The sequence below is a fragment of the Phycodurus eques genome, chromosome 2 (assembly GCF_024500275.1).
Source record: "Phycodurus eques isolate BA_2022a chromosome 2, UOR_Pequ_1.1, whole genome shotgun sequence".
Taxonomy (NCBI): domain Eukaryota; kingdom Metazoa; phylum Chordata; class Actinopteri; order Syngnathiformes; family Syngnathidae; genus Phycodurus; species Phycodurus eques.
In genome coordinates this window covers 9,005,159-9,069,605 of record NC_084526.1, presented here as the reverse complement: position 1 = coordinate 9,069,605, position 64,447 = coordinate 9,005,159, and the positions used below count along the sequence as shown (strand labels likewise).

Genomic DNA, 64,447 nt, shown 5'->3' with positions numbered 1-64,447 from the left:
TTTGGACCCCAATGAATCAGAGAACGATAGAGAGAAAACCAGAAAATCACACGTCCATCTGTTGGGCCTGCACCAAAGGTCCCTGTGATATTTCCTGTGAAATTACTAACGACTATGGTGATATGGTGCTTCACTGCGCCTCACTCAACATTGCATTCGCTCGGCAAACGGGAACTGCAGTTTGTGAGAGGAGTAAGATATTCTCTTGCTTCTAATTTCTGTCTGAGTACTCTTGCTACTAGTTAACCACAATTACAGCACAGCACATTGGCTTTTATTTATGAGCATGGTCAATTTGTTTCAGGATATCAGTATTTTAGGAGCGATTTTTTTAATAGTGTGAAACAGCAGGTTTTCAGATCGCTGTACTATAATACTGCGGCAATTGGCTGGTGACCAGACCAGGGTGTACCTCCCCTCTCGCCCAAAGGCAGCTGGGATAGACTCCAGCTCACCCGCAACCCTAATGTGGACAGGCGCGATAGAAAAAGGATGGATGGATGGACACTATAACACTGACTGAAAGAAAATCAATAATACCAATGCGATTGCTTGACAGATGTGTGTGTGACGATAAGATAAAAGCAGCATGCTAATGAGCCTTGTACTCAAAGGTATCCAACACCTGCTTCACATAAAACAATAAATGACAATGCTGTAATGTTGCCATGGCTGCATGGTTTGGGGATGTTTTACTCCACATTACCCTTAGGGATTATAACAAGACCAATTTTGTCCAATAGATTATAACAAGTGAGATTAAAACAGCCGCTTTTGATATGAAAACAACTGGTTGGGCATTCAACATTCAACGTTTTGACCAAAGTCAGCAAGTCTTGATTATTTGAAGTCTCCTAAAATGATCCTGATAGTCTATCCTGAGGCGTAAGATGTTTGAATGACTGAGTGATTTTTGCTTTCAAAATGGTTGATGCAGATAATTGTAAATTAAAACGGTTAAATATTTCAATTAATAAAGGTTTCATATTTCCATCCATCCATTTTCTGAGCCGCTTCTCCTCACTAAGGTCGCGGGCGTGCTGGAGCCTATCCCAGCTGTCATCGGGCAGGAAGCGGGGTACACCCTGAACTGGTTGCCAGCCAATCGCAGGGCACACAGAAACAAAAAATCATTTGCACTCACATTCACACCTACGGGCAATTTAGAGTTGTCAATAAACCTACCATGCATGTTTTTGGGATATGGGAGGAAACTGGAGTGCCCGGAGAAAACCCACCCAGGCACGGTGAGAACATGCAAACTCCACACAGGCGGGGCCGGTGATTGAACCCCGGTCCTCAGAACTGTGAGGCAGACGCTCTAACCATACCGCCGGTTTCATATTTGTGAGTTCTGTCGTGTGGGATCAACACAGTAGAAATCCAAACCCTGGTGTTGCATGATTGTAATGTACAATGGATGGAAAAATCACCAGACAATCAGTAAACAGTGAAAATGACAGAAGCAAAATAACATCACAAAATGGCATCAACAGCTCAAAGTTACAATAATAAATATACATTTTAGAAATAACCTTTCTAACTTTTTATAAAAACGTAGGCCTACTACATTATTGTATTTTAATGTTGGTCATTATGATGGTACTTATGATGGAGAAACATTTTCTTTTAAGTGTACTTGGTGTAAAAAGTTCGAGAATCACTTAGCTAATCTCCTTATACCATAATTATTTCCGAGCATGGTCAAAGCTTAAAACTAACACCTTTATAACGATAATTGTGTTTGAAATGTTATCACGGTTTACTAGCAAATGTTTCCATTTTCCGATTCCAAGATGGCGCCGACCAGTGTGGTCGCCTCGGTAACGCGCTCTCTGGTATTGTTTTTGTTTTTGTTTTTCGTTCGTCTTTGGAGACATTGCATGACTCACTCACACAAGAGGAGACTTGCTAACCATCAAGGAGGCTACTCCGGACTTTCTTTCACCACAAATCACCACAATTTCACAAATCTGCTCAGTTTTTCCCCGAGTTACTTACCGGGACGGCGTCCGCGGTTTTCATCACATGGAGAAGGAAACGCCGCCACAGAGGGAAGCGAGCCGGCATTCAGGTGAAACTCAGCAAGAGAGGACACAGATTGGCATTCCCGTCGATCCACCTCGCGAATGTACGCTCCCTACCCAACAAAATGGACGAGCTTCATCTTCTGTTAAAGACCAGTAAAGACTTCGGACGTTCCGCGGCCATGTGCTTCCATATTCATCGAGCAGACCGCGACATGGAATCATCGGGGAAAACAAAGGGCGGCGGGATATGCTTCTATATCAACGAAAAAAGGTGTACGGACGTCACGGAGCTCAGCACACACTGCAGCCCGCATTTGCAGTCGCTGTTTTTGAACTGTAAGCCATTCTACTCGCCGCATGAATTCGCATCATTCATTCTCGCTGGCGCCTATATTCCGCCTCAAGCTAACACGAACGCCGCACTGCTAACGCTCGCCGAACAAGTCAATGAAATTGAAAAAAAAACACCCGGACTCACCCCTCATTATTCTCGGGGACTTTATCAAAGCTAAACTCAACCACGAACTCCCTACATACAAGCAGCACATCGACTGTTCTACCAGGGAAAATAATACTTTAGACCACTGCTCCACTACGCTAAAAAACGCATACCGTGCTATTCCTCGTGCAGCCTTGGTCTCGTCTGATCACTGCTTAATTCACTTAATACCAACGTACAGGCAAAAACTTAAATACGCGAAGCCTACAGTGAAAACAGTGAAAAAGTAGACCAATGAAGCAAAGATGGAACTTCAAAGCTGCTTAGATAGCACAGACTGGAGTGTCTTTGAAAATTCAGCTGGCAGCCTGGATGAATATACGGACACTGTTAGATCCTATATCAGTTTATGTGAAGATGTGTGTGTACCAACAAAATCATTTCGCACATTCAACAACAACAAACCGTGGTTCACTGCTAAACTTAAGCAGCTTCGCCAAGCTAAGGAGGACGCATATCAGAGCGGCGACAGGGCCCTGTATAATCGAGCTAGAAACCAGCTGACTAAAGAAATTAACATTGCAAAGAGGAACTATGCAGCAAAGTTGGAAAAACAGTTTAGCGCGAACGACTCAAAATCAGTCTGGCATGCATTCCAATCGCTGACTAATTACAAGCGACGATCCCCCCAAGCTGAAAACAATAGCACACTAGCCAATGACTTGAATACCTTCTACTGCAGATATGAAAAGGACACTTTCACACCCCACACCCACTCGGCCGCACCCCTGACCACAATCACACCTCTGACTTCTGCGTTAACCATCCATGAACAGTATGTGAGACGCATCTTCAAACAACAAAAGATTAACAAAGTGGCAGGCCCGGACCATGTGTCCCCATCCTGCCTCAACGTTTGCGCGGACCAGCTCGCTCCAGTCTTCACACAGATCTTATATATATTCCAAGATGGCGCCTACCAGTGTGGTCGCTTCGGTAACGCGCTCTCTAGTATTGTCTTTGTTTTTGTGTTTTTCATCCGTCTTTGGAGACCTTACACGACTCACTTACACAAGGGGAGACCTGCTAACCATCAAGGAGGCTACTCCGGACTTTCTGTCAGCAACTTTTGAAAATCCGCTCAGTTTTTTTCCCGAGTTACTCACCGGAGCGGCGTCCGCGGTTTTCGGCGCATGGAGGCGGAAGCGGCGCCACAGAGGAAAACGAGCCGGCATGACTCACTTACACAAGGGGAGAGAGGACACAGATTGGCGTTCCCGTCGATCCACCTCGCGAATGTACGCTCCCTACCCAACAAAATGGTTGAGCTTCATCTTCTGTTAAAGACCAGTAAAGACTTCGGACGTTCCACGGCCATGTGCTTCACGGAGACCTGGCTTTGCGACGCTGTACCCGATGGCGCCGTCATGCTTCCCGGCTTCAACATTCATCGAGCGGATCGCGACATGGAATCATCGGGGAAAACGAAGGGCGGCGGGATATGCCTCCATATCAACGAAAAATGGTGTACGGACGTCACGGTGCTCAGCACACACTGCGGCCCGCATTTGGAGTCGCTGTTTTTGAACTGTAAACCATTCTACTCCCCACGTGAGTTTGCATCGTTTATACTGGCTGGAGTCTATATTACACCGCAAGCTAACACGAACGCCGCATTGCTAACACTCGCCGAACAAGTCAACGAAATTGAAAAAAAACACCCGGACTCACCCCTCATTATTCTCGGGGACTTTAACAGAGCTAAACTCAACCACGAACTCCCTAAATACAAGCAGCATATCGAATGTCCTACGAGGGAAAATAATACTTTAGACCACTGCTACACTACGGTAAAAAACGCATACCGTGCTATACCTCGTGCAGCCCTGGGCTCGTCTGATCACTGCTTAATTCACTTAATACCGACGTAGAAGCAAGAACTTAAATGTGCGAAGCCTACAGTGAAAACAGTCAAAAAGTGGACCAATGAAGCCAAGATGGAACTTCAAAGCTGTTTAGACTGCTCAGACTGGAGTGTCTTTGAAAATTCAGCTGGCACCCTGGATGAATATACGGACAATGTCACATCCTATATCAGTTTCTGTGAAGAGGTTTGTGTACCAACAAAATCATTTCGGACATTCAACAACAACAAGCCGTGGTTTACTGCTAAACTTAAGCAGCTTCGCCAAGCTAAGGAAGATGCATATCAGAGCGGGGACAGGGCCCTGTATAATCGAGCTAGAAACCAGCTTACTAAAGAAATTAACATTGCAAAGAGGATCTATGCAGCAAAGTTGGAAAAACAGTTTAGCGCGAACGACTCAAAATCATGCAATCATGCTGGCATGCATTCCAATCGCTGACTAATTACAAGCGACGACCCCCCCAAGCTGAGAACAATAGCACACTAGCCAACGACTTGAATACCTTCTATTGCAGATTTGAAAAGGACAGTTTCACTCCACACACCCACCCGGCCGCACCCGCGACCACAACCACACTTCTGACTTCTGCGTTAACCATCCATGAACAGGATGTGAGACGCATCTTCAAACAACAGAAGATTAACAAAGCGGCAGGACCGGACCATGTGTCCCCATCCTGCCTCAAAGTCTGCGCGGACCAGCTCGCTCCAGTCTTCACTCAGATCTTCAACAGATCTTTGGAAATGTGCGAAGTTCCATCCTGTTTCAAACGCTCCACCATCATTCCAGTCCCCAAGAAACCTGCAATCTCTGGTCTGAATGACTACAGGCCTGTCGCTTTGACATCTGTGGTCATGAAGTCCTTTGAACGTCTCGTGCTGGACCACCTCAAGAGTGTCACAGGTCCCCTGCTGGACCCCCTGCAGTTTGCCTACCAAGCGAACAGGTCTGCGGATGATGCAGTCAACATGGGACTGCACTTCATCCTAGAACACCTCGACAGTGTAGGGACCTACGTGAGGATCCTGTTCGTGGACTTCAGCTCAGCGTTCAACACCATCATCCCTGAACTCCTTTCAACCAAGCTTCTCCAGCTCAGCGTCTCACCTGCCATCTGCCAGTGGATTTACAGCTTTCTGACGGGCAGGACACAGCAGGTCAGGCTGGGGGAGGCCACCTCATCCACACGCAGCATCAGCACTGGGGCGCCCCAAGGTTGTGTCCTCTCTCCGCTACTCTTCTCTCTCTACACGAACGACTGCACCTCAGCGAACCCGACTGTCAAGCTCCTGAAGTTTGCAGATGACACCACTGTCATCGGCCTCATCAAGGACGGTGATGAGTCTGCATATCGACAGGAAGCGGAGCGGCTGGAGCTGTGGTGCGGTCGACACAACCTGGAGCTGAACACGCTCAAGACGGTAGAGATGATCGTGGACTTCAGGAGGCATCCTTCGCCACAGCTGCCCCTCACGTTGTCCAGCTGCCTTGTGTCAACCGTCGAGACCTTCAAGTTCCTGGGAATTACAGTCTCTCAGGACCTGAAGTGGGCGACCAACATCAATTCCGTCCTCAGAAAGGCCCAGCAGAGGATGTACTTCCTGCGGCTTCTGAGAAAGCAAGGCCTGCCACCAGAGCTGCTGAGACAGTTCTACACAGCAGTCATCGAATCAGTCCTGTGTTCTTCCATCACAGTCTGGTTTGGTGCTGCTACAAAAAAGGATAAACTCCGACTGCAACGGACAATCAAAACTGCTGAAAAGATTGTCGGTACCCCCCCTACCCACCATTGAGGACTTGCACACTGCCAGAACTAAGACAAGAGCATGCAAAATCCTCTCAGACCCTGCGCATCCCGGTCACCAGCTCTTCCAGCTCCTTCCCTCAGGTAGGCGTTACCGATCAATGCAAACTAGAACTAGCAGACATTCCAACAGCTTCTTCCCTCTTGCGATCAACTTCTTAAACACCTAACCTACAATTCCATTACAACATGCTGGCAATTTTTTGACTTGAGTTCGTTGTGACATTTCTGTGGGGCCAATCATACATTACTCGTGCACTTACTGTCGTTGTCTCGCCATGCTGCACTATTTGCATATACTGACCACTCATGCCAGAGTAGCATCTGCTCCATTTGCACACTGACTGAGGAGTATCTGCAACATTTGCACAATCAACATTGTCCCAGATTATCGCACTACTCTCTTGAAGTCTCACCGCCCTTTGCACAATGGTCATTGCACCGGACTATTGCAATATTAGTCTTTCAAACTGCTCTACGTGCTCGAGGACTCTGCATCTTTTTGCACAATTGTCAAAAAAACAATGTTCCGGAATTACCGGATAACTAGCAACCCTTTACTGCTCAGTGACTGTTTTTTTGTCAATGTCTTTATGTCTCCAAAGTGTTCTCTGCCAATTGACTGTCTGTTGTCGTACTAGAGCGGCTCCAACTACCGGAGACAAATTCCCTGTGTGTTTTTGGACATACTTGGCAAATAAACATGATTCTGATTCTGATTCTGATTAATAGCTAGTAATTATATACATTAAGTTGTAAAAATGAATCCTTCACTGGAGGGAAGACCTGTTTGCAAATGCTAATGGCTCCCTGAGCTGTCTGCCGCACCCGACCATGTGATGGTTCCTACTTGTGCTCCCTCGTCGCCGCCCCCACCTGGGATTTTCACTTCAATCCGTAGGGTATTGTTATTCTCAGGTTATATACGGTAACTACTACTTCCTCAAAGCCTGTTAATTTCTCCTGAATAGACTGTAGTGGGGCGGCACGGTGGCCGACTGGTTAGAGCGTCAGCCTCACAGTTCTGAGGTGCGGGGTTCAATCGCCGTCCCCGCCTGTGTGGAGTTTGCATGTTCTCCCCGTGCCTGCGTGGGTTTTCTCCGGGCACTCCGGTTTCCTCCCACATCCCAAAAACATGCATTAATTGGAGACTCTAAATTGCCCGTTGGCATGACTGTGAGTGCGAATGGTTGTTTGTTTCTATGTGCCCTGTGATTGGCTGGCAACCAGTTCAGGGTGTACCCCGCCTCCTGCCCGATGACAGCTGGGATAGGCTCCAGCATGCCCGCGACCCTAGTGAGGAGAAGCGGCTCAGAAAATGGATGGATGGATGGATGGATGGACTGTAGTGGTAGGCCTATTCTCTTTAACTGCATGGCTCTAAGCTATTTCAGCCATATAAACAAAAAGTGTCGGATAAGGCTTTGAGGTAGGCCATCTGCACATATGTTCATGTCGCATGCCGAAAAAAGAAGCATTAAAAATGAAGCTGCTGACCCATGAATATAGCTCTGATTCACTGAACAAATGAAGCGCTCGATTTCAGATGTCTATAACTATAACGAAAGTAGATAGAAATCAGTGCTGCATGCAAAAATCCAGTGTAATGCATCCATCCATCCATTTATCATCGGGCAGGAGGCGGGGTACACCCTGAACTGGTTGCCAGCCAATTGCAGGGCACATAGAAACAAACAACCATTTGCACTCACATTCACACCTAGGGGCAATTTAGAGACTTAGATTAACCATGCATGTTTTTGGGATGTGGGAGACGCTCTAACCAGTCATCCACCGTGCCACACCGGTGTAATGCAATCAAATGTTTTGATAATGCATATATTGACTGTACAGATTTATGAAAAAGGTGGCATATAATGACTTTAGCCTCTGGAGTTCCATATTGTCAAAATATTGAGTGTGAATGAAGCATGAGCAGAGCTTGATGGAGTCACAGACTTGTTAGAGCACAAATGTTTCATTTGAGTCGTTACAATTAATTTTTTCAGCATGGACCCGTCCCCTACGAGTGCTGCAAGCACTCAGATACAGTATATTCCATTGCATTTTGAGAAATTGTTCTTTTTATTTATTAGTAGGTAACATACACTTCTCTTGAGGGCTATGGTTGCTGATGTGATGCTGCACACATCCACATGACACGTGTCAGAATGATCACAAGTTTCCTGTTAGCAGAGACACAGTTAGTGGTTATTTGCTCCGCCCCCTGCGACAAACACTGTTATCATTGCCGTACAATTGTGCAAACACAGAGTTCCTTAATTAGCTTCTGTGTCGCTCGCAGTAAGTCGCCTTAACCGTTCCAGCAGATAAAGAGTCCAGGATTTCCACCTCAGAAACGCACACTTCCTGTTCAATCAACTAAAGCATCCTGGCTTTTGAGATTGTATACGTAATCATCCTGCACACAGTGAGAATGTCAGAAACATTCATCCCTTTGCAGTGTGACAGAAAAATTGGTGTTCTTCTTCAAGTAGCCCATTTTGGCATGTAAAGAGCAGAATGTTATGAAATAGAGCTTTTATCAGCTCTTATGAGTTCAGGTCGTTTCCAACTGTTCTGCCCTGGTGCCAACCCAGATTAGCCATTTACTGAGCAGAAACGTGATCAATCCTTCCACCTAAGAATGGAACTGGACAGCCATTACCAAAGACATAAGCGCTACAAGTACCCGCTGTATTGTTACCGTGGCAACTCGCCATCCAGGGCTGTGTGTGTTCGTTTCGACTGTGTGAGATGCAGTGTTGCAATGGTGGCGTTGGGAAAGGCCAGACACCTTAAAGTCATGGGTGTGGAGGTGGGGGCGATTAGTCACACACAGAGCCACGGAAGCTTGAGAAAGAACATGTACGGTTCAATCTCATATTACACATTAAGTCAAACTACCCAGTTAAGCTTGTTTATCACCCCAATAATAAAAAAATGTTTACATCAAATCTTGACTTCAACATGATGATGCACAACTAAAATATTTATAAATCTGTTAGTTTTGGCTGTAGCGGTGTGCTCCCCGTATTGCACCACTGTCTGCAGGGAATCTGACAAACATGTATAATACGGGATGCACACACGCAAATGTAAACATGACTCCTTGCATTCGTGTGAATGCAGACAAACACCACAGAGGAGTTTCGACCAGCCCTCCGTTCCCCAGAGTCTACTTACGGACTTCTCTCTTTCTAATATGCAGCAAGCCAACTGAGGGTCAACAAAGAGACAATGGAAAATGCTAGATACACACTGGTCCACATGTCTCATTTGGGTTAGCCTATCACTCACTAGTCAATTAATAGGGGAATTATAAAAGAAAAACATAAATGTCAAAATAATGAATTTGTGCAATTCCCTTTCAAAATGTACATACAAAGAGCTGTGGTAGGCTAACTGAGTTCACATTACCAGTGTGTTTACGGTTTGACTTTATTTTAAACGATGAAGAGTAATTTGGCTAACTTCCTTGTGCCTCAATGAAAAAAAAATAAATAAAAAGCTGGTCTCAGCCAGAAATCGACTATTAGATGAATCATTGCTAACTTCTGTGCAGAGTGGTGCCTTGAGATACGAGTGATCCAATTTTTTGGGAGAAATGAGCTGTAGTTCGGGCTATTTATTTATTTTATTTATTTATTGACTTACAAGCTTATACAGTATTTGTGAACTCAACTCAGCTTACTTCACAACAAACAGCAGTTTGGCAGATAGTGAAAAATTATTTAAAAAGTCCCAGTTGAAGTTTACTGTCAAACTACACAGAAAGCAAAGAGACTTATGTGTTGTGATTTAAAAAAACAAACAAAAAAACGTAGCTTTTCCTAATGAAAGTGTCCTTAGCTTAATGCTAAAAAACAATTCAAAACGCCATTAACGGACTAAGGCATACCATCAGTGTTGTGGTGGCTAAACCCTTTAAGCAACAAATATTTGAATACAAATATGTAGACAGACAATATAACAATAATCCCAGTCATATATTCTTCATCCTCTGCAAAAAACGACTAATGTTACTGTATCTTACTGAGGAGTTGTGACAGTCTCCTCTGTCTACATTTATATCCGTATGTCTGTATTATACTGCCCTCCAGGTGGTCAAGGTGCACACACCTGAAGGAGCGGCATAATCGCAATTTCGCAATTAACTGATTATTTAATTTAATAATATTATGTATATTATATTATATATATATATATATATGTTTTTATAATTTACTGTATTATAGAGGTTTATTTTCTGCATTTTTTTTTGCTTATTACTTTATTTATTTTCCTTTTCTTTATATGCTAGTTTCCTGGAACGGATTCCTGGAACGGATTAATGGTATTTCCACTCATTTCAAGTCAGAAAGATAATTTATGATACGAATGTTTTGAATTATAAGCGTGGTCACGGAATGAAATCAGCTTGTATCTTAAGGCACCACTGCATTTGTCGCTCAGTCATCAAACATAACAATAACCAGATACAAGTTGTAATTTAAGAATTGTCGTCCTTGTTACTTGTACAGTCAAGGTATTTATTCACAACAATGGTTTTCATGTGATTGAGAAACTAGCTAATAAGAGAGTAAAATGCTTGTGTCCACTCAAATTTCTGTGCATGATAGAGGTAATGAAATATATACTCTTGTTTGTTTGGCTATTTGGCAGCTAGGCTTGGTAGCAAGTCCAAATGAATAATATAGCCACTATAATTCTGTGCCTTAAAATCTGTCTTTCCTCCTGTTAATCTTTTTTTGCCCCTGCCTAAATCTTCCTTAAGAATATCCTGCCATGGGCCACGGCAGCTTTAGCAGGTGTTAACCTTTCTCTGGAATGAGGCACAACAGTGTCTCGCAGAGCAACACATTTCATTCCCTGAGTAGCTTGTAGTCTGCCAATCATACAAGCAGAGATGACGGGTGGGCAGATCAAGCTCCCTCAATCCCAAAGTAATTTCACTTTTTGCTTCTGTAACAGAAAAAATACCAGTAACACACACCTGGATAGGTTTTTATTGCAATTATTGTCTTTTTTATTCATGTGCTGAATGAGCACATCAACTACTATTCGCTGGAAATAATAATCAGTCGTGCTTCACATCGCAGAGATTCATGAAGCTGTTGTGGCCATTTCTACTCAATGATTGCCTCTGCACCTAACTTGTGGACAGTCCATGGTGCAGTCTGTTTTTCACCCTAATTAAACGAAGCCAGGCTCCAGGCTCCAGGCTCCAGGCTCTAGCACCTCTGCAACCCTGCACAGGATAAGCAAATGTATTGATGGAAAAATCTTCTCTAAAGACTCGGCAATGAAAAATGTTTGAGGTCGCGAGATGCCAGAGAAAATTTGAAGGTGGTTGCAGGAATGCTATTTCTGTAAGCAGTTAATGCTAGTTAGATTATAAGACAATGCCTCTTTTTGAAGTCCATCAGGAGAAGAGAGAGAAAATACTTTTCATCAAGAAAACATTTAACACGCAATTTATTAACTTCTTTTAATGGAGAAAGGCTGTCCAGTTCTGATAAAACTGCTTGTCTGGCAACATCCAAGATAATCTTTTGGGTGACCGCCATTTGCAAGTTGCAAATCCTTACGTTTTGACTACCAAGTCCATATCTCATTTTTATAAATTTAGTCCTGCCAGTCTAGCTCCCTTGAAAATTTGTATGGATTTGCATTGAGATATATATTATAGATTAATGATTACCATGTCATATAGCAGAAACATACTTGATTCAAAGTCTTGACTTGAGGCTTTTCTGTATAGCGTTTGCAAGTTCTCCCAATGCATTTGTGATTTTTCTATGGCTACTCCGGTTTCCCCAGTAATCAAAATATGAATGTTAGCTTAATTTTTAACCAAACACCTTGATTGAGGTACTGATCAAGGAGGCTGGTTGCACACTGGTGCACAATGGCTGCGTGTTGCTCCTCTGGCATTTAACAGTGAATAAACAGCTACTGTTATGTAACAAATGCAAGTATTTTCTTTTTATACATAGTAGAAGCAAGTATTGTCCTGCATCATGGCCGAGTGGTTAGCACAGCTGCCTCACAGTCCTGAGGTTGGGGTTTTGAATCCAGCTTTTCTCCCACATTCCGAAAAAACAAACAAACCATGATGCTAGGGTTATTGAAGACTCTAAATCAGTAGGTCTTATCCTGGGTATGATCGAACCTGAGGGGTTCAGTGAGTCAGTCTCAGGTGTTTGGCGGAGGTCAGCGTGTATGTGTGTGTGTGTGTGTGTGTGTGTGTGTGTGCGTGCATGTGTGTGAGTTTGTGTATGTGCATGCGACCACCCGTCAAGGCCTTTTCACACTGCACTTAACAGGGCAAAGCACACCGTCTACGAACCCATTCATTGTGTATGTGCTGCCAGAGGCATCAGGTGTGCATTTGCCATCGTGGCACCACACTTCAAATTCAAAATCTTCATCCAATAGGAGAGGATTTGGAGCAGTGATTTCAGAGTGCTAATACCAATAGATCAAACAACGGGAAAAGTATCCCTGCTACTTCCTCTAGGCCGCTAAGCAACCACTTTCAAATATGTGGGTATGCTTGCACTGGAATGCCATTGTCTCTGCAACCTTCCCCGCAGTGAACACAAAGAAAACCAAGTGCAGTGTGAAAAGGCCTGAACACTCTCAACCTTCATCGTAGTGTACCCTCTGACTCTAAGAAAGCCCTTGAAATACTCATACTGTCATTTGTGTGATGACACTGCTGGAACCTTAATTTCACTAAGAGAACCCTCCCAAGGAATTAATAAAGTACTATCCATGCGTCTGTCTGTCCATTCATCCATCTAGCTACTGTTTGTTACATATTTTACCAAACATTCCTTTTCGAGGATGGTAGAAAAAGAAAAGGAACAGATTCTGAAAATGATATGACAGTGGCACTTGCCAAGGTGAAAGGCAACAGCAAAAGTTACATTCATTTGCAGTCAATTTTAATTGAGTTTTTTGTGTGTGAAATTCCTGTTGTGTTGGTTTTGTTCTTTGAACACCATGATTTTGTGTTTAACGGATGTATGGTTCATTTTGTGCACTTATATAATATATGCCTGTTTTCAATTTGAAAAATAAATCACTCTAATTTTCCAATTATGGAGGGTTCAGTGAATGTGTGTATGAAGCTTGTGGGGTTCAATAGCCCCAGCAAGGTTAAGAACCACAACTCTAAAATCTCCTTTAGTAATGTTTGTGTGAATGCTTGTTTGTCTCTGTGGGCCTTGGCGACCAGTCCAGGGTGTACCCCACCTCTCACCCGGTCATTCGGCTCCAGCTCAGGACAAGTGGTTTAGAACGTGGATGAAAGCATTGTCCATCTTTCGTTTTCATTTATGATTCACCCACCTATCCAGCTATACAACCGTGGATTGGTTGCCAGTCAATCAGACTCTCACATTGACACCTACTGACAATTTAGAGTCCTTAATTAACAAAGCATGCATATTTTTGGAATGTGGGAGGAAGCCAGAGAACCTGGAAAACATGCAAACTCCACACAGAACCTTCAGCTGTGAGGCATACGATTCCATGGTAGTGTTTATATGCACTATACTACATGAAGTCCAAAGAGATGACTATTGTGGTGCCACTCCAATTGTTGCCATCGTGTGTTATTTCCCAACATTGTTTTTTTCCCTCAACCGGCCCACTGGGCCCACTTTGGCACACCTGTTTCCAATCTCCAGCTGATTATTCCAGTGGCATGCAACTGTTTCTCGCCGCATTATTGGTCCGCCTTCAACACGATGCAGAAGGATCCTTCCCATGTGGGGCTTTTGACTGTGATATGTCTCGTGAGATATTTTAATTGCATCATGTTTTGACTTACTGTACTGTTAGTTACTGTATGTGGGACTCATACATTGGAGCACAAACGTATTTAGTCAGCCACCAATTGTGCAAGTTCTCCAACTTAAAAAGATGAGAAAGGCCATAGATTTTCATCCAGAATATCACATTGTCCATCCATCCATCCATCCATTTTCTACCGCTCATCCGAGGTCGGGTCGCGGGGGCAGTAGCTTTAACAGGGACGCCCAGACTTCCCCCTCCCCAGCCACTTCATCCAGCTCTTCCAGGGGGATCTCCCAGGTCAGCCGAAGGATGTAGTCTCTCCAGCGTGTCCTGGGTTGTCCCCGGGGTCTCCTCCTCTCCTCGCCAGGGAGGCGTCTGGGAGGCATCCGAATCAGATGCCCAGCCACCTCATCTGGCTCCTCTCAATGTGGAGGAGCAGCGGCTCTACTCTGAGATCCGCCCAGATGACCGAGCTTCTCACCCTATCTCTAAGACACCCTGCGGAGGAAACTCATTTCGGCCGCTTGTATCCGGGATCTTGTTCTTTCGGTCACGACCCACAGCTCATGACCATAGGTGAGGGGAGGAACGTAAATCGACCGGTAAATCGAGAGCTTCGCCTTCCGGTTTAGCTCCTACTTTTCTACAACGGATCGATACAAAGTCCGCATCACTGCAGACACTGCCCCGATCCTCCTGTCGATCTCCCGTTCCATTCTTCCCTCACTCGTGAACAAGACCCCAAGATACTTGAACGCCACCCTTTTCCGACTGAGGACCATGGTCTCAGATTTGGAGGTGCTGATTCTCATCCCAGCCGCTTCACACTCAGCTGCGAACTGCTCCAGTGAGAGTTGGAGGTCACGGCTTGATGAAGCCAACAGAACCACATCATCTGCAAAAAGCAGGGATGCAATACTGAGGCCACCAACCTGGACCCCTTCTACGCCTCGGCTGCGCCTAGAAATTCTGTCCATAAAAGATATGAAGAAAATCGGTGACAAAGGGCAGCCTTGGCGGAGTCCAACCCTCACCGGAAACAAGTCCGACTTACTGCCGGATATGCGGACCAAACTCTGACTCCGTTCGTACAGGGACCGAACCGCCTATATCAGGGGGTTTGGTACGCCATACTCCCGAAGCATCCCCCACAGGACACCCCAAGTCCACAAAACATATGTAGACTGGTTGGGCGAACTCCCATGTACCCTCGAGGACCCTGCCAAGAGTGTAGAGCTGGTCCACTGTTCCAGGGCCAGGACGAATCTGAGATTCAACTTCTCGACAGACCCTCCTCTCCAGCACCCCTGAATAGACCTTACCAGGGAGGCTGAGGAGTGTGATCGCCCTGTAGTTGGAACACACCCTCCGGTCCCCCTTCTTAAAAAGAGGGACCACCACCCCCGTCTGCCAATCCAGAGGCACTGTCCCCACAATCACATTGTCTGATTTTTAAATAATGTATTAGCAAATTATGCTGGAAATTATGTATTTGGTCACCTAAGATTTCTGGCTCTCACAGACCTGTAACTTATTTAAGAGGCTCCTCTGTCCTCCACTCGTTATCTGTATTAATGGCACCTTTTTGAACGTGTTATCAGTATAAAAAACACCTGTCCACAACTTCAAACAGTCACACTCCAAACTCCACTATGGCCAAGACCAAAGAGCTGTCAAAGGACACCAGAAACAAAATTGTAGACCTGCACCAGGCTGGGAAGACTGAATCTGCAATAGGTAAGCAGCTTGGTGTGAAGAAATCAACTCTGGGAGCAATTATTACAAAAATGGAAGATATACAAGACCACTTATAATTTCCATCGATCTGGGTCTCCAGGCAAGATCTCACCCTGTGGGGTCAAAATGATCACAAGAATGGTGAGCAAAATTCCCAGAACCACACGGGGGGACCTAGTGAATGACCTGCAGAGAGCTGGGACCAAAGTAACAAAGGCTACCATCAGTAACAAACAAAGCCGCCAGGGACTCAAATCCTGCAGTGCCAGACGTGTCCCCCTGCTTAAGCCAGTACATGACCAGGCCCGTCTGAAGTTTGCTAGAGAGCATTTGGTTGATCCAGAAGAGGATTGGGAGATTGTCATATGGTCAGATGAAACCAAAATAGAACTTTTTCGTAAAAACTCAACTTGTCGTGTTTGGAGGCGAAAGAATGCTGAGTTGGAGGATGGAGGTGGAAACATCATGCTTTGGGGCTGTTTTTCTGCAAAGGGACCATGATGACTGAACCGTATAAAGGAAAGAATGAATGGGGCCATGTATCATGAAATTTTGAGTGAAAACCTCCTTCCATCAGCAATGGCATTGAAGATGAAATGTGGCTGTGTCTTTCAGCATGACAATGATCCCAAACACATCGCCCGGGCAATGAAGCAGCGGCTTCGTAAGAAGCATTTCAAGGTCCTGGAGTGGCCTAGCCAGTCTCCAGATCTCAACCCCAAAAAATATCTTTAGAGGGAGTTGAAAGTCTGTGTTGCCCAGCGACAGCCCCACAACATCACTGCTCTAGTGGAGATCTGCATGGATGAATGGGGCAACACTATGTCTGAAAACCTTTTGATGACTTGCAGAAAACGTTTGACCTCTGTCATTGCCAGCAAAGGGCATATAACAAAGTATTGAGATGAATAATACAAATACTCATTTTCCACCATAATTTACTTATAAATTATTTAAAAATCAGACAATGTGATTTTCTGGATTTTTTTTCCATTTTGTCTCTCGTAGGTGAGGTATACCTATAATGAAAATTTCAGGCCTCTCTCAGCTTTTTAGGTGGGAGAACTTGCACAATCATTGGCTGACTAAATATTTCTTTGCCCCACTGTACATTTAAATTCACAAACATTGTAATGTTTAATTGACACTGCCAGAGATATACAGATATACAGTATTTTAAAATGTTTATTATTGTGGCTGTAGTCTACAGTGGTGTAAAAGTGTACTTCATCATATTAAGAGGTGTCAGCCAAAATAGCTCTGTCTTTGCATGGAGATAATTTTTGAAATCGTTATTTTACTGGATCCCATTAGATTGTTCTGGTGTACCTAATAAAGTGGCCAGTGAGTGTATATTGATATCTAATTCCTTCAAGTGCTCTTCACAAAAGCTGCTTATGCAGTGCCTTGCAGGACAATGCTCCCCGTGGGCTTCTAAATGGTAAAAGTCTGCACTGACAAGACCATTTCTACCTTCAAGCCACTCAAAGCATATTACAGAGTTGCCACATTTTCCATCATCATCAACATTCATTAATTGATGGTGGTATCTAAAATTCTCATTCAGATATGTTCAAACTTTGGCTGTGTTTAGTTGGACTGTCATAGCTCAACAGAGAAGAGTATTCCATTCATTCATTTATTTCATTTATCCATCCATCCATTGTCTGAGCTGCTTCTCCTCACTAGGGTCGCGGGCGTGCTGGAGCCTATCCCAGCTATCATCGGGCAGGAGGCGGGGTACACCCTGAACTGGTTGCCAGGCAATCGCAGGGCACATACAAACAAACAACCATTCACACTCACGTTCACACCTACGGGCAATTTAGAGTTGTCAATTAACCTAGCATGAATGTTTTTGGGATGTGGGAGGAAACCGGAGTGCCCGGAGAAAACACACGCAGGCACGGGGAGAACATGCAAACCAGTCGTCCACCGTGCCGCCTTATTTCATTTATTTATAAAAAATTGCAAACACCCATTCCTATGGTTGGGATGTGTAAAATGTAAATAAAAACAGAATATAATGATGTCGAATCATTTTTGGGCAGCTGTGGCCCAATGGTTAAGAACATCGCCTGCCACCGTTGGGTACCTAGGTTCAAGACCCCGACTGGACCATCCGCCAACATCTCCCGGACTCACGGCTGTGGTGTCCTTGAGCAAGACACTGATACCCCAAAATGCTCCCTGGGTGCTTCAGCTGCCCCCTGCTCCAGTGTGTTCCGCTAACATGTGTATGTGTTCACTGCAATGGGTAAAATGCAAAGAAAGGACTTTGTGTGCATGCATGCATGTTCATGACAATAAAATGTGATTCTTCTTCTTCTTCTTTCACTCTATATTTAAATGAATGCACTAAAAAGACAGGATAATCTTGAAACTGATGAACATTATTATTTTTTTGCAAATATTCATTCATATTGAAAAAAAAAGCTAGGACAGGAGCATGTTTACCACTGTATTATCGCCTTTCCTTTTAACAACACTCAAAGCGTTTGGGAACTGAGGACACACATTTTTGAAGCTTTGTAGGTGGAATTCTTTCCCAGTCTTGCTTGATGTACAACTTCAGTTGCTCAACAGTCTGGGGTCTCCGTTGTTGTACTTTGCACTCGATAATGCGCCACGCATTTTCAATGGGAGAAAGGTCCGGACTGCCTAGTACTTGGACTCTTTTACTATGAAGCCATGGTGTAGTGCAGAATGTGGCTTGGCATTGTATTGCTGCAATAAGCAGGCATGTCCCAGAAAAAATATGTTGCTTTGATGGCAGCATATGTTGCTCCAAAATTGCTGAAAGGTATGTACCTTTCAGCATTAATGGTGCATTCACAGATGTGCATGTTACCCATGCCTTGGGCACTAAAACACCCCCATGCCATCACAGATGCTGCCTTTTCAACTTTGGACACAATGTACATGAGTTCCAAAAACAATTTGAAATGTGGACTCGTCAGGCCACACCACAGATCTACACTTTGTTAGTCCATTTCAGATAAGCTTTGGCCCAGAGAAGCTGACCGGCGGTGTTTCTGGGTGTTGTTGATATATGGCTTTCGCTTTGCATTGTAGAATTTTAACTTGCATTTGTAGCTGTAGCAATGAACTGTCTTGACTGACAATAGTTTTCTGAATTGTTCCTGAGCCCACGTGGCAATATCCTTTACACAATGATGCCGGTTTTTAACGCAGTGTCACCTGAGGGATCGAAGAGCACAGGTATTCAATGTTGGTTTTTGGGCCAAACGTGACTATGCCACCTCCTTGCTGATGTCGCAGCCTTGTTGGGACATTGTCGTCATCCACCAACCATCCAATACTCCAACCATCTGGACCATCCAAGGTTACATGGCACTTATCATTGAACAATACTGTTTGAAAATTAGTCTTCATGTATTTCTGGTCCCACTGCAGCCACTTCTGCTTGTGAGCATTGGTTAGGGGTGGCCGAACAGAAAGTTTACGCTTAACTGCAAGCCTCTGGAGGATGCTACATATTGATGTTTGTGGGACTCCAAAGGCACCAATAGCTTCAAATACCCGCTTGCTCCTTTGTAATGGCATTTTAACAGCTGCTCTCTATGTGATGAATCTTTTTCGCAGAAACCTTCTTCATTGTGCCTTTATCTGCACAAACCCGTGTGTGCACTGAATCAACAATAGAAAAATCCATCCAATTCTGCAATGTCAGAAACTGCAATAATGACGTTAAATGTACAATATAAGAGTAGTGTATATCATTCCTTCCGCTAAATTCCACTTTTTGGGAACATAGTTGTGATAATCCATCACAAAAAATCCTTTCCTGAGAAACCATTCTTGGCTATTCAAAATCAATCAAGTGTATTTTTTCCTCTGACTTACAGTTTTCCTCCTTCTCCCCTCCCCCAACATCTATACTCTGCCTTATCTTGTTCTTGATACACTCAGTATGATCACTCCTGCAATCTGCCGCTCTCCCTTTTACCCTCTCTCACAGATGCACACGCATGCACGCACTCACACACACACACTCATGTTGGTTTTTGTCTTTGTTTTTTAAGACCCGTCACTCACACTCAAAGTCTTCCTTTAAAATAAAGGCACAGAAAAAAACCATTTCATTTCTTTAGCTGGGATTAGAGAACAACAAATCCTCCCCATCCTCCTTCTTTGCTCTTTGAACAATGACTTGTTTTAGAAATGTAATGAATGGTGGAAAAACTATTGTACAACCCCAATTCCAATGATGTTGGAACGTTGTGTTAAACATAAATAAAAACAGAATACAATGATTTGCAAATAATGTTCAACCTGTATTGAATCGAATACACTACAAAGAGAAGATATTTAATGTTAAAACTGATAAATGTTATTGGTTTTAGCAAATAATCATTAACTTAATATTTTATGGCTGGAACACATTCCAAAAAAGCTGGGACAGGGTCATGTTTAGCACTGTGTTACATCACCTTTTCTTTTAACAACATTCAATAAATGTTTGGGAACTGAGGACACTAATTGTTGAAGCTTTGTAGTTGGAATTCTTTCCCATTCTTGCTTGATGTACAGCTTCACTTGTTCAACAGTCCGGGGTCTCCGTTGTCGTATTTTACGCTTCATAATGCACCACACATTTTCAATGGGAGACAGGTCCAGACTGCATGCAGGCCAGTCTAGTAATCGCACTCTTTTACTACGAAGCCACGCTGTTGTAACACATGCAGAATGTGGTTTCGCATTGTCTTGCTTAAATAAGCAGGTGCGTCCATGAAAAAGACGTTGTTTGGATGGCAGCATATGTTTCTCCAAAACCTGTATGTACCTTTCAGCATTAATGGTGCCTTTACAGATGTGTGAGTTACCCATGCCACTGGCACTAACACAGCCCCTCTTTGGCCCAGAGGACACAACGTCCACAATTTCCAAAAACAATTTTAAATGTGGACTCGTCGGACCACAGAACATTTTTCCACTTTGCATCAGTCCATCTTGGATGAGCTCGGGCCCAGAGAAGATGGGGGCGTTTCTGGGTGTTGTCGATAAATGGCTTTTGCTTTGCAAAGTAGAGTTTCAAGTTGCACTTACGGATGTAGCGCCGAACTGTATTTACTGACATTGGTTTTCTGAAGTGTTCCTGAGCCCGTGTGGTGATATCCTTTACACATTGATGTCGGTTTTTGATGCTGAGGGATCGAAGGTCACGGGCATTCAATGTTGATTCAATGAAATCCCTACAGTCCTTGCAATTGTACGTTGAGGAACATTGTCCTTAAACTGTTCGACTATTTTCTCACGCACTTGTTTCCAAAGAGGTGAACCTCGCCCCATCTTTGCTTGTGAATGACTGAGCAATTCAGGGACGCTCCTTTTATACCCAATCATGGCACCCACCTGTTCCCAATTAGCCTGTTCACCTGTGGGATGTTCCAAACAGGTGTTTGATGAGCATTCCTCAACTTTCTCAGTCTTGTTTGCCACCTGTCCCAGCTTTTTTGGAACGTGTTGCAGCCATAAAATTCTAACTTAATGATCATTTGCTAAAAACAATAAAGTTTATCAGTTTGAACATTAAATATCTTGTCTTTGTAGTGTATTCAATTAAATATAGGTTGAACATGATTTGCAAATCATCGGGTTATGTTTTTATTAATGTTTAACACAATGTCCCAACGGCGGTATAGTGGACGACTGGTTAGAGCGTCTGCCTCACAGTTCTGAGGAGTGGGGTTCAATCCCCGTCCCCGCCTGTGTGGAGTTTGCATGTTCTCCCCGTGCCTGCGTGGGTTTTCTCCAGGTACGCCGGTCTTCCTCCCACAGCCCAAAAACATGCATGCTAGGTTAATTGACAACTCTAAATTGCCCGTAGGTGTGAATGTGAGTGAGAATGGTTGTTTGTTTGTATGTGCCCTGCGATTGGCTGGCAACCGGTTCAGGGTGTACCCCGCCTCCTGCCCAATGATAGCTGGGATAGGCTCCAGCACGCCCGTGACCCTAGTGAGGAGAAGCGGCTCAGAAAATGGATGGATGGATGGATGGACAATGTCCCAACTTAATTGGAATTGGGGTTGTATGTGTGTAGTTGGATCCTGTCAAGCTTAACGTGTCGATTGATATAAAAAACTTTCAGAAATTCAAACTATATTTGTTAAACTCTACACAGTCAACTTGCTAACTGAATCATGTTTTTTGAAGTGAAAGTTCACCATGAGCTAATTAAATGTTAACATTTATAAAAAATGTCTACCCTATTTTGTCCACACTGTTAGCAAACTCACATTATCAATTTATCAATTTATTAAATATAAGTGTGGGAGCTTCACCAATATGGATTGCTAACACCATCACGTCGACTTAATACAATGAATATTTTAAGTTTTATGGAAAATCTAAACTTTTTTTGGGGTGAAATGGGAAAATCTGAAAGGTCCCTTTTGGTGATATTGACTCATTAAGACCTATGGGCGATTGCGGCTCTTCAATTAACCTAAACTAACCTTAATCTATTTTAGTAGAGAGCACTTTTTGGTCATGGCATGCTAGTTGGACATCTTTTCCAAAAGTAAAACAGTAACACTAAGCAGAGATATCAAAAAATACTAAACATATTTCCACAAAACCTTAGGGTAGTACATGGGCCAATGAACAATACATTGCATTTTGGTACTGAAGAAAAATTTATTCATTTATTTTGACCAGTTGATGTTTCTATATGGTATCAGGAAATCATCAGCAGTCGTCCTTACTCATCCCCCAAAATCATAATGACACCACTCGTCGGTTGATTAATTTTTAACAGTATGGTCGTGGCAGCGGTCTGCACCTTCCTTGATGACATTCTAACTTTATAGTAAGTGATCATTATTGCATTCATTGCAATCAAATGGTGGTTGAAGCCTTTGCATAGTAGTGTATGTAACAGAAGTTTAATCAGAATGGACAACATGTTGTCTTTCAAACTTGAGAGCTGAAGACTTTTTGTGTAAACTATGTTTTTTCACTCTTCTGAGTGATTTTAAAAATGACAATGGCTGCGTGTCAGGCTTTACTCTTCTGCTTGTTGATTTGATTGGCTCCTAATAGATGTGACCAGCACAATCATTTTCCAAGTTTGTGAGATTGTAAGAACACTGAAAGCTTTTTCTATAGCTTTTGAGGCTGGGATACAAATGCCATGTCTATTGGTGGTCTAATACACTTTATCAGGAGTGTACAACCAATACTAGCAGTTTTATTAGAAATGGACATCATAGACTCTATTTTCGTAGACGGTGCATCTGCAATAGGGCTCAAATGCTGGTGTATCCTGATTTTCAAGCAACTGCAAGTTGTTTGCCAATTTTGCAGGTTGGTTTGCGAGAAGCTGGGCGTTCAGGCACAGCGAAGGTGTGTCCTTTGACATGCGCCGGGCAGAGTGACAGAAGGTCGGTCTAAATTTACGCCTGCTGAGACCATGTCTAAGTCCGGTGCAATAGGTAGACCGCTGGTCTAATGCGATTTTGGTCAATTTGATCGGGGCACAAGCAGACAGATACGCGAGCACCACGGACATGAGTGGTATCAGACATATTCCATTCATAAATACTGTATGTGAACAGCGGACATCAAACCCTCTGAATCAGTATTCAATATTGGTTTTCGGCCTTGCCGCTTACGTGCAGATATTTCTTCATATTCTCTGAATCTTTTGATGATATTATGGACCGTAGATGATGAAATTCCTAAATTCCTTGCAACTGTACGTTCAGAAATGTTCTTAAACTGTTGGACTAGTTGCTCACGCAGTTGTTCACAAAGTTGTAAACCTCGCCCCATTCTTGCTTGTGAACAACTGAGCCTTTTGGAATGCTCCTTTTCTGTATACCCAATCATGACACTCACCTATTTCCAATTAACCTGCTCACATGTGGAATGTTTCAAACAGGTGTTTCTGAGCATTCCTTAATTTTCCCAGTCTTTTGTTGATACTGTCTCAGCTTTTTTGGAAGGTATTGCAGGCATCAAATTCATTCATTCATTTGCTTTCTGTACCGCTTCCCCTCACTAGGGCTGCAGGTGTGCTGGCGCCCATCCCAGCTGACTCTGGGCGAGAGGCGTGGTACACCCTGAACTGGTCACCAGCCAATCGCAGGGCACATGTAAACAAACAACTCACATTCACACCTATGGACAATTTAGAGTCTTCAATCAATCTACCAGGCATATTTTTGGGATGTGGGAGGAAACCAGGAGTACCTGGAGAAAACCCACGCAGGCACGGGGAGAACATGCAAACTCCACACAGGAGAGATCGGATTTGAACCCGGGTCCTCAGAACTGTCAGGCAGATGTGCTAACCTGTTGGTTAACATGCCGCCCATCGAATTCCAATTGAGTGAATATTTGAAAAAAGAAAACAAAAAAAGTAGACACATTTTAGTGTATTCAGTTGAATATAGGTTTAAAAGGATTTGAAAATCATTGTACCGTATTTTCACGACCATAAGGCACACTTAAAAGTCTTAAATTTTCTCCAAAATGGACAGGGCGCCTTATAATGCGACGCGCCTTATGTGTGCACCGAGTTCCAAAATCTAGAAATGTTGTTGTGTGATGAGAGCTCCGCTTGACTGACTAGGAGCATTTCCTGCCGACACGCTGCTTATATAGAGGAAGGCGGAGGTGACTGAGGACAGCATCCGGACGTAAAGGGTGCGCGTGACAGAGGACGCTAAAGACACAACCCCAGTAGGTATATAGTTCCGGTATGTGCATCGGTTTGGCTAAGGAACCCCGAAAATGACTGCGGTCAAGCCAGCCTCCACTCGTAAAGTAGCAGTCGAGCCAGCCACCCCTAATTTTGTTCATACTAGGCATTTCAGTAATAAGTCGCCAACTCGCGTCGAAAGCCACCTTCAAAATAAAAGCTTCCCAATAATACAGACATCAGTGCTCTTCGGTTAAGGAAGGCAACCAGCAAAGTTAATTTGAATCTTGAGATACATTAAAAAAATTTAGTTTATTTGATATCTTAGGGAAAATAAATGGTAAATGGGCTGCACGTATATAGCACTTTATCTACATCATCACAGTGCCCAAAGCGCTTTACAAAGCCTCACATTCACACACACATTCATAAACCAATGGGCGACTGCTGCCATGCAAGGCGCTGCCAGGCCCACTGGGAGCAAATTAGAGTTCAGTGTCTTGCCCAAGGACACTTCGACATGCGAACAGTTGTAGCAGGGATTCGAACCTGTTCTATCTACTGAGTCAAAGCCACCTCAACATACTCCTATTGGTATCGCAAGACAAGTCCAGATCTGTGTGACAGACCACCAAGGACTTCACTCAAAGAGAGCACCTACGAAGAGACACGCTTACGAAGCACAGTTTAAACTGCAAGCTATCAATTACGTTGAGGATCACGGGAATCGAGCAGCCGCGAGAGAATTCAAGATCAACGAATCCATGGTTCGCAAGTGGAGGAAGCAGGAAAACGAGCTTCGCCAAGTCAAAAAGACAAAGCTGAGTTTCCGCAGAAACAAGGCGAGGTGGCCCGAGTTGGAAGACCAACTCGAGCAATGGATTAATGAGCAGAGAACAGCCGGGAGAAGCGTCTCTACAGTCACCATTCGACTGAGTGCAATAACTCGGAGCTAGACGAAGGAACTCCAACCCCTGGACATCGGTGTGAACAGGGTGTTCAAAGTGAAGTTGCGAGCGGCGTGGGAGCCATGGATGACAGATTGGTGAACACAGCTATACTAAGACTACGAGGTAGCGTCGGGCAAGTTACGCCACAATTTGTGAATGGATTGTGCATGCTTGGGCTAACGTGTCTGCTTGCACTGTTGTTCGAGCTTTCGTAAAAGCCGGCATCATTTTTGAGGAGCCGCACGGCAACGAGACTGACTCCAACAATGACGAGAGGGAACCTGGCGTGTTTGATGGAGAACTTGCCCAGCTGTTCATTTCGGATACAGAACATGAGGACTTTGATGGATTTGTGGATGAGGATTGATCAAAATATAACTTGAGTAACCATGCTTGCGCCCAATAATACGGTGTGCTTTATGTATATGTTAAATACAGAAATAGACCCCATAACTGAGACTGCGCCTTTTAATACGGCGCGCCTGATGGTCGTGAAAATACGGTATTCTGTTTTACACAATGTCCCAACTTCATAGGAATTTGTGATTGTATTATTATTATTGTCATCCCACTGGGTGTGAACTATAAGGGGTAGGGGTGGGGGGGACATACGAACGATTGCGGTTGGGGGTAGATACATGAGGTCCACAGACAAACTTTAAGACGCGAGCTGTTATCACCAGCTCATTCTGTATTTAATAGGGGTACCCGCTCACATTGCTTGCTACCTATGCCGGCCAAGACCAGTGATAATTCTCCACTCACTCACGGATCGCTGCGATTTCGCATCGTCCTCTTCGGCACAAAGATGTTTCCATGTAAGACTATTATTGCACCACATTGCATGCAAGGCGTCGCTTTGATTGGCAGCAAAAGAGATCAGCTGTAGACACAGCCACAGTGGTGCAGCCAGCCCACTCTGTGATCCACCAGGGTGCACCAGTTTAGCAAATTACCAACACCGGTCTAACCTGCTCCTAGCACACAGTTGCGCCACCCGCTGCCCCGGAATTACACTGGTCACGAAAATACTGTAGCGCCCCATGTCTTCATTTTTAAAAGATAAGCATGTAAGTCTTTTCTTGGAGGAAGAGGAGGTTTCCATTATTCTTAAGATCTAATGGTGACCTTTTCATTTTGTACAATACTGTGCTGTGTTTTTGGACTGCCGTAAGAATCCAGAGTACCCAGAGAGAACCCACGAACCCTCAAAACAGCAACCCTGTTGCTGTTCAGCAACAGAACTAACCAATGAACTACTCTGTGCCCCAGATTGTGGAAATGGATAAACTTGCCTCCAGTTAGTGATGAAATAGACTGGGATTTAACTCTTCTAATTCAGCGCAAAATAGATAGAGCCAGTTGCGAAGGAGACAATTATAGGAGACACAGCTCATGGGAGTGTCAAAAGTGTCTGCAGGCATCTTTCACAATGGCCTTTTAACACTGAGTGAACACTGTGTGGTGAGCTTACTGCATTAGTTCATGACCAAGACTGTGGGTTAGACAGCGGTTGAGGAAAATGAGACACCCGGAGAGATAAACAGGAACACTCCACAATTATCATTACCGCTATTACACACTCACAAACCTTACATATTCATAAGTGTCAAAGATGGACGCCATATTTTGTGTGATGATATTCGCTGCGCTGTCATGATTACAAGGCGGAGAAGCTAGACAGCGCACTTTTAAAACAGCGGAGCAAGAAGACAAAAAGCATGCAGGGTACAGCTAATTAGACGTGCTTATCGTTAATGGGAGATGGCTGCGGTTTTTCTTGGTGAAATAAGCATGAAAGCACTTTCTCAAACTGATAATATCCTGAAGCTACTGTCTATCAAAATGTTGTCACAGAAAATCTCTTTAATTCTTTCTTTTTTCCAGTGATTAGATGACTGCACTTTACATTTATGTGTCAACTCAGGAATTTGGTCGGAACTGGTACACAAATATCGCAAGCGTTGCATTACCTTGCTGAAACCCCAGCAGAGATTTGCTCCACAACCATGACATGTCGTGTAACAACCAAATCAATCCAAACTATATGATCAGATAGCACACAAAAAAAATATGTTCTTGTGAGAATGGGCTGTATATGTTTGATACATACAGTATACAGTTGGAAGATAATCTAAACCACACACTGAGGCTATTAAACTTTCAACTCGTGTGTTACTATGCACTTTATAGTTATTGTCAAGTCACTTGACAATTATTAGGAGCAAGCACAGAAAACAAACTGACCCATACATACATACACACACTGCATGCGTGTTAGGTTCATTAAAATCTCTAAATTGTCCTTACGTGTGAATGTAAGTGCGAATTGGTGTACCAGTCCTCTCATACAAATTGTTCTGGGAAAAGCTCCAGCTCACCTGCAAGTCACAAGTCGCAAGCGGTAGGGAAAATAGAATGGATAAACCCGCTCTTATATTCTCACGAGCTCAGTTTTATGACAGTAAAACAAGCTGTCATAGTTCAGTTCCTTCAGTTAAATATAACTGAATTCATAATTCATATGCTTTAGAATAAATTAAGCATTACATTGCGTGACATTTATTTGTGTCACACGCAGCAGCCTCTACATTAGGTACATCTGCATAATCTTATGAGATAAAATGAGCGTATGTACTTTGTACTTTGTACTATACTATACACAATGTAAAAATGTTTTTGATTGGTTATTATATGACCTTTTTGGGGATACACAAGGTAAAACCTTCACAAGTTGTACTCAAAGTTGTACAGTTGTATGTAAGGTATTAGCATGTCAGTGTTGTCGATTAGAGGATTATTATCTAGCTGGAGGACGCTTTGACACTGGGGACCTGCTCCTTTATTGATAAACCTCCATGCAAATTAGTCAGTATCAAGTGCAAATATTAGATTTGCATGTTGTTAAGCAAGCAATTTAACTCTTTTCTGAAACAAATTAGACCGTATGCCTTCAGATGTCCTAGAGTATTCATACTTTTTCTACCTGGATGAAATGATAGTGTAGCGGTTCAGTTCCCACTTGGTGATGGTTTGAAATGTTGTCTATCTTCATATGCGCTCCGTGATTGACTGGCAACCACTTTAGGGTGTAGTCCGCCTTTAACACAAAGTCAGCTGGGATTGGCCCCAATTGCCTGCATCTGGAAAAAATGCAGGCGTGCAAAAAATGTGATGAATGTATGTATGAAATAAAGGCAGCTTTATTTTGCAATACAATCGCCTGTAAAGTAATGTTTCTAATATTTTGGTTCACATTTTTAGCAGTTTAGCTGCAAACGTTCTCAGTGTGACGCAGTGCAATTCATTGCAAACTACAAACAACGAACCACAAAAAGAAAGAAAAAAAACATATTGCAATCACACATGACACGTAATACATACTGTCGAGCAATTTTAATCAAAACTGAGATTTATTGTTTTTGTAAATGTTTTTGACATAGCGCTGGTACAAGTGTCCCCAATGAGGTGGCCACTGAGCGTGTACAACACAAAGCAAGATGAATAAATCCGAAATGAATGTTATGTCATACGACGTGATCCTCGTGGCAGCATATCGACACACTGCTCTACTTTCCCGAACGTGTGAACGCACCACGCGCTTCCGTGGTGCACGGTAGCCCGCGGAGACGCGCGCACGTTCCAGCACCGTGAACAGTAAGCGCTCCACCCGCCGCAGTGGCAAATGCGTGGATTCAACCGGTGGCTTCCCAGTGCAGCGGCGTAGAGCGACGGCCACAGATGAGTGAACGTCACACGCGACATGCGTTTATTGCCCACGTGGGTCACGCCAATCGCTTTTTGGCTCACTTTTGTTTTTGGCGTGGGGGTTTCATTTGCCATCCTCCATCGCGTGGGTAGGCGTGCCGGCGGATGAGTGCTCGATTAAGCTGAGTGTGAGGCGAGCGGACCGCTGTGGTGGTGCTGCTGGTGCCTGCGAGAGAGCCTCCGTGATTTAAGGATGCTGTTGGGAAATGCCTGGAGACAGAGATGACGAGATTTGTCAAAAGGCACTTGAACTCCTCTCAGATCTTTGTTCCAAAGGGGAAGTGCAGAGCGAAAACTGCCTGGATTTCATATACTATTTCCGTGATCTGGCCAGGCCACGCTACACGGACTCAGGTGAGGAGGGAGCACCATTAAAATGCCACCAAATTAATTACAAGTCAAACGTGACTAGTTTAAATGTTCACATTTTTTACCCTGATTTTGTCATTTCAGTCAGCAGTCTTTCCACACATGACCTGAATGAATGGATTATTCGGTTGCAGATTACATATACGGTCTTTTCTAAGTATTGCTTTGGATTTTCATTGCACTGTAATGGGATAACCATAATCTTATTAGTCCAACGTATGACTGACAACTGCACACAGAAGCGTTACACTGATTTTAATATTACTGTGCATTATCCTGCCTGCAGGATGCTGCGCTTGCAGTAAAGCCACTCTTATTATAGTCTATTAAAGTTGGATTTAGATTTGTATTGTTTTGTGTGTTCGTTTGTGTGTGCGTGTATTCAAACGGGTTTATTACTGGACCTGAATGAACTTGGTCAAATCTGTTGCAAAAGGGGAAAAGGTGGTGTGTATTGTCTAAAAATTGACTCACACATTCAGTCACGTGCAAAATTGAATGGCACATTTTAATTTTATTTCATCATTGCGAGCAGCTCCCGAGCTAGTATGTGTGTATGCAATGGAGACATATAGAGAGCATTTAGGTAGAGAGCAGTGTAAGTGGACATTTTCAACATGGTTACTCATCATTGCTTGGTTTGAATTATTAGACATATTTATTATTGTTCATTGTGGCACGGTAGTCGACTGGTTAGAGCGTCTGCCTCACAGTTCTGAGGACCGGGGTTCAATCCCCGGCCCCGCCTGTGTGGAGTTTGCATGTTCTCCCCGTGCCTGCGGCACTCTGCTTTCCTCCCACATCCCAAAAACATGCATGGTAGGTTAATTGAAGACTCTAAATTACCCGAAGGTGTGAATGTGAGTGTGAATGGTCATCATGAAATCGTTTAGGGGTGAAATGGCTTTAGACTAGGGCAATATTACTCCTCTGGTACTAATGATAAAAATTGATTAACTGATCATGAGGAGCCCTGCGATTGGCTGGCGGCCAGTTCAGGGCGTACCCCACCTCTCGCCGGGAGTCAGATGAGATATCGACAGCACGCCCGCGACTCTAGTGAGGATAAGCGGTACAGAAAATGGATGGATGGATGATCATGAGGAATTTGGTAATAATACCTATTTGGCACCCTTTAAACTTGACTTTTTACAGGTTGGGAAAATATGTGTACCTTAACCCTACTAATTGTTTCCTCGTAGTTCAATATTTAGTCCAATGTGGTACATTGGTGTGGACTATAAGATTGTACCTTGGGGGATCTGCTGTGGATGAAAAATATATTCTTGTCTTTATCCATCCATCCATCCATTTTCTGAGCCGCTTCTCCTCACTAGGGTCGCGGGCGTACTGGAGCCTATCCCAGCTGTCATCGGGCAGGAGGCGGGGTACACCCTAAACTGGTTGCCAGCCAATCGCAGGGCACATAGAAACAAACAACCATTCGCACTCACAGTCATGCCTCCGGGCAATTTAGAGTCTCCAATTAATGCATGTTTTTGGGATGTCAGAGGAAACCGGAGTGCCCGGAGAAAACCCACGCAGGCATGGGGAGAACATGCAAACTCCACACAGGCGGGGCCAGGGATTGAACCCGGGTCCTCAGAACTGTGAGGCTGACGCTCTAACCAGTCGGCCACCGTGCCGCCTCTTGTATTCAGTAATCTAAAATATATCAAAAATCAATGTAGTGGGAAGTTGATAGCCACAGACCCTACAAGGCCCCAAAATTATGACGTGTCGTACTTGTGTGTGTTTGTCCATCTGTTAGTTATCTTAGCAGAGTACATCCTGGTTCATATACAAGAAACCAAGGGGTGGGAGGTTCCATTGATGTCACATACTCAAAAGAGTGAAAACTAATTTTTGCATTTCACTTCTGTCCAATTGCACCAACATTTTAATGTACAATACATTTGAAGCCTGTGAAAATGGATTTGTGAAAATACACCCCTGCGTTCTCGCCCACCTAGCAGACTCACAAGGTTAAGTCTTGATGCAAAGAAAAGCAAACAGGTGGACGGTGCTCGATTCATAGACGTACACTGATCATGTCACTTTAGGCATGTGAATAATCTCAACATCTCTAAAACACATCACTGTATCACATGAGTTTTATCGAGGGAAACATGGACACAAATCACACAGAAGGAATCATCAGACAACTCAGAAGACCTCAAGAGGGAGGCGTTCGTTCATAGATTACCTTTTCAGCACTAGGTTGCCTCCTACACTGCTGCATCTTTAAAGGTCCCATGCTCTAAAATTGCTTCGCTCTCTTTGTTGTTATACAGTCTCTGAATCCTTCCAGATGCCGATAGGTTTTTCGCATGCTGCTCTCTGGCAGCCTGCTTATATGACATCTTCACATGGCAGGTCTCTCCATTTGTCTACTTTCCTCTCCCAAATCTCTCACGTACTCTGGTTGGTATTCACAGGATCTCTGAGTGCAGAGTGGACTCTTTTTCAATTAGTGTGTGTGAAGCCTTCTGACGGTGCCCACATACACACACAGTCTTGTTCTCACTAGTCGCTGTGTTTTTGTAGGTTCCAATGACCTTATACAATGTTATCATGGTGACGCAAATAATGTGATTTTAATTCAATATACTGTATATGCCAATGATTTATCCTAATATTGGATACTGTATTTATCTATTAGGGATAAGTTAGGAAAGGACCTTTATGTATTTTTCCACAAATAAACAAATTCAATTAACATTGTATACAGTACTGTATATTACAATTGAGTCAAACAGGAGTAAAAACATACAAAACGACTACACTAGAAAATGTGCTGAGGAAAGGCAAGACACACAGGCTGGAGAGAGGCAGCCTGGGAAAAATTTACCTGAAGGTGTCAAGCTCCCGAAATCAGAATCAGAATCATCTTTACTTGCCAAATATGTCAAAAACACTCAAGTAATTTGTCTCCGGTAGTTGGAGCCACTCGACTACGACAACAGCCATTTGACATAAAACATAGTACGGAGAGTCACTGAGGAATAAAAGGTTACTAGAAATGCAGTGGTCACTGATGGTGTAGTGGTACACTTGCCTGACTTTGGTGCAGGCAGTATGGGTTCAGTTCCCACTCAGTGACGGTGTGAATGTGAGTGTGAATGGTTGTCCGTGTCTATATGTGCCCTGTGACTGACTGGCGACCAGTTCAGGGTGTAGTCTGCCTTTTGCCCGAAGTCAGCTGGGATAGGCTCCAGCGTCCCGCGACCCTAACCAGGATAAGCGGTGTTGAAAATTGATGAATGGATGGATAGTTTTTTTTGGGACAATTTGGGACCTCTAGCAATTTAGAGTAGTTTGAAATGACTAATCGAACAATAGTCTGGTAAAGTGACCATTGTGCAAATGGGGGAGCGGCTTCAAGAAATTGAAGCAGTTTAAAGTGACTAGCAGTGTGATAATCTGGAACAATGTCAATTGTGCTATTGGTGCAGATACTTCTCAAGCACATGTGCGGCCAGTATTGATCAACAACAGATACGGAAATAATGCAGAGTGGCGAGAATACTACAGTGAGTGCACGAATATACAGTATATATATATATATATATATATATATATATATGGATAAACTTTCTGTTGAAATGCTCAAAGCAGGAGGCAATGGACTTAATAAGATCCTTGTAAAACTATTGTCAATGCTGCTTGGATTTGCAAGAAGTACCGACGACGTGGGATGACGCAGAAATTTTTTTGCTACATAAATCAGGAGATAAAATGGACTGAAGAAATTATCGTCCCATTAGCCTGATCTCAACGATTTATAGTCTTTGCAATTTTTGGACAAACTCAATGAAACACAGCCGATAGAACAAGCGAGTCTTCGTAGCGGTTTTAATATAACGGACCACCGACATACAGTTCAACAAATAATCGAATGACACAACGAGTACGAAATGCCTCTGTGTGTAGCCTTCATCGACTATGAAAAAGTGTTTGACACCACCACCTTCATACTGCAGGGGCTGGTAAATCAAGGGATAGAGCCAATCTATATCTACATTCTACAATCAATATACAACAATTCTTCTGGTCCAATACGAATTGATGATGAAAGAGTGCAAATAAGTCTAGGAAAAGGCGTCAGGCAAGGCGACACAATGTCTCTGAAGCTATTTACAGTTTGCTTGAAGAAATATTTAAAAAGCTCAATTGTGAAAAAGAAGGACAAAAACTTAACGGCGCTTATTTGAGCCATCTTTGTTTTGCAGACGACATAATTTTATTCTCCTACGATGCTGAACAACTACAGCGTCGCATTCAGGAGTTAGATTTAGAAAGTCATCGCTCAGGTCTCAAAATTAACAAAAACAAAACGAAGGTTATGTTCAATCATTACTGTCCACAAAAATATGTCAGAATGGACGACTAAGTCCTAGATGCCGTAAACAACTATCCATCTATTTGGGCCAACTTGTAACAATGGATGGAAATACAAGCACTGAAGTTGAACGCCACATAAAACTTGCCTTGGAGGCTTATGGAAGGCTTAGTGTTATATTCAAGAATAATCTTCCCATTTGCTTGAAAAGAAAAGTTTTCGATCAATGTATTTTACCAGTCCTCACTTACGGGAGTGAAACTTGGACTACGAATGCCAAAGTATACAAAGACTACCTGTAACCCAAAGGACCATGGAACGCCAAATGTTGAAAATAAGCATTCGTGACAAGATGCAGTTGGATAAACAATGGCTGATGATGATGATCCAATCAGTTCAGGGTGCACCCCACCTCCTGCCCGATGATAGCTGGGATAGGCTCCAGCACCCCCGCGACCCTAGTGAGGAGAAGCGGCTCAGACAATGGATGGACGGATGGATTTTAGCAAATACCTGCAATATGACAAAGTGAAAATTTTTAGGGAATCAGAATCATCTTTACTTGCCAAATATGTCAAAAACACACACACATATATATATATATATATATATATATATATATATATATATATATATATATATATATATATATATTTTTTTTTTTCCATCCATCCATTTTCTGAGCCGCTTCTCCTCACAAGAGTCGTGGGCGTGCTGCAGCCTATCCCAGCTATCATTGGGCAGGAGGCGGGCTACACCCTGAAATGGTTGCCAGCCAATTTTCTTCTTCTTCTTCTTTTCCTTTCGGCTTGTCCTGTTAGGGGTCGCCACAGCGCACCATCCTTTTCCATGTAAGCCTATCTCCTGCATCCTCCTCTCGAACACCAACTGCCATCATGTCTTCCCTCACGACATCCATCAACCTTCTCTTTGGTCTTCCTCTAGCTCTCTTGCCTGGCAGCTCCATCCTCATCATCCTACTACCAATATACTCACAATTTCTCCTCTGGATGTGTCCAAACCATTGAAGTCTCCTCTCTCTAACTTTGTCTCCAAAACATCGAACCTCGGCTGTCCCTCTGATGAGCTCATTTCTAACTTTATCCAACCTGGTCACTCTGAGAGCGAACCTCAACATCTTCATTTCCGCCACCTCCAACTCTGCTTCCTGTTGTCTCTTCAGTGCCACTGTCTCTAATCCGTACATCATGGCTGGCCTCACCACTGTTTTATAAATGTTGCCCTTCATCCTAGCAGAGAGTCTTCTGTCACATAACACACCTGACACCTTCCTCCACCCGTTCCAACCTGCTTGGACCCGTTTCTTCACTTCCTGACCACACTCACCATTGCTCTGGACGGTTGACCCCAAGTATTTAAAGTCCTCCACTCTTTCTATCTCTTCTCCCTGTAGTCTCACTCTTCCCCCACCACCCCTCTCATTCATGCACATATATTCTATTTTACTGCGGCTAATCTTCATTCCTCTTCTTTCCAGTGCATGCCTCCATCTTTTTAACTGTTCCTCCAGCTGCTCCCTGCTTTCACTGCAGATCACAATGTCATCTGCAAACATCATGGTCCACGGGGATTCCAGTCTAACCTCATCTGTCAGCCTATCCATCACCACTGCAAAAAGGAAGGGGCTCAGGGCTGATCCATGATGCAGTCCCACGTCCACCTTAAATTCGTCTGTCACACCTACAGCACACCTCATTACTGTTCTGCTGCCTCGTACATGTCCTGTATTATTCTAACATACTTCTCTGCCACTCCAGACTTCCGCATGCAGTACCACAGTTCCTCTCTGGGTACTCTGTCATAGGCTTTCTCTGGATCTACAAAGACACAATGTAGCTCCTTCTGACCTTCTCTGTACTTTTCATTCAACATCCTCAAGGCAAATAATGCATCTGTGGTACTCTTTCTAGGCATGAAACCATACTGTTGCTTGCAAATACTCACTTCTGTCCTGAGTCTAGCCTCCACTACTCTTTCCCATAACTTCATTGTGTGGCTCATCAACTTTATTCCTCTATAGTTGCCACAGCTCTGCACATCACCTTTGTTCTTAAAAATGGGCACCAATACACTTTTCCTCCATTCCTCAGGCATCTTCTCACGCACTAAAATTCTATTGAACAAGCTGGTCAAAAACTCCACAGCCACCTCTGCTAGATGCTTCCATACCTCCACAGGAATATCATCAGGACCAACTGCCTTTCCATTTTTCATCCTCTTTAATGCCTTTCTAACTTCCCCCTTACTAATCATTGCGACTTCCTGGTCCACCACACTTCTTCTACTCTCCCTTCTCTCATTTTCCTCATTCATCAACTCCTCGAAGTATTCTTTCCATCTAGATAGTACACTGCTGGCACCAGTCAACATATTTCCATCTCTATCCTTAATCACCCTAACCTGCTGCACATCCTTCCCATCTCTATCCCTCTGTCTGGCCAGCCTGTATAGATCCTTTTCTCCTTCTTTAGTGTCCAACCTGCCATACATGTCATCATATGCCTCTTGTTTGGCCTTTGCCACCTCTACCTTTGCCCTGTGTTGCATTTCAATGTATTCCTTTCGCCTCTCCTCGGTCCTCTCAGTGTCCCACTTCTTCTTAGCTAACCCTTTTCCTTGTATGATTTCCTGTACTGTGAGGTTCCACCACCAAGTCTCCTTCTCTCCTTTCCTGCCAGAAGATACACCAAGTACTCTCCTGCCTGCCTCTCTGATCACCTTGGCTGCAGTGATCCAGTCTTCTGGAAGCTCCTCCCGTCCACCGAGAGCCTGTCTCACCTCTTCCCGAAAAGCTGCACAACACTCGTCCTGTCTCAGCTTCCACCACATGGTTCTCTGCTCTGCCTTTGTCTTCCTAATCTTCCTCCCCACCACCAGAGTCATTTTACACACCACCATCCTATGCTGTCTAGCCACACTCTCCCCTACCACTACCTTACAGTCGGTAACCTCCTTCAGATTACATCGTCTGCACAAGATGTAATCCACCTGTGTGCTTCTACCTCCGCTCTTGTAGGTCACCCTATGTTCGTGCCTCTTCTGGAAAAAAGTGTTCACTACAGCCATTTGCATCCTTGTTGCAAAGTCTACCACCATCTGTCCCTCTAAGTTCCTTTCCCGGATGCCGTACTTACCCATCACTTCTTCATCACCCCTATTACCTTCACCAACATGTCCATTACAATCTGCACCAATTATGACTCTCTCTGTGTCTGGGATGCTCAGAACTACTTCGTCTAGCTCCTTCCAGAATTTCTCTTTCACCTCTAGGTCACATCCTACCTGTGGGGCATAGCCACTAATCACATTACACACAACACCCTCAATTTCAAATTCCAGCCTCATCACTCGATCTGATACTCTTTTCACCTCCAAGACATTCTTAGCCAACTCTTCTTTTAAAATAACCCCGACTCTATTTCTCTTCCCATCTACACCATGGTAAAATAATTTAAACCCTGCCCCTAAACTTCTAGCCTTACTGCCTTTCCACCTGGTCTCCTGGACAATATATCAACCTTTCTCCTAATCATCATGTCAACCAACATTCCAAGTCCCCACATTCAGTTCTAGGCTCTGTGCTTTCCTCTTCTCTTTCTGCCGAAGAATCCGTTTTCCACCTCATCTTCTTCTTTGACTTCGACCCACAGTAGCTGAATTTGCAACAGCGCCCCGCAGGTTGACAGCGCCGGTGGCGGACGTAGTTAACCCGGGCCTCGACCGATCCGGTATGGAATTCTTTGGATGAACGCTCATATTTGTTTGGCAAGGTTTTAAGCCGGATGACCTTCCTGACGCAACACTCTGCATTTATCCGGGCTTGGGACCGGCCTACAGTTTGCACTGACTTGTGCCCCCTATAGGGCTGCATTGGTTGCCAGCCAATCGCAGGGCACATATAAACAAATAACTATTTGCACTCACATTCACATCGACGGGCAATTTAGAGTTGTCAATTAACCTACCATGCATGTTTTTGGGATGTGGGAGGAAACCGGAGTGCCCAGAGAAAACCCACACAGGCATGGGGAGAACATGCAAACTCCACACAGGCGGGGCCGGTGGATTGAACCCCGGTCCTCAGAACTGTGAGGCAGACGCTCTAACCAGCTGCTATATATATATATATATATATATATATATATATATATATATATATATATATATATATATATATATATATATATATTTTTTTTTTTTTTTTCCTAGTTCATACATTTCCCGTTTCAATTAAAATTGGTATTCAAACAGTGCTCATCATCATCCCCTTCACATTTTAACATCATAAAAAGATGACAGCTCACAATGGATTAACAGTACCTCACAATTGCGAGACTTCAAACATATTGTTCCCAGTGGGCAGCGACCACTGAGCTTTGAATGTCACAGAGTGTTATCAGAAGCTTGAAACAGAGCCACCGAGAGACTGGAAGAGTCACAAAAAGGCAGAGAAGTGGACATCCTTGGAAATAATAATAATTAAAAAAACTGTCTTGGCTCAAGCTAGAACCAAGGACATTTATATGCAGATTCAGATAAAGTAACAGCCTTTTTTTGCCCAGTCAGCTGAGATAGACTCCAGCTTCACTGTGACCTTAAAAAGGATATGTGGAATATAAAAAAATTAGATTTTTTTTTTTTTCTGTGAAATGCTTCCCTCATCCATCCTGCTTATCCAATTCAAGGTTACGGATGAGCTGCAGCCCATCCCAGCTGACTTTAGACAAGCAGCAAAGTACACACTAGACTGTTTACAAGTAAATTGCCAGGTACATATACTGCTCTCCAAATGTGAGGTCAATTCCTTTATGTTTGCAGTAAATTTGATCAACTGGATCAGTGTGTCCCAACCTGTATTTAGCCAAGACACATATTTTATATTCCAAAAATGTCACAATACTTCATTGGCATAGACAGATTACCACAGATTTTTATTTTTCATTACTTGTAATAAATAAGTCATGATTTTTGGACCGTTAAGGTGAAATGCGGTAATTTCCCACGGCACACCTGATGGTCTCTCATGGCACACTAATATGTGGCACAGTGGTTGGAAATCACTACTCGATGAAAGCATGAAAATGAGACAAGAGATCCACATTTCATCTTTTATTTCCATTTTCTTTACATAGGGATATGATACACATCCTAGAAGATAGCGTGATTTGTAACAAAATCAAATGTACAGACAGACAATTTGACTTAATATTTCATTGCTAATCCTTTGCTTTCAGTACAGTAACTATCAAGCCTGTGACCTATTGACATCACCAAATGGTTTCCTTCTTCTTTGGTCATGCTTTTACAGGCTTTCACCGCATCCTCTTTCAGTTTTCCTTTTTTTCTAGGGTGTTCGTCCCTTCAGTCTCTTCTTTAACTGGCAAAATGCATGCACTTTAAGGTTGCAGTCTGGTGACTGCCTTGGCCAGTCAAAAATCTTACACTGGTTGCCCCTGATGAACTTATTTGTTGTTTTGGTACATTATTGTGCTACATGATGATGGATGCTGCCATGTGTTACATCGGTGACGGTTAGCAAACCTAAGTCATAGCATGAGCCACACTTACACGGTTGATCTTATATTTGTTGGTTGGTATCATGAGCAGATAGATCCTTTCTCCAAACCTTAGCCTTTCCATCACTTAAGGTTTGACATTTGTCTTATTGGTATATTAAAAAAATAAAATAAAAAAATCTGTTGTCAACCACTGTTGTTTTACTTGGCCAACCCATTTAATGTCTGTTACTTGTTTTATCTCATGCTTCAGGACATCCAAAATGTAGCTGTACTGTCTATGGCCAATATTTGTGCAATGGATCTGATTGAGTTGTCTTCCTTAGCTTCACAGTTACTTGTTTTTCACCCATAGAGCGTTCTCTTATTTGCACGTTTGTTACACCTCTAGGTATAAATGTATTCTTCACAGGCAAAACCCAAAACTCAAACTGAGGCCAGACATTCAGCGCTATTTTTTATTATTTTTAATAATCTATTTAATAGCAATAATGGGGAACAAAACACACATATTCAAATACCTTTGCTCACATGAAAAATGGGTGGGCTCAAACTAAATCTGCTATCTTTTAAGATGACATGTTGATCTATTGTTCATATTAATCTTTTGATTTCAAACCCATGTTTTCAGTCTACAGCAAAAATAAAGCAATTGGTCTCACTGTCTGAATACTTTTGGAGGGGGATGTACAGCTTCTTAATTTTCCCAATATCTTCGCGGGTAATGCATAAATATGAGGGACAAAAGTCAGGAAAATGCAGGTGGTGCGTATCTGCGAAGATTCACAATTTGGTAGAATTTGTTCTTGACCGACATTTGTATTCATGACAGAAAAATATGTGAAATACTCCTTATGATTATGATAATGGTTATCCATATCAGCTTGACTGGCCAAAAGGCTGCTGCTAATTTGACACAGTGGAACAAACAATGTGGAAAAAGTTAGTAAATGCGTTGTTATCTTATCGGTGATAATGGATTTTACCTCGTTGCTTGCTTTTATTAGCTGAACTGCAGTCATTATGATTAATTGTCCTTAGAGTTGCTTTACGGCACATTGAAAAACCCATAGAAATCTGTTCCAAAACTATAAGTCTATAAAATGTACCGGCTTTATTACCCAATAGCATGCAGCAGAGTCAAGACATGACCCGAGTTCAAGTCTGCCTCACTGCCCTCCCACAGAACGAGGCGAAACGAGCCAATAATAGATACTGTCAGAATGATACGGCAGACTGATTTTATTACAGCACTGCAAGGGAGCATATGTGTGAGCATGAGCTCAGCTACAAAGGAAATGGTAAGGTCAGTTACCAATTCATCACAATTGCTCAGAATTTCCACATTGTTTTTCCTAATCATTAGAAATTGGAGCCATCTTCACATATACACAGTCTAGTTCCCCCCGCTGCTTCTCAATAGTTGTTGCCGGGCAACAGTTGAGTCCTGCACATGCAGATTAAAATTGCAATAAAACAACATGAAAAGCCTTGTTTATTTCATACAAAAAGAATTAAATAACAGTGCTTGTAAGTCCCAGAGGATCTTTGAACAGCCAAATAAAGAATATTAACCAAGAAATGACTAAACAGTGGAAAGCTATACCTATTATACACATTGTACCATAGATCCAGAGGTATTTTATGATTTTGCCTTTATACACCACAACAATGGATTTCAAATAAAATTTATCATCATCCAAAGAATACCACATCACATCATCACATGTAGGGGAGGTGTTATACTGTATGTGTGATTTTATTGTGACTTATTTGGCTCCAAAATATACAATATGTGCTAATTTCAAGTCAGTTGGCTTCATTTTCCTCACCAGGGAACATAAAAGATGCAAAGAAATAGCAGGCATCATCCTATGGCGACTACATAATTATATATTTTTGAATAAAGACAGATACTCATTCCAAGTCTTCATGAAAATATGCACACAACGTGGTTTTATGTACATGAACATGCTTTACCACTTGTGATGCACCATATAAAGATATCCATTTTGAATTTACAATTGCACTTTTATGTAGAAAAAATACAGAGGCTGAAATAAGTATTTAACACGTCACCATTTTTTTCACTAAATATACTTCCAAAGGTGCTATTGACCTGAAAATTCCACCAGATGTTGGGAACAGCCCATGTAATCAATACAGACGAAGAAAATAGAACAAATAAGCTCAGAAATTAAGTTGGGTGTAAAAATGTGAACTGATGCAGGGAAAAAGTATTGAACACATGAAGAAAGGGAGGAAAGGGGGAAAGCCAAGGAAAGGAAAGGGGGAAAGCCAAGACAACAGCTAACATTTATCAATAATCAAACAGCAATCCAGCCCCTTGTCAGTGCAAATGAATATTAGCAGGTTCAGCCCTAATTGATGGTCGACAAAAAAGTCTCGTTGCCAAGGGGTGAGTCAAAACACATCTCATGATGGGTAAGAGCGAAGAGCTTTCTCAAGACCATCGCAAAGTAATTGCTGCAAAACATTGGTAACAGGCGCATATCTAAGCTTCTGAACGTTCCAGTGAGCACGGTTCGGCCATAATACATAAGTGGAAAGCCAATCATATCACCATAAATTTGCCTCGATCAGGTGTTCCTCGCAATATTTCTGACAGAGGAGTGCAAAGAATAATCAGAAGAGTTGTCCGAGAGCTAAGGACCACCTGTGGAGAACTTCAAAAAGACCTGGAATTAGCACGTGCTGGTGATCTGGAATTAGCAGGTACTGTTGTCACAACAACAGTTTTGACAACAACAGTGAAATACTTGGAAAATATAGTCTGGTGGGATGAGAGAAAAATTTAACTGTTTGGATGCCCTAATGCACACTACATTTGGAGGAGAAATGGCAGTTTCTCCATAGGGGAGGCGTCTTGAAGCTGCCATTGCAAACAAAGGCTGTTGTACAAAGTATTAAATAAATATTAATATTAAATATTAATTAAATAAATACCAGCTGTGTGTTCAACACTTTTCCCCTGTGTCATTTCACATTATTACACACGACTTCCTTTCTGAGTTTATTTGTTTTGCTTTTTTTGTATGAATGGATTACTTGGGTTGTTCTCAACATCTGGTGAACTTTTCATGTCAATAGCACCTTGGGAAATATATTTAAAGAGAAAAATTGTGACTTGTTAAATATTTATTTCAGCCTCTGTGTATATATATATATATATATATATATATATATATATATATATATACTTTATGTATTCGACTGCTTACTGTTATGTTTCAACAGTTTCATATGATATAGTTCTTTGTAAAATATCCTCGATGATTAAAAGGACAAAGGATTCAGAAAACCTTTCATGACTATTGGCTGACGTCGCTCGATGGTCACCAGTACACCCAGGTGTAAATAATCCCACCATTACACAATGTTATGCTGTTCAAAATAAATTTAGTTGAAACGCTCTTTGAGAACCATAACTGGGAAATGTCTTGCAAACTGTAGGTAAATGTTAGTGAATCTCAACATAAATTATTTTTTGTTATTGCTGCTAGTTGTGTTTAGGTATAAGCTTTTAGTTCATTATTATTTTTTTTTATTTCAACAATGATGTGAAAACATGTCCTTTGTTGTTTGGCAAAGCATTAAGAATTGCAGGACATATTAACTTCAATTTGCAGACATTTTACACTTCAGGGGATAATTAAGTGACTCGCTTATCCTTAATCTTATTGAGTTATTACTGTAATTTCACTTGTAGACTCATTATAAATTGTTGTGCCTGTAGATGAGCAGCAGCATTTTAGTTTGAAAAGTATTGATGTGGCACCAACCATGGGTGGACAGAAGTCAGAAACAAATAGTAAGGACACTGCCACAAAAGATCACTACTTGGCCTGGCTGGACACTGCCCTCCTACCACTAATGCAGAGTTATCACTGTACAACATAAAAACAGAAACGGCTGCCTTTTGTTCAGTTCCTGTCACTCTTGTTTGCCTTCTACAGATGTGTCGGTAAGTCTGCTGTCACTGGTCGTGACGGCCTGTGGCTTGGCTCTATTTGGGGTCTCCCTCTTTGTGTCCTGGAAGCTCTGCTGGATCCCATGGAGGGAGCGTGGTCTCTCCCCCACGACCAAGGAGCCCCACGGCGGGCACCTCAACCCGGCCATGAGCCCTTTGTCCTCACAGCCAGTACAGAGGCAGCCAGTTTACGCGGCCGTGGACCCCCCGGCTCACACACGCCTTGAGTCGTCCCACTGCTCAATAGCCAAGGAGCCAACTCCTATGGCATCAGTTGCATCGGTGGAGGCTCCGGTAACTCCTGTATCACCCCCTCCTGTCGCCCTGGCGCCACCGGAGGCAGCCATGAAGATCAGTCACACGTCCCCAGACATTCCACTCGACGCCCAGGAAAAAAGTCGGGAAAACGGGGTTCATACAAACCCTCGGATTCAGAGACAGACTACGGAACCCTCACCCTCCGGCCACCCCATGTCAGAAATTGGGTAGGTTTATTTTTTTGTAAACATAAATGTTACTTTAAACATAACAATACTTGTCTCACTTGTTCTCAATAAGTTATGTTGTATAATACAGATAATAGGATACATGAAAAGTTCTATGAAATTTGTTTAACAAAATTCAGGCATATGTACAGTAGGAGGTGCACAGGGTATTTATGAAGATGTGCAATTCGGCGAGGATCTAAATTAGGAATCTTCAGTCTCGGGAGAAGACTCCTGCAGTTTGCCTTTACTGTCGATATTCTTTGTCCACAGACAGGGCTCGATACGCCGGCATATGAACCTGTCAAATCCCGACTTCAACGTGGCTCAGTTCCAAAGGCAGGACTCACTCACTGGAATGGGATTGGGCCTCGGACGCCTCAAACCTGAGCTCTACAAACAACGTTCACTGGAAGGGGATGACGGAAGTTACAGAGGCGGAGGATGTGGGTGCCTCCACTTCATCCTCAAGTTTGACTGTGACCTGGAGCAGTTGATTGTTAAGATCCACAGAGCAGAGGACCTCCCAGCCAAGGATTTCTCTGGAACCTCTGACCCTTACGTGAAGATCTACCTGCTGCCTGATCGAATGACCAAGCATCAGACCAAGGTGCATCGTAAGACGTTAAACCCTGTGTTTGATGAGGTTTTCCTGTTTCCTGTGGCCTACTCAGAGCTTCCCACACGTAAACTGCACTTCAGCGTCTATGACTTTGACCGATTTTCACGCCATGACATTATCGGCCAAGTGGTTGTGGACAACTTCCTGGATCTGGCAGATTTCCCCCGGGAGACAAAACTCTGCCGGGAAATCAAATATGTGTCTACGGTGAGTAATTAAACCTTTTCAAAATGAGACAATCCTTTAATTGAGAGCTAAAGATTCGAATTCATGATCTTTACGGCCACATAATATATCTTTTAGATACAGTGCCATCTCTTGAGACTCCTCAGGAAAATTTTCAATAAATGCAGCTATGAAAAATAACCTCAGATGACAAATTGTTTTGAGGAAGTTCCAGATTGTCAAGACTGTCATATTTCTGTGTACAAAATTTCGAGTTCTGACTTGCAAAGTCTGGGAAAACTGATGTAACCCAACTGCACTGAGATGTAAACAACAATAGCGGCACCCATTGTGAATGGAAAATCTCAATTTATAGATAAATATAATCGATACAGTACTTATCTGTACTTATTACTTATACTAGATATAACTATTGTTTTTTTATAGCAAACTGTTCTGCATGGAAATTTGTATGAAGCTATATCATCATATAATTTCTGTATGAAGTGATTTCATGAAATGTAAAAACATTCCCCTCTTCAGAGCGCACAGGAATAAAGCATTCAACACGTCCAATATAAGGGACGGGGAAACATAATTAAACTACCCCAAAAAAAAAGACAGGTTTTAGTTGATTACCACAGATAAGCAGTCTGTAGTACACAATCAATGAGGAACAGATGGATCAAGTTTTGTAGCTCTTAGCTGTACTTAAATCAGATAGAAATTTTGAGGTGATTTAAGATAGAGGAAGTACCAACTTAACTTGTATTGTTACCGTTTGCAATTGCATTTGACTAACCTGGGGCGGCACGGTGACCGACTGGTTAGCACAGTTCTGAGGACCGAGGTTCAACTCCCGGCCTCGCCTGTGTGGCGCTTGCATTTTCTCGCCGTGCCTTCTCGGGTTTTCTCTTGGTACTCCGGTTTCCTCCCACATCCCAAAAACATGCGTGGTAGGTTGATTGAAGACTCTAAATTTTAAAATAGGTGTGAATGTGAGTGTGAATGGTTGTTTGTTTATGTGCCCTGTGATTGGCTGGTGGCCAGTTCAGGGTGTACCCCGCCTCTTGCCCGAAAATAGCTGGGATAGGCTCCAGCACGCCCGCGAGCCTAGTGAGGACAAGCGGTACAGAAAATGGATGGGATGGATGGATAACCTGGAGTTGCTTATTTTTTATTTTAAAAAAAAGAAATTTTTTAAATTAGCGTCATCATGAGGGATAGCATGTCTGTGTCGTTTGTGTCTGTCATGTTTGCTCCAAGAATTCCCCATCCCCATCTCACTATAGACACTGGTCACTTTAAAAAGCTTGCAATGTGTCACAATGCATGCAATATTTAATTTTATTTTTACTGACACTCTGGGAGGTATTTATTCAACAGTGTTATTATTTGCACTGGTACAGATTTGCACTGTAATATACAAAAAGCTTTTTCTACTATTTTGGGCATCTCAATTACGTACATGAGTGGGTCAAAATATTATCTGATGCTGTGCAGTTCTAAACCACTGCAACTACAGCAACAATAATAAAATATTGTGAAATGAATACCTCTCTGTCGGTGTCAATCAAAATCGAGCATTATTAACTCTGTACAGATACAGCGGTTGTATGTTATTGAATTGTGTGCACTTGGTTAACCTTATGTTGTAGCCAGTTAAAAAGCATTTTTCATACTTGTGGCCAATTTCTAGCAATATTATTGGTAAGGCAGAACAGGGACATCGCTAGGTTCTGACATTTGGGGTGGCTTGGGCCCCTCTTCAATTTTTTTTGTCGGGGGGCGGGTCAGGTGATGTAGGGGATCAAATTTTTGTTTTTTACCCCCAAAACAAATCGACGAGGGGCGAGGGGTGGTGGTGGGTGTGAGGGTGAAACATTTTCAAATGTGAAAAGGGGTATTGTATTGCCGGTGTGCTTGCTCATATATACTGAATGTTACTTTTCGTTGATCCAGGGGGCATTTTGGGGAAACCACAATTTATTTTAGGGGGGCTAAGAAAACAAAACTTTGGCAAAAACACATACTGAGGAGTTTTTTTCTTTGGGGGGGGGCTTCAGCCCCTCTAAAATAGGCATAGCAACGCCACTGAGGCAGGCTGTTATCCACATTACAAAAGCCTTAGAAGCCTTAGAAACACTGAAAAATCAATATTTGATAATCTATTTATGCATTCATTTCTTAATACTAATGAAACCTCAACCACCATATAAATTGGATTCTTTAAACAACTGAATCAAATTAAATACCCAAAGAACAAGACAACCTGTACAGAGAGCAGCAGAAGAAATTGGTGAAGAAATCATTAAGAGCTACTTAAACGCGTCTTCTCGTGCTTTGTCTCACTGGAAGAAAAAGGAACAAAAGCTGCCTTGGGTAATTGCACAAATCTCATTTATTGAAATTACAACCTTTAGCAATGGCAATCACCCTGTACAGTGACATTGAATTTAATGACTCAAAAAGACTTTGAATACATTTTGTATTAACAGAGGGAACCGTTCCTAGTTCGGAAGGGCCAGCCAAATATTTTTGCCTGCTTAATTGGGCCAGAACAATATCTGTAAGCACAGTGGCACAATGATCCTCGTAAAAACAATTTTGTTCCCCCCCCATCAACCCCATTGTTTTCTGCACTTCCTCATGTAATCATGAGATGATGGCACACAATCAACATGATACATCAATTATGTAAATTGGTCATTTTTGTTCATGATCTGTTGATGCTGATATCAAGTTTTGTGAGTAAAGCAGTTGATTTCCTTCTACATTCATCTGAACACCACTAGTACAGATAGCCTCTAAAAATAAAAAAAATTTTATTCGTGATTTTATTGATTTTGTCAATATTGTTTTGTATACAAAGTCCCAATTGATGAATGCTTTTGGGTGCTGCCATTTCCCATTGATTGATTGTAGTCAGTAGCCAGATCTGGAATGTGACTGGCAATCTGGTGCTCTCCAATCATATGTTGATTACCTTTCTGTGAGCTAGCTGCAGCACACACAAACACGCACGGCGCGCAGACTGTTGCATACTGTGCACAGTTTGCTTTGTTGCAAAAGCCAACAGGCCCTGTAAATACAGTACCAACCATGGCAATATGTTGCAGCCATCAGCAGTTTTAGCCAATTTATTTGAAAGGAGAAAGGAAATTAGACAATAATTGCATCAGTATTTCCTGTGAGGCACACCATATTATTGTTTCTTTGCCAGGTTTTACAATCTGTTATTGCAACATGAATGGAGAATACATATACTCAAGTACCATTTTATTCATATGAAAAGATGCATTTATTGTCACTGTATTGATTACACAATGACATTTGAGGTGCTTATCTCAATAAAACAAAGTTTGAAATAATCAAACACAAAAGGATATTCTGCTACAAAAATACAAAGAAAATGAAATGCTTTGTTTTGCACAGATCATGACCTATGAAATAGTTTCATTAATACTTCAAAACAACTTATTAAAGAATTTTGCTACTTTTCTGGTGATGGCTGTTATTTTTAGCCATCCATTCAACAAATAAAAACACAATCATTTTAACTCAAATGGCCAGGTTATGTATAATTTTGGATTTAACTGTACTATTTTCATTCATTCCAGAATCAAGGGAGCTTGTTGCAAAATGTAGACTTAAAAGCAAGCCTCGCAATCAGTTAAGAGAGATCAAGATAATGATGAAAGGGAGATAACCAAATACAATGAAAGATGTCATATAGATATAGATTTGTTATACACAATACAATGATTAAACTTGAAAAACAACAACTCAAAAAGGTCAGCACTGCAATAATTTTGTGGGTTTATTGATCAAAGGGTTATAAATAATGAAGGGTTATTAAATCCGTAACATTCACTGCTCTCGCAGCAGTCATCTGCACTTACAGTATTCTTCTCTTCCTACTTCTATTTGCATCTTTACGAAGAGGATGCCCTTAATTTTCTTGACTCCTTTATTTAAGCAGGAAGGGTGGCCATGTGAGTAACCACAGTTATGCTTTGGTTAAGATTCAAACAGCTGACCATACTTTACTAAGCTGGCATAGTCAATTGCCAAGTGTGTGTTTCATTATAGCTCCTTGAAATGCCCACTTGCACAGCAGGCAAAGAGACGATTCTTTTAAATGACTCGCCTGAAATTCCACTTCCTAAATGTTCTGTCTCGTCACATATAACAGCAATGATTATGTGAAACAGCTCAAACCAAACCAGACAAGAGTTCTTCACCAGACATATGTGTGTGCTGCTTCTTACCTCTTCTCTGGAGTTATTTTAAGAGCAAGTGTTAAGTGTGCTTCTGCCTTTCTCCATTCGAACATACTGTAAGTCTCCATCTGTGGAGAAACAAGAGCATGCCTTAATTGAAACACATTTTTTAGCCAACGCCTTGCACGCTTAGTCCATGCCATAAAATCAGCAGTGAAAAAGTCATGTCCATTTGCCTGTATTTAATATGAATGCTATGAGTGATGAAATGTGATTTGTTATCTTTTAGGATAATGTGGACCTGGGTGATCTAATGTTTTCTCTGTGTTACTTACCAACTGCCGGGAGGCTGACCATAACAATGATAAAGGCTCGCAATCTGAAGGCCATGGACATCACAGGTGCATCTGGTAATTAAAAGTCCAATTCTCTTTCGGAGTCACGAGCCTTGATCAGTGCCTTGAATCTGTTTCATTCATAGCCTGTTTCCCCCCCCCAACCCTCCAGATCCATATGTGAAGGTTTCACTCATGTGTGACGGTCGCAGACTGAAGAAGCGGAAGACCTCCACAAAGAGGAACACTTTGAATCCCGTCTATAACGAGGCCATTGTTTTCGATGTTCCCCCTGAGAACATAGAGCAAATCAGCCTTTTGATTGCAGTGATGGATTATGACCGGTTAGAAACCTTCTGCAACAATTCTCATTCTGGTTTCCAGTTTCAAACAAACTCTGGCATTCAAGCAACATGTTGACCTTCTTTTCTTGTAAGTCACTTTCAACATTGGCAGTGTAGTTGGTGACCATATGTCTTCTCTTTCCTCCTGTGTGCACAGAGTTGGTCATAATGAAGTCATCGGTGTGTGCCGGGTTGGCAATGATGCAGACAACCTTGGTCGGGACCACTGGAGTGAAATGCTCACGTACCCCCGAAAACCTGTCGCGCACTGGCATCCTCTTGTGGAGGTGATTACTTTAAAAAGATGTGTCTGTTCTATGCACGTGTTAGGACTGACATTTTTAATAATCTACTATTTGTCGAATACTTCAAAATGCTACAGTGGAACCTCATAATACAAATGACCTAAAGGTTGTACAACCTGACCAAAATGTTTGGCAGTAATCGGCCTCAAAACATAAAGAAACTTGGGATGTCGACCCATCGTCATGGAGGAGATAATTCACAAGCGCACTTCTCTATAGGGCTAAGACTGTCAAGGCAGAATATGTTAGTGCACAGAGTCAGAATCCATCCATCGAGTAGGACAATGACCCAACTAGTGTTTTGGGTCTAAAGCAAAGCAAGCGAAGCAAATTTATTTATATAGCGCATTTCATACACAAGGTAACTCAATGTGCTTTACATGATTAAAAGCATTTAAAACCTGGAATTAAAAACATTCACACTTGGGGCTGATGTCACTTCTGTTGGCAACTTATTCCATTTGTGTGCAGCAAAACAGTTAAATGCTGCTTCACCATGTGTCCTTTGGACTCTGTGTACCACTATCTGGCCAGAGTCTGTAGATCTCCATTCGCATTTATTTCATGTATTCAGGACCTAAACCATTTAGTGATTTATAGTCCAGTAACACAACTTTAAAATCTATGCTCAAGCTGACTGAGAGCCAGTGTAGAGACTTTAGAATTGGAGTAATATATTCTGACATCTTTGTTCTGGTCAGAACCCGAGTTTTAAAATTCTGAATGAGCTGCAGCTGTTTAATGATTTTTTTGGGGAGTCCAGTCAGAAGACCATGACAATAGTCTAGGCTACTTAAAATAAAAATATGGATGAGCTTCTCCTGGTCTGCTTGACACATGCAAGCCTTCACCCTGGATATGCTCTTCCGCTGGTAGAAGGCTGTTTGAGTAAGTTATTTAATTTGACTTTTGAAAGTCAGGTCGGAATCTATCAGTACACCAAGGGTTCGGACTTGGTCTTTGCTTTTTAAAGAGAGTGACTCCAGGTATTTACTAACAGCAATCCTCTTTTCTTTACTGCCAAAAACAATTATTTCAGTGTTGTTGTGGTTGTTTTGAAGAAAGTTTTGGCTCATCCAGCTATTTATCTGTTTTAGACTGTAGTCATCTGTAGACATTGCTGGATATAACTTTGTGTCATCTGCATAGCTATGATAGTCAACGCTAAAGTTCTGAAGAATTTGGCCCAAGGGGAGTACCTACAGGCTGAACAGGAGGGGTCCAAGAACTGACCCTTGAGGGACCCTATAGGTCATTGCCATTCGATGACTTCCAGTGGTTACGAAATAACTCCTTTCCTCCAGGAGTCACCCGAACCATTTAAGAAAAAAAAGACACTCAAGAAGGGCTAACAAAAGACTGGACTATTCTGAAGTGGCCTTCAATGAGTTCTGATCTAAATCCTATTGAAAATCTAGTAAAGGAGCTGAAATGTGCAGTCTGGAGAAGCTGAGCTTCCTCAAGAAGTGGGCAAAAATACCTGTCTCAGTCTCAGTGAGAGTTACCAAAATTGTTTCATTGCCTCAAAAGGTTGTGCAAAAAAATATTAAATCAAGGGGACCATCAATTTTCTCCAGTTCACCTTCATTAATTTGTATTTTCCCCAAAAATTGCTAGACCACAAAAATGCCTGACTTCCATTCGTTAATTTTCAACAATTTTGTATCTATTATTACTTTTGTCAGTTTTCACAGAAAGACTCATAATGGTCCTCCTCAAGGTCCAACAGCTATGCCTAAGTGTGTAATAATGCTCATTTTTGATTGACACTGTCGAAGATGTATTCATCGAACAATTATGTACTGTACTCTATATGGTTGTCATTGTCATTTGGACGTTAATGACAACAACACCATCATCATTGATAATAATCTTAACTGGCTTTTTGACTTGTAACTATAGATTAAAAATACAATGCCAAAGTCCATCCATCCATCCATTTTCTGAGCCGCTTCTCCTCACTAGGGTCGCGGGCGTGGTGGAGCCTATCCCAGCTGTCATCGGGCAGCAGGCGGGGTTTTATATACCCTGAACTAGTTGCCAGCCAATCGCAGGGCACATACAAACAAACAACCATTCGCACTCACAGTCATGCCTACGGGCAATTTAGAGTCTCCAATTAATGCATGTTTTTGGGATGTGGGAGGGAACCGGAGTGCCCGGAGAAAACCCACGCAGGCACGGGGAGAACATGCAAACTCCACACAGGCGGGGCCGGGGATTGAACTGTGAGGCTGGCGCTCTAACCAGTCGTCCACCGTGCCGCCCAATGCCAAATTCAGTTATCTTAATTCTGTAATTCTGTATTAAAAGTCTGGGCTTAATAATAACTACATTTTTATTTGTATAGTATAGTATTTGTATTTGTAAATTACAGATCAGATGATGAATACAGGACGCAGGGTCTTTTCGTCTTTGCAGAGTTCAATTTTGGGATCTTATTCCATTGTGTTGGTGCACCTAATGAAGCAGCCATTGAGTTTATATTGGCAATGTGGCGAAAATGTCCAAGTAAAACAAATTGGAGCTCGGGCTCCGTGGACGTCTTTTGGAGTCTAACCTCGGGGAAAGCAAGTTCAAGTGTTTTGGCTCTGGGGAGACAGCTTCAAGTAGAGCGAGAGAAAAACCTCTCTCTGCTAGGCTTGGCTTTAATTCCACACCCATGCGTTTGAATTAATTATCTGCAAAATCTAGGAAGTTTTTTGTCAGAAGGAAAAGAGGGCATTAAGAGAATTCATCACCTCATTAACTTTCTTAATGAGAAAGGGTACACTGCTGGTCAGATTCCATTGTCACTGTGAATGCTGGCATGTGGACCCAAGTGCAGGAAAAAAAAAACCAGGCATGCACTTTATTTCTTAACTAGAACTTTCAACTCCTTGGAAATTGCTCAGAGATACTGTGACTTAGCTGAAAATGCCAAAAACACAATGAACCAATGACTATAATAATGGTTGGTATGTCACATCATATGATAGTGATTCAAATGGCCAATTCATACACACTATATACTAGGGTTGAATACACTTTCTTCCGGGAAAGAGTTATTCGGATTCTGAGTAAATATTTCCAATAGGAAATAATGGAGGTCTTATAGTATAATGCGTGAAGACTGCTTTACTTTTAGAGGCATATTTTCTCCTGTATATTGTGTTCAAATTTTAAATTGAATGACTTCAGGCGCATTGAATTTCAGAGGTTTCATTGTATTTCTGACTTCCCGGCAGTCTTGAATGTAGCATGAGTAATACGAGGTGATGCCAAGATATCATTGCCACATTATTCCATTATTTGGCATCAATAGTTTGATCCTTCAGAACCAGCAAGTGCCAAGGTTGAGATAAGTAATACCTCGCTCATCTGAAAGGGAGACATATTATTTGATTGCGCTTAAGTCCTTGAAAGGAGGCACTATGATCCGGTTCTTTTATTGAACCAGATAAAATAAAATGAGCAGTAAAATCAGAAGCAAAACAATGTTTCACTAAATGAAGAAGACTGACTAATACGTAACAGCATTAGTTTGAATGCTTGTCTAGTACCAGTCATTCAGTCACAAAATGGAGTAAGGCCAGCTGGACTTCAAACAAGCAACTAAACCAATAACAACAAAAAACTGTTCAACAAGTAAATGTGCATCTAAATAAATTATAATTAGAAAATAATAATTATAATTAGAAAATCATATATTTCTGGAGTTCAATTCAAAAACTCATATCGAGTCCATCCACAGAGTAAACTATTTTATTCATTTTATTTGTTAATATTTTGATGGCCGGCACGGTGGACGACTGGTTAGGTAGGACATCTGCCTCACAGTTCTGGGGATTAATATGGAAATGAAGTTGGAATTGACATTTTGAAGAGTATTTTCTTGGGTTGAAAGAATTTGTATAATTTATGAGTTTCACTTTTGGATTAGCAATGCTGAAATACAAAAAAAACTCTCTTACATTATTCTAATTTATTGAGATGCACCTGTAAACATGGTGAGACAAAAGAACCCAACAGGGAAGGAGATGAATAAAAAGACGATTGTGCTGATGAGGTGAGCTAAGAGAAACTAGTTGGGACCAGGCTCTCAACATCGTTAAAATCTTCTCATGTTTTGTCCCGATCAAAGGGCTCCCTGCGTTCTTGGCTTGTGCCAGTTACGTCATTTTAAATCGTTATCAGCGTTCTTATTTAAATAGCACAGTGGGAAACTAACGAGAGGGAGAGGAGAAGACAAAGCTTTGTTATGATTTGGCCGAAGGCGAGACGAGATGGATTTTCTTCCACTGGAAATACAATCAACTTTGTATGGGCGGGTCACATGGTTGTTAATAGAAAAGAAAGATGATGTGCAATTACTGTAACAGTCATACTTTGTTTGAATTGAGCATTTAGTGGGGATAAGCGGTACAGATGGAGTAGGGGAAAGTAAAACATATCTGTAGATTTCAATGGCCTCCCTCCTTACCCAAGTGGAGGGAGGGCTAGGTTTTGAAGTAATACGGCAAACAACCACCAGGCAGCAGTAATGATCTTTTGACTTCAATTTTGTTGACCTCAGCGGTGGCCTAGCTAAGGGGGGGAATTTTGTGATCTTCAATTATGATGTCATGAAAAGAGCTCCAGTGTGTTAATGAGTCAGCTGTAATTAACAGTCAAAAATAAAAACAATCATATTCTTGATCAAATTCCCACTTTTACATGCATATTACCAAAATGTATCCTCTGCATATAACCTGTCACAGTAGTAAAAATGGAAAGTACACACTGAAGCAGGGGGCGACTTTCGGGTGCAACACAACAAAACATTCGACCACTTCTGTCATCTTATCCTATTTCAAAAATTTGTAGCGTAAATCTTCTAATCCAACTTTTCCACACGATACATTCATGAAGAACCCCTATTCACCGTATCGTTCGAGTCTTGCCTTTGCTGGTTAGCTTTTTTACTAATGCCAGATGCTAATAAAGCCAAGCCCAAAAATCTCCACAGAACACTAAATGTGACACAATAGTTTTGTTTTTTTCAACTGATCTAACAGCTAAATGGCTGAATGACTCATGAATTTAAACAGGCTCCACAGCAACACAGTTTATATATACAAATATATATGTGTGTATATATATATATATATATATATATATAATACAGCTCATATAACATAGAAATATACAAAATACCACTATTAATTAATGAATTCATTTTTATGAACAGACTTTTCATTACATGTCATCATTTACATATATACTTGCAATTAGTTTTGGCCACAAAATCATTTCATTAAAACACTGTAATGCCTTTCTCTTGCTCTCTAATTCTCGATGCATGTAGCCTACCGTCCAACTGTTTATGATTTTGTATATGTGAATGTGGCATACTGGACGTGTTGTTCAACAATACAATCAGGCTCCAAAACTGAGGTCAGCTCACATGAAAGTGTTAACTGTCCTTTGAATGAAATTGGGGGGAAAAAAACGTCAGAACTTCAAGATTATTGATGAAAGACCATTTGTGGCCCATGTTGCGATCTAAAGTACTGTTGCAAACACAATAGTTGAACATAATCCAAATAAAACAATGATCTGCGCTCAGCTCTTAAACACATCTTTGCAGTGACTTGACAACTATATATTGTACCCCATTGGTTGGCAGTTTTGCTTCAGGGTTCGTTTTATTCAAAGTCATGTACAGTATTATCTTGGGCAAGTCAATATATGTGCCTGTGAATACCACAACTTTTTATATTATTGATGTTTTCATACTGTGATTTTTTTTGCAGTACCAGGGGACCACAGGTAGTAGCCAGGGAGGATCGTGTAACTCTCTGAAGGCACCTCCCTCACCATAACCCAGAATAACATTTTATGTAACATCTCGACGGGCCCTCGGCTCAGCCTTGTGCTGCTGTGGATTACTGCACACGCACAATGAAGTGAATAGTGCAGCCATCCGAGATATTTCAGGATGGAGAGACACAACTGGATCAGTTGCATGTCGAATGATCACATTGATGGAGGTTTTCTTTTCCATGAGTAAAATGACAGGAGTACACAGTCATGTGACGTCCGTCTTCTTGGGTTTACACATGATCCACTGTTTTTACATTGTCTTGTTACTTGTCTTTATCTGAGGTGAGTCTGTAATTGCACAACGTACTTTACAACCAGTCAAACTGCCTTTCTCTTTTATTTGGTGGTGATTGGTGCATGAGGTCTTGCTTGTTGTGATATCTCGCCTTTGTTTGTTTGTTTGTTTCCCTCTACTTTGGGTCTATGATGTGTTGTTCTGATTGTTGAAGTGCAGTGACAGTTGATTTCTCCAGAAAGTGTTTGTCAGTGAAGAAAAAGAAAACTAAATATTGTCAACAAATAGGATTAAATAAAAAATAGCCATCTTTGATCCAATTTCACCAGCAGAATTGTTCTCTTTTAAAACAAAACATTTGTACTTTTCATTCGTTGACAAGCTAAAACTCATATGTACTTATTTTATCTTTGTAGAAGATCTGAGTATCTTTGAAGAATACAAAAGGGTATTAGGCCCACGCTGAAATAAAAATAAACAATGACACAAGAGAAAAAAAAGGCAATATATGACAATGAAGTTGTCTGAAAATGTTGTCTCATTACATAATAGTAACAAAAAAAGTAAACTAGGTCTCTATCTCTCTCTAGGTCTCTCGATTGTCTGTCGCTGCTGGTTTCAAACTGTTATTTTTAGGTTTGTTGGGGAATGAAAAAAACAAAACAAACAACCTATAAATATTTCCCCCTTTAAGCATGGAACAGAGTAGAACTAAAAAATGGTGATTAACAATTACAAAAGGCTTTAAAAACGAGTCCATCACAAGTACAGCCATTTTCAGTAGCATCATATATGACTGTTTAGAATCAATGCACGTACAGTGGAACCTCGATAAAACGGACTGTCGGGACTGAACAATGTGTCCAAAAATAGTTTCTATTTGTCACTTAAACTGCTGTTGACAAAGTCTGTTAGTTCCAGAATTGGCCAATGTTGTTTACTGGCAGGCGGCACGGTGACCGACTGGTTAGAGCGTCAGCCTCACAGTTCTGAGGACCCAGGTTCAATCCCCGGCCCCGCCTGCGTGGAGTTTCCATGTTCTCCCCGTGCCTGCATGGGTTTTCTCCGGGCACTCCGGTTTCCTCCCACATCCCAAAAACATGCATTAATTGGAGACTCTAAATTGCCCGTAGGCGTGACTGTGAGTGCGAATGTTTGTTTGTTTCTATGTGCCCTGCGATTGGCTGGCAACCAGTTCAGGGTGTACCCCGCCTCCTGCCCGATGACAGCTGGGATAGGCTCCAGCACGCCCGCGACCCTAGTGAGGAGAAGCGGCTCAGAAAATGGATGGATGTTTACTGGCACTGTGGTGCAATGCAGGCAGAGAATGGGACTGACATTTCTGGGTCACAGATATACAGCAATGTTAACTCTAGTCTATTTTTGGTATGGTAAAAAAATTTTGCCAAGCCGTTCGTCTTAGGGAATGGATTTTGAACTCGGAAGCCAACTAATTCCTCGCGGTTCATGAAAGCGACTCGCCTATGATGAGTATTGTACGTCAACAATCTCACCATGCCCAACAATCTCACCATGCCCAAGGTACGTTTGGATGAAATGTGAACCTTTCAAACATTTTCAAGCTTTTTAAATTTTTTATTTACAATAACTTTGTCCTGAACTGGGCATTCTAGGCCATGAAAAAAACTTGTACTGTACATGAATATGGGTGCATATGGCCTCAAAAAAAAAAAGAAGTGCTTCAATATAACGGACAATCGGCTGTATCAGATGTCCCCCGGCCCCTATTAGTCCATTCTATCGAGGTTCCACCGTATTTCAAAGAAAATTGACTTTCTCCGACTGGATAGCTGATTGTGGACGCATATTGTGAATATCCAAAGATTTATTTCAAAACTAAAACCTGGAAACATATCTCACAATACACACTAATAAAGCTTTCCCTTGCAGTGCGCCATCAGATGGATTTCAGCCCTGGCAGAAGTAATCAAATGTTTTAGTCATAGTTTGTCAAGATGTTGTCAAACTCTTAAATGACTGGCTTATGAAGGACTTGTGTTATGGTTCTCTTTTGCATGCAAATATGGAATGGTTGAAGGTGATCCTGTTGTAGGCCTGGAAAAATAATAGCAGATTTTTTTGCCATTGTAATCAGTTCAAGAATGACTGCATATGACATTAAACATTCATTTTTTCCAGTTTCTAGTCATGTGGCCTAACAAATGTTTTTATTTACCTAAAATGTTTTGAGATTGCCACGTCTCTGTACTATGCCTAGGTGGATGTTACTTTTAGGCTAGTGCTGTTCTGTTTTACGTGTTTAACGGTGAGCGGTTGCAATAAAGCTTTGTCACTGCAATCACATGTCGTTCATTCATTTTTATTCACAGACTACTCCTCTGATTGCAAGTAACTGGGAAGGAGAGATACATTGACATTTGTTTTAGTACAGTAAAATGCCATATCAACAAATACTGACCCCGCTATTCATACCGTCGGGGCCATTTTCCATTTGTTTTTTGAGGTCAAAAACATTTACACAGGAAAAAAAAAAAACTATAGAAAACCTACTACGCCACAAATGTAAATTAAAAGGTTTACACTGTAAAATATCAACCAGTCAAAGACGGGATCGTGATGAGAAAAAGATACATGGTTACACATATATTTAGTCCAACATGCAAGAGGGAGTTGACATTTCACTGCTAAAATTAACAATAACATTAGAGTCCAGTGCAAGGACACTAAAATGGAGCTTTTCATATTCTCTGAACACATTACAGTGTAAGCTGCATGAGGAACACAGAGTCTAAATACAGACTAAGCACAAACAAAAATTATTTTGCTTGTTACACTAAATTAGACGATACAGTATAGTTTCTGGCGGCACGGTGGACGACTGGTTAGAGCGTCTGCATCACAGTTCTGAGGACCGGGGTTCAATCACCGACCCCGCTTGTGTGGAGTTTGCATGTTCTCTCCTTGCCTATGTGGGTTTTCTCCGGGCACTCCGGTTTCCTCCCGCATCCCAAAAACATGCATGGTAGGTCAATTGAATAATCTAAATTGCCCGTAGGTGTGAATGTGAGTGCGAATGGTTGTTTGTTTATATGTGCCCTGTGATTGGCTGGCAACCAGTTCAGGGTGTACTCCGCCTCCTGCCCGAAGATAGCTGGGATAGGCTCCAGCAGTCCCGCGACCCTTGTGAGGAGAAGCGGCTCAGAAAATGGATGGATGGAGTATAGTTTCTGAAGTTGACCACAGTATATTTCATCCATCCATCCATCCATCCATCCATCCATCCATCCATCTTCTTCCTCTTATCTGGGGTTAGGTCGCAGTAAGAGCACCTTAAGCAGGGAAGCACAGACTTCCCTCTCTCTGGTCACTGCGTCCAGCTCCTCCGGGATGATCCTGATGCGTTCCGAGGCCGACCAGGAGACAGTCTCCCCAGCGTCTATCTAGACGTCCCTGGGGTCTCCTCCCAGTAGAACGTGGACCGCAGATGCTGCGCCAATTCGCATGTCCATCTCCATTTTCCCGACGGACCCTCCTATCCAGAACCCCTGAACATACCTTACCAAGCCAGGGAGACTGAGGAAAGTGATCCCCTTGCAGTTGGAACACACCCTTTTTATCAACAACACCCAGAAACGCCGCCGGCTTCTCTGGGCCCGAGCTCATCCAGGATGGACTGATGCAAAGTGGAAAAGTGTTCTGTGATCGGACGAGTCCACATTTCAAGTTGTTTTTGGAAATTGTGGACGTCGTGTCCTCTGGGCCAAAGAGGAAAAGAACCATCCGGACTGTTATGGACGCAAAGTTCAAATGCCAGCATCTGTGATGGTATGGGGCTGTGTTAGTGCCAATGGCATGGGTAACTTACACATCACAACCTGGAGCTGAACACGCTCAAGACGGTAGAGATGATCGTGGACTTCAGGAGGCATCCTTCGCCACAGCTGCCCCTCACGTTGTCCAGCTGCCTTGTGTCAACCGTCGAGACCTTCAAGTTCCTGGGAATTACAATCTCTCAGGACCTGAAGTGGGCGAACAACATCAACTCCGTCCTCAAAAAGGCCCAGCAGAGGATGTACTTCCTGCGCCTTCTGAGAAAGCACGGCCTGCCACCGGAGCTGCTGAGACAGTTCTACACAGCGGTCATCGAATCGGTCCTGTGTTCTTCCATCACAGTCTGGTTTGGTGCTGCTACAAAAAAGGACAAACTCCGACTGCAACGGACAATCAAAACTGCTGAAAGGATTGTCGGTACCCCCCTACCCACCATTGAGGACTTGCACGCTGCCAGAACTAAGACAAGGGCGTGCAAAATCCTCTCGGACCGTCTGCACCCCGGTCACCAGCTCTTCCAGCTCCTTCCCTCAGGTAGGCCCTACCGATCAACGCAAACTAGAACTAGTAGACATTCCAACAGCTTCTTCCCTCTTGCGATCAACTTCTTAAACACCTAACCTATAATTCCATTACAACAAGCTGGCAATTTTTTGACTTGAGTTCGTTGTCACATTTCTGTGGGGCCAATTATTTATTACTTGTGCACTCACTGTAGTTGTCTCGCCATGCTGCACTATTTGCATATACTGGCCACTCATGCCAGAGTAGCATCTGCTCCATTTGCACACTGATTGAGGAGTATCTGTAACATTTGCACAACCGACATTGTCCCAGATGATCGCACTACTCGTCACTTTAAACCGCATACACTCCTTGAAGTCTCAGCGCCCTTTGCACAATGGTCATTGCACCGGACTATTGCAATATTAGTCGTCCGAACTGCTCTAAGTGCTAGAGGACTCTGCATCTTTTTGCACAATTGTTTTTTGTCAATGTCTTTATGTCCCCAAAGTGTTCTGTAAATTGACTGTCTGTTGTACTAGAGCGGCTCCAACTACCGGAGACAAATTCCTTGTGTGTTTTGGACATACTTGGCAAATAAAGATGATTCTGATTCTGATTCTGATTCTGATCTGTGAAGGCACCATTAATGCTGAAAGGTACATACAGGTTTTGGAGAAACATATGCTGCCATCCAAGCACATTCTGCACGTGTTACAACAGCGTGGCTTCGTAGTAAAAGAGTGCAGGTACTAGACTGACCTGCCTGCAGTCCAGACCTGTCTCCCATTGAAAATGTGCGGCGCATTATGAAGCGTAAAATACGACAACGGAGACCCCGGACTGTTGAACAGCTGAAGCTGTACATCAAGCAAGAATGGGAAAGAATTCCACATACAAAGCTTCAACAATTAGTGTCCTCAGTTCCCAAACATTTATTGAATGTTGTTAAAAGAAAAGGTGATGTAACACAGTGGTAAACATGACCCTGTCCCAGCTTTTTTTGGAAGGTGTTGCAGCCATAAAATTCCAAGTTAATGATTATTTGCTAAAAACCATAACGTTTATCAGTTTGAACATTAAATATCTTGTCTTTGTAGTGTATTCAATTAAATAAAGGTTGACCATGATTTGCAAATCATTGTATTCTGTTTTTATTTATGTTTAACACAACGTCCCAACTTCATTGGAACTGGGGTTGTTGTTTCATAATATTTTAATTTGAAATGGTAATTATTGGAGAGCTCTTATATAACACTTTATTTCCCCATCACAGTGCCCAAAAGTGCTTCACAGAGGTTAACATTCACTCATTCACGCACACATTCATACATAAATGGGCAGCAGCTGCCATGTAAGGCGCTCCCAGTGGTTCAGTGTCTTGCCCAATGACAATTTGACAGCAGGCAGCTAGAGCTGGTATTAGAACTGCCAACCCTTTGGTATCTAGACCGGCTCTGCCAACTGAGCCACATATACATTATTATTAAGTCTGTCGTGTAGGCAAACCATATATGTATCTATCCATCATCAAGACCTTTTCCCATAAAAATTACACTATATTTGCATTTGATTGTGCAGGTGTACCTACTGTTGTGGACATTGAAGGCACATCTGATTTCAATTAATGACTGAGCTGTTTCATATTTGCCTCTCATTGATTTTAATTATGAGAGCCAGGTCTCCATGAAGGCATCTTTCGATAGCTGCTTTGGTGTGTCAAGATTTCCACATGAATAATGCACGTCCCTGTTATGAAAGTCAAGGTTCTCCTTATGAAGTGGACACATCTGGCCTTCATGCGTCCACACAAGTTTGTTAATAACCATGACCTTGTCCACATATTCTGCCTCTGATTAGGCCTTTGCCTGTGTTTTTATAAGGAAATGGAAAAAACAGAATGCCAAGAAATAGGGTGGACGTTTCATTATTTTTTTTAACCACAGGAGCTGTGTGTGCTGCTGGTTAACATCTCATTAGTGGGTGCTGCATATGACACCCGTCTGCTTTCACTGGTAGCTAGCCAGGATGAAGGCAACAGAGGTGAGAGCGCTCCTTTAAAGAAAATCTTTTTTGGTGTAATAATTATCTATCTGACATTTACTGTGTGTAATCAAACACACTACATTGGAAAAGAAGTCAGCATGACCTCTCAAATGTGCCAACTATTAATAATGTATGTAACATGCCCGCTTGTGGTTGCACTGACCTCTCAAATAAGTAAAATTTCTGGTTCTGTGGTCATCATTACATTTTCCATCTTTGTCATCAGTCATACCCTTTTTTGGTGGCACACAAAAAAAAGTCAAAGAAAAGACAATACACTTCCAGATCCTGGCGTCAAGGCCGTTATGTCCTGGAAATAAACACACACGATGTGGTGGCTGTGAGTGTGAGGAATCAACTCATCAACTCTTATCTCATGTGCAAGGGCAGCCATCCCTCTTTAGGCAGTTCATAAAAAAAACAAAAAAACAAAAAAAAAACATTTCATACCAGTCATACCACAGTGGTTCATCATGACCTCGTCCAAATGAGCCGGTGGTTAAGAACTCTTCTTTGTCCATTCCACACTTGTGGATTTAATCCCAGATGTTCACTGAGCTAGAAGTCTCACACGATTTTTTTTTTTTTGTGATTTGAGGTGTATTTTTGCAGAAACTGTTTCATATCTACTACATAACTACGGGGCAGCACGGTGTAATAGTCGTTAACATATTTGCCTCACAGTCAGGAGATACGTATTAGACGCTCTTTTGGGACATCTATATTTCATAACTGCCTGACATAAGAAGAAAGTCTAAATGAAAGTGAATCTGAAAAATGTGTGATAAATGCTTTCATTCTATCACAACCAACAATTATCTAGTACTTAAACAGATGAGAAGATGGGATAAAAAAAATGGCTTTGGTACATTTTCCTTCATATGAGGAGCATTTAGAAGGAGACACAATGTTTTGTCGAGATAAATTTACACCCAATGATGTCGTGATTGTTGAGACGTTATAGATGTGGTCACAAATAAGCACCCAACAATTTCTTGCTGTGGTTTTCTTCATGGAAAGTGGAGATCAAACAATTCTACTTGTGGTTCAACCTTGCATGGCCTCATCTCCCTTCTGTGGTCTATGTTGGAGTTATCGTCTTTTAATTCCCTCATTTGATGTCACATGTTTAACTGCAACCCTAATTTTCAATGAGGTTTTAATCTACAGAAACTTTATTTTCATTTGCCACGGCTCATTCATCACATCAAAACAAGTTTTCAAACTCATATCAAATGGGATTAAGGACACACCTGACACCATTTGAAGTGGCTCGTATTAACCCCAAATAAAGTTCAGAGGTTCTAGTGTGCTTTTCCTCACTTTTTTTTTTTTTTTTTTAATTGCTTTCTCGCAACCTGAATGTTTTATGCTAAAACTGACTGGTATTTGAACTGTACATAATTTGGTGATAAACAGTGTGTTTCTTTTGGGATTATTGCCAAAATATTCAACCTTTGTTTCATAGACTGTCACCAAATCTCCTAAAAACGTGGGAAAATGTACGATGGTCTGATATATCCACTGTACACGCACCAGAAATGTGTGCTGCAGCTTCCTCAAGCAATGATGTTAATGTGAAATAATTTGATCATAAGAACATAATTTTCCTGCAACATGCTTCATATAAAGCAGGGGTGTCAAAGTCATTTTTTACATGAGCCACATCGTAGTTATGACTTTCCTCGGAGGGCGGTTATGACTGTGAACCTGTATGAAGGAATAATCACCTCATATAATTAGATATACACAACAAATTAAACTAGTTGTGAAATCAGAAGCCTCTAAAAACATGTTTTTAACGACTACATTTATTTTCATAGCGGGATTGGAAACAAAAATGCTTGCAATATCTCAACATCATTTCATTGGAACACTTTTAGCAGTTTTGATTTGCTTTTGCGGGCCACATAAAACGAGATGGCGGGCCGGATCTGGCCCCCGGGCCACCAGTTTGACACCTGTGATGTAAAGTATGAAATATACATTCAACAACGACACCAGACAGTGGACTGTCTTTTTTTTTATTATTAGGCCGATTATGAAGAATTAAATGAAGGCCAACGTTTCATTTTTAAGAAATAGACCATCTGTGTGATGTTTTTACAATGTTTTACATAATGATGTGTGGTACAAAAGCACGCAAAGATGACG

The 64,447-nt window shown here is 42.1% G+C and overlaps 1 protein-coding gene across 1 annotated transcript; it reads left to right on the top strand.

Annotated features, from left to right (window-relative positions):
• The first annotated feature begins 29,077 nt into the window (after positions 1–29,077).
• syt9a (synaptotagmin IXa) lies at positions 29,078–57,171 on the top strand. Its single transcript, XM_061701294.1, has 7 exons — positions 29,078–29,487; positions 43,359–43,857; positions 44,131–44,686; positions 49,157–49,277; positions 49,375–49,546; positions 49,704–49,833; positions 55,626–57,171. The coding sequence occupies exons 1-7, from the start codon at positions 29,340–29,342 to the stop codon at positions 55,692–55,694; spliced, it is 1,695 nt and encodes a 564-aa protein (XP_061557278.1). The 5' UTR covers positions 29,078–29,339; the 3' UTR covers positions 55,695–57,171.
• The last annotated feature ends 7,276 nt before the right edge of the window (positions 57,172–64,447 follow it).

Excerpts from the sequence above, each read along its gene's own strand:
- syt9a (XM_061701294.1), top strand. The coding sequence starts at position 29,340 with ATGCCTGGAGACAGAGATGACGAGATTTGTCAAAAGGCACTTGAACTC. Across the intron at positions 29,488-43,358 it reads GCCACGCTACACGGACTCAG|ATGTGTCGGTAAGTCTGCTG; the intron begins GTGAGGAGGGAG and ends TGCCTTCTACAG. Across the intron at positions 43,858-44,130 it reads CACCCCATGTCAGAAATTGG|ACAGGGCTCGATACGCCGGC; the intron begins GTAGGTTTATTT and ends CTTTGTCCACAG.